The sequence below is a fragment of the Pempheris klunzingeri genome, chromosome 1 (genome assembly GCF_042242105.1).
Source record: "Pempheris klunzingeri isolate RE-2024b chromosome 1, fPemKlu1.hap1, whole genome shotgun sequence".
NCBI lineage: Eukaryota > Metazoa > Chordata > Actinopteri > Acropomatiformes > Pempheridae > Pempheris > Pempheris klunzingeri.
In genome coordinates, this window is record NC_092012.1 from 2,887,712 (window position 1) to 2,943,555 (window position 55,844).

The 55,844-nt window shown below is 42.8% G+C and overlaps 2 protein-coding genes across 2 annotated transcripts; both read right to left on the reverse strand.

Moving 5' to 3' along the window:
• Positions 1-3,481: 3,481 nt before the first annotated feature.
• On the reverse strand, positions 3,482-24,463 carry znf408 (zinc finger protein 408). Its single transcript, XM_070831539.1, has 9 exons — positions 24,362-24,463; positions 22,755-23,040; positions 19,979-20,040; positions 18,084-18,295; positions 14,600-15,327; positions 13,167-13,376; positions 11,625-11,748; positions 8,807-9,040; positions 3,482-4,197 (listed from the first exon to the last, which is right to left on the reverse strand). Exons 2-9 carry the CDS (start codon positions 23,034-23,036, stop codon positions 3,488-3,490), a joined length of 2,562 nt encoding a protein of 853 aa, XP_070687640.1. The 5' UTR covers positions 23,037-23,040; positions 24,362-24,463; the 3' UTR covers positions 3,482-3,487.
• A 6,059-nt stretch (positions 24,464-30,522) lies between these two features.
• Positions 30,523-44,463, reverse strand: LOC139202090 (aggrecan core protein-like). The gene is made up of 18 exons (XM_070831544.1): positions 44,397-44,463; positions 44,201-44,298; positions 43,112-43,403; positions 42,325-42,499; positions 41,622-41,749; positions 41,224-41,517; positions 40,808-41,035; positions 40,547-40,721; positions 40,337-40,464; positions 39,517-39,810; positions 39,320-39,418; positions 37,452-39,221; positions 35,471-35,584; positions 33,223-33,381; positions 33,054-33,136; positions 31,775-31,919; positions 30,773-30,955; positions 30,523-30,674 (listed from the first exon to the last, which is right to left on the reverse strand). Exons 1-18 carry the CDS (start codon positions 44,461-44,463, stop codon positions 30,604-30,606), a joined length of 4,503 nt encoding a protein of 1,500 aa, XP_070687645.1. The 3' UTR covers positions 30,523-30,603.
• Positions 44,464-55,844: the final 11,381 nt, after the last annotated feature.

Sequence of the window (55,844 nt, forward strand, 5' to 3'; positions counted from 1 at the left end):
TCCAGCAGCTCCAATGGAGTCCGACAGCAGGAGTGCATTTTCCAGTGATTTTCCGCCATCGTTGAACAAATTACATGTCAAAATAAAATTGGTGAAGAGGCCCAGAAACCATATTCCACCCTGACAGACTGACAAAAGCCTAAAAGACACGTTCACAGTTAATTTGTGGGGGTGAAACCTCAGAAATCTTAAATCTTAAAGCTGCTTTCACACGAGCCAACTTCTAAATAATCTGCTGGAACACGACGCGCCACTTTGACAGACCATTAAACAGACCGGGTGACACTCTTGATATTCTATCTATAGGTGGATTTTCTTCTTCATTGAGCAAAGCAATGTGAGTTTTCTTTTTCCCCGTCTACACGTTACTTCTTTGTATGCAGCAGCAGGCGTCTAGCAGCAGCTTTTGCAATCAGGCCGTACGGAGGCGCCTTTGTTCAGCTGCTGACTTCCATTATCCCGTGGCTCTCCAGCGGACGTCGTTTTCCCCATTTTCAACAACACGACTAAGCTTTTGCATTATCTCCTTCTAAATAACACAATCAGAGAAACACAGCGGAGAAACAGTCGGATGTTTAACTTTTCTGCCTCCACAATCCCGCTCCTTCAGTAATTTTGCATCATTTCATCTCCATGTGGTGATGTTAGAGGCAGAATAAATAACAGGGTTGTGAAAGAAAATCTACCCTGTTCTTTTGCTACTTAGGGAGGTATTTTATGTTTTTATTAAATGACAGAGAGACAGGAAATAAAGGGAGGGGGATGGATGGATGGATGACATGCAACAAAGGTCTCCTGGTGGGACTCGAACAGAGACAATTGCATTGTCAGTGCCCCCTAAAATCTGCCTAACCTTTCAATAAGCCAATTTTGCAGAACAGAAATTGAATGAGGCACGTTGGAACGGATCATTTGGATTTTATCAATACAGCGCTTCAATCAGTACTGCACAAACAGCCTGGATGGCTGATAAGGATTTAGGATGTTGAGGCATTGTTTGAGCTTCAGATTGTGTGTAAAGATAACTTTAAAAAGTGTACGCAATGTTTAGAATATTTTCACCACTCCAGTCTTTCAAAGCCACCAGACTCCATTGACAAAAACGGTAATTTTACCTACAATAACATGGAAGTAGCTGGTCTGGCACTGCCTGGATCAACAAACTAACCTGTTAGTTCAGATCCAGACTAAACCTGTAAAATACTAAAGCCACACAACCGATTGAGGCAGTGGAAGGCCAGCAACTGCTGTCCTTAAATGACCTTTTTTGTCAATGGAGTCTGGTGGCTGTGAAGGGCGATAAAACAGCATTGTTTATCTCCAAGAAAAGTAAAACTTCAAACACAATCTGCATGAATGTGGACTCCTGGTAAGGATTTCGAAGTGCTGGTTTACCCAGTTTTACGATGTGTGTGTCAAACTGCTTCGACTAATTTAACCAGTTAGTTTTTCTTCTTTTCAGCTTATTCATATAAATAAATATATATAAAATAAAAAATGTCAGCCGTGGACAAAGATCGGACCGAGAGTGTCTGTCAGAAATATAAATTGTGTTGTTGTCTTCTCCTTATCTCACTCCCTGGTGTTCATCACTACCAAAGACTGAATAAAAAGAAGTGAACGTACTTTCTGGGTCTGAAAAGGGAAGTCGCTGCTGGTTGCAAACATAGACTGAATATAATGAGCGCATGTGTTCGCCGTGACGTAACCTACTGGTTTGTGGACCGCCGCTTTGAAGCTCTGAATTTTGCTTTATGGGCGTCGCCATCTTGGCTTTTTGGAGCCAGAGGTGACGCTCGTTCCACCAAATCCTCCTCTGATTGGTTAGCCAGAAAGTAGCCTGGTTTATTTTCCTCTAAATGGGACCATAATTTACTAAATGAACATCCTGCTGTGCTGAAGAAGACTGTAATCTAGCGACTGAGACCATAAACTCATCAGGAAAATGTTTACTGAGCTGATGACCTCCATTCATTTGGAGTTCTTTTTGCAACCAGCAGAGTTGCCCCCCCTGTTGGCCATTGGGAAGAACGCAGGTTTAAGGCATTGGCTTCACTTTTCAGGCCCAGAATCGATATCCACTTCTTTTATATACAGTCTATGATTGCAAAAAGAAGTCATATTGCATGGAAGTTGGGTCACGATGGGTCAGCACCACTATTTGATACCCAGCCCAGCACAGGAGTGATCAGATTAAAGGAAGGAAGTCCACCCTGAAACACATGGAAACATGGATGATGACACATTGCATTTCTTTGTATTGTTCAACTCTGGGGAATAACTGGCTAAATGCAGAAGACATCACGTCATGAGATATTTCCAGTACATCTTCAATGGTGTCTGGCAGCTGAAGTGTGTGTATTATCTTAAACATCAAAAGTAAATGTCAGCTTTGGGTGTCAGCCGCTCAGAATCAAACTGCGTGCCGATGTTCAACAACGCCAACAACAGAGATTTTTCTCTGAAGAGGCTCAAGGACCACTTCCTACAAGCACACAGACAGCAAACACACTTGAAAGCATGTTGGGCAAGAGGCAGGACTTTTACTTCTAAAGTTGTCAAGTGGGAAACATCACAGTTGCTATGGGTTTTCGCTCTCCCATGTATAATCAGCTGCTAATTTTTTTCTAATGAGTTCACATCTGTTCTGTGCAGGTCGTTCAAAGGCAATTTGGGTTATGCAAATAACAAAAACTGAAGAAAATGTAGATGCTGTAGGTTGAGGGATGCGATCTTTACATAATTCTGGGTTCATCCTCTGACTGGTGAATTAAAAAAAGATTTGGAATTGGTCCAGTAGCTTCAGCTGGCAGTGGAGAACAGGCTACAACATAATCCTTTGGGACAACGGCACCTGATCACAGCAGGTCCACTAAAAGTGCTTGTTTGATCCACTGACAGGCTCAGATTGTTATTCTGAGTGTGTGACAGCATCATGGAAAGGATCCCTACAGAGAGAGACCTGGAAGATCCTTTTGTTATATCGTTCTATCGCTCTCTGCACACACACACCAGACTCCATTGACAAAAACTGTCATTTTACCTCACAGAACACAGCAGTTGCTGGTTTACTGCTGCCTTAATCAATTAGCTTTTTTGTGTTATTGTGTGTTACACAAATGTTGCATTGGATCTGAACTAACCCTTTAATACACCAAAGTCACACAATAACACAAACTAACCCATTAAGACCGCAGTAAACCACCAACTCCTGTGTGACACAGAATTTCTGTTTTTGTCAATGGAGTCTGGTGGCTTTGAAGAGAGCGATACAATGGCTGATTCTGGTTAAACCAAAAGTGATCTACTGGACCAAATCTAAAACATTTTGTACCTTCCAGTCATTTTGAACCCAGCATATGTGAAACTAGGAGTAACAGAGTATGTCCTTTAAGCAACACAGCGAATTAATTGATGACCTCTGTACCTCTGGACTCGCTGATACATCTGTGCTGTAGAAAAACGTTTGAAGATGCAGGTTTGTAGGCTACACAGTGTTTATCTCAACCGTCTGGGCCACAGAGCAGAGTCCGTTCCCCTCCTCCTGTAAGATCAGCAGCTCACCTACTGTCTGCTGCCCGTGGACCACAATGCACTGCTCTGCGCCCTCTGATATCACCACCTCCACCAGCTCCTGCCCCGTCCCTGCAGGGAGCGAGCTCTCCGAGGCGAGGAGCAGGGGGGCGGAGCTCGGCGTGGGCAGATCGTTAGTGTGGACATAGACGACGGCGTGTTGGATGTCGCCTGCAGCCTCCCCGTCTCCTCCTCCTCCTCCTCCTCCTCCTCTCGAGGCGTCACTCTCTTCGACTTTCCTCCCGACATGCCTCGCCTCCTTTTCCTCCCCTTTACCTCGACCCCTTTTCCGCTTCGACTGATGCGCCTCCTTCTCCCTGTCCTCTTGCGGGGGCGAGGTCTTCTTGGGTCTGCCTCTGATCGGCTTTGGGTGGCTACAGCCAAGAGTCGCCATCATTTGCACATCCTCCTTCTGGCTGCTGCTCCTCTCATCTCCTCGTCCTCCCTCCGACTCCTCCGCCGCCGCCTCCTCCTCCTCAGTTCCTCCCTCCGTCCTGTGCTGAGCTTGGTGCCTCAGCAGACTTTGTCTCACGGTGTAGGAAGCGCCGCAGTGGCAGCTGTAGGGTTTCTCCATCAGGTGGGATGACTTAATGTGTCTCCTCAGCTTGGTGGCCAAAGTGTAGCCTGAAGAGAAAAAATAAAATAAACCATTCATAAAATATATTCTGTATCTTCTGCCGTCAATTAGGAGTTAAAGAAATATTATAGAACATAAACAACTCAAAAGCTAAAATTACAAACTAGTAAAAGCCATTTATGAACCAAACAATTGAAACAATTAGTTATCGTGTCAAGAAAAGACTAAAACCAACTTCCTTCATGTTTTTGGATGCTGTACGCCGTGTGTTGCTCCACTGGTTTCAACTGAATATTGAAACCAGTGTATTTATATAAATCTTAAAAACTGGGTCACAAAGTTTTCTCTTTTAAAAGGCTCAGTAATTTCCCTTGGAAAGCTGCTCAATGTAGATTTTAGCAAAAGTTAAAGCCAGGAGAAAAACGGTGCTTCTTCTTGGGGACTATTTTCAGCGGCGGATTAATTGGTTGTGCGGGATTGAGGCAGATAAAACCACAGTGTGTGTGTTCAGTGTAATGAAGAAATGTCCCCCAGTGTAACAGTGAGGCTTCACTCATGTGTTCTCAGTACTTCTTGGAAAACAACAGAGCTCTGTGGCAAAGAGGAAGAAGGTACATTGGGCTGATACACACAGAGTATTTGTTACTAGATGCATTTATGGCATTTGTCAATAATAATAAAATATGGAACATCGCCCCAGTTTATCCTCTAAGTTAAATTGTATGAGCAGCACCTTGAAACTGCCTCCGTGTATGAATTGTACTGTATAAATAAACTTCACTTGTCAATATTTGTGAATGATTTAAAGGGATAGTTTGGACTTTTTGATTGTGTCGTCACAATCCCAGTTTGGAGAAGCATCCAGGAGTCGATCAGCAACGTACTGCTCCAGAAAAACAGATTTCATCCCCATAAACAAAAGGCCTACCAAGAAAAATCAAGATCAATTCAAGTGCACGCTATATTTAGAATATTTTCACTGCTTCATATTGCTGTCAGACTCTTCCTCTTTTGTCGGGGAACTGAAGCTGCTGTATTAGAAAAATGCTCTTTTCAAAGCCACCAGACTCCATTGATCAAAACAGCAATTTAACCTCACAGAACACGGGACTCCCTGGCCTCCTGGAGACTCGATTGGCTTGCTTTATTTGTGTTATATGTGTGACTTTGATGTTTTAAATAGTTAGTTCACACCCTGACTAACATATTAGTTTGTTGACCGAAGCAGGAGTAGTCCAGCAACTCCCTTGTTCTGCGAGGTAAAATTGCTATTTTTGTCAATAGAGTCTGGTAGTTTTCAAGAAAGTGACACAACAGCTTCTGTTCCCCAACGGAAAGAAATGTCTGACATGAATATATGAATATATAGCGTACACTTACTGCTAAAATACCTGCTGTTTCTCCACTGCAGTGCATTGCTTGGGGGCTGGGGACATACCAATTGCAATCTACTTCAGGTATAATACACTGACTATGGATAAGTGCCTCAAACAACCTCACTTCAAAAGAACCAAACTATCCCTTTAAGTAAAAAAACTAAATCACTATTCAGTCCTGTAATCATATTTCTCACACATGATTAAATAAAATGTAAGAAAAACATGACATCTGCGCTCTTTTGCCAGTCCTGAAGGAGAAAATTCCACTTTTAAGTGTTCAAAAGTTTGAGTTCATCAATAATACAACCTCTTATCTCAGCACAGGTTTTCTGGAGCTTCATAAAAAGTATATGCTGACAACCTCTTAATCAGCACTCAGCGCTCCCCAGTCATGTGTGCAGGGCAGAACATCTGCAGCCCACTGAGTGAGACAAACAAGGTTGTTTGGAGGGGAATTAGCCAGCGTGTGCTTCGTGCCACTGGTCGGCTTTTCCATCGACTCGTCTTCATCACCGTTTTGTTTCAGCTGCAGTGTGTGTGTGTGTGTGTGTGTGTGTGTGTCTCCTCCAACAGTTTTCAGCCTAACACCACTTCATTAAATAGCTACATGATGCCGATTTCCCTCACTTTTAAAAGGCAAATAAGGAGATAAAAGATGAAACTACATCACTATCGTTAATCTACAAGGTGCTACAGGTATTACTGATGTGTGATATTAAAGGTTAACTCCACTAATTTTACACATCTAAGCCTGCGGGGGACGTTGTGTGAAGCCTTAGTGGCTGCAGAGGGAGTGTGTGAAGTCCAAAGGACAATCCTCATAGGAAGCGTCTTTGCCGTCCGTCATTCTCACGTCTCACAGAACAAATACGCTTCCATTTTATCAAATGAGTCAGTACACATCCCCAATGATTTTTACGCTTTCAGTCTATTTTTACAGCTGGTAAAATCACAAATATCCTGCTGTACATGTTTCTTCAACTTCAGACTCAGGTCGGGGTGCCGGGTGGGTGGGTACATAAAGTCAGTGAATCTATAAGATACACACAGAAACTTTATTTATTATCATGGAACTGACATGAAATCAGTTTTGCTTGAGTAATTTCCTCCTGTCAGTCGGCCTGGTGAACGCCGGTGAGGAGCTGCTGCTGACAAACGCTGTTTAAGGAAGATGGAGTCAGTGTGGACTCGTCTCCTTTGTGGATCCCAAATAATAAATAAGTATCAAAATATCTGGTTGTTAGAAAGAGGTGAGCTTGCCAGACTTGTGTAGCCTGGTCGTCAGGCAACATTAGCCGCTGCTAGCATGACACACATCCAAACCTCTGACCAAACTGTTGCATTGTGGGTGATGTAGGAGGCAGGTTTTTGATGAGGAAGATGAATGAATGAATGAATCTCTGGTTCTGATGCGTCACTTTTGACTGATGTTTCTTACTATTACAGGAATGTAATGCTAATGTGTAAAGTCGTGGTGTGAGACTGGACTTGATGACTTTACACTACTGAGACGAACTCTATCCTCAAATGTTAAAATGTTAGAATAAAAAACACAAACAATCATGAAGAGTATGTTGGTGATTTATGTACCTGTGATATAGAATGAGTGGCATTTATTATGGTGTTTTATCGTATTACAGCTTTCTTTAATGCAGGCCATGTATTTATTGTTTATTTGTTGTTGAGTTAGCTCACTACAGGTTTATGCTACATACTTGTCCCTATAGACATTAACATTAAATAAAATAAATCAATAGATAGCGCTGAAGTAAGTGTTTCAGTTGTTACGGTCAACAACTTAACTGTTTTCCTTCTTTGCTCTCTGTTCTTATAAGTGTCATTTTCGGCCACGGCAGACGGATGTATTCGCCAAAAAGCAGCTAAAAACCCCGACATATATTAAACCTAAACGTACTTGCCATGTAACCTGGAACACCAGATGGTTTGTTACACAGAACCATCTGGAAAGTCGTCCTTAGAAGCTGTTTGGAAAAGGGCAGGCGCGTTCAAAAAAAAATACTTGGCAAGTGATTGGGCGAACCATCTGTCTGTCGCCACCTATCAAAGGCTAATGTCAACCAATCGGATCAATGAACCATATGCTATAATCATAACAAGAGGCCTGGATACAGCGGGCGGGGAACATTCTCATCTATGAAAGCTGCTCAGCGGCGCGTGAAGCCAAAAAAAGGTCGACTTCCTGGGTATGAAATTACCAGAATCTTCCACAGATGGACGTCCGTGGTTCTGCATTACTGCTGAATGAGGGGGCAGTTTTTAGAGATCATTTAATTGATCATTTAAAAGTGATGGTAGCACTTCCACAGCAACGGCCTGCTATACAGAAATAACAGATTACTGTGAATCTCCAGCTCCTCTGGACTTTACAAATATCATTGAACTGAATGGATCTGATGTATCTGATGAACGAATCATTTTGGGGGGTTGTGACCAAACCCTGAGGAAGAACACCAGGCTTTGAAGCTGATTGAAGCTGATGATTTGACATAGTGGCCAAAACTGTGTAATTACAAGAACGGCGTCTGTCACGTGATGCTATTTTTTTCCCTCCATAGACTTGCATTGGAAAAGAGACGTCTGTCCTATAACATTTGAAATGTATCAACTTATTTACAGACATTTCTTTCACAATGAAAGTCTATGGGAAAAAAAGTCTTTGGTGCCGAACTTTGCTCTTATATATTTGCACAAAACCCATTTAGGAGCCACCATGGTTGTTTTAAAACACCAAACCCACGCCCGAACCTGCCGGTAGCTCCTTGTAGGACGCTGATTGGTCCAAACCACCGTGGTTCGGCCACAAACACACAACTTGAAGCCTGGCTGGATGGATTCTCGCATGATCTTGCAAACCCAGCTGCCTCACAAGTTGAAAAAACACGACTCTAAATGAACGCTAATGCTATTCTGCTGTTTTCTGGACGTGTTAAAAAGCCGATGTTTGCTAATACGATCATCGTAACAACTTCATAATGTGGTAATGTGTCATTGTTGTGCTTGCAGCTTGTTGTGTTGCCCTCAAGCTACTAAGTGTAATATTCTGAAACCGTCTGACCTTGTTGTACTATAATGAATGGCGCTGTGGTACGATGCTGTAATCCCAGAGATTAGGACTGTAGTGCAGAGGGTGCTGGACTAATGGGGAGGAAATGGGGGCAAAATTCCTCCTAGAATTAGCTAAGAGAAGATTAGAGGACTTTGATTTTTTTCCCACAATCACATTTGCCTTTTAAATGTACGATGAGCACCATCTAACCTTTTCCACAGACGGGGCAGCGATGGGGCCGCTCTCCAGTGTGCAGTCTCTCGTGAGACCTCAGGCTGTGGGGGTCCCTCAGAGATTTTCCGCAGTAGCTACAGAGGAATCCTCCCCCGGTGTGGGAGAACATGTGCCGACGCAGCTCTGGTTTCTGGGAGAAGCTCTGGTCACACTCGGTGCAGGGATACGGCTTCTCTCCGTTGTGAATTCTCAGATGAGACTCGAGGTTCCCTGAGAGAGAAACAGCCAGAGATCAGACTTGTGGTCGGGGCACAGTGAATATGCATATTTGTCCAATAATGTGTGACCGGACTAAGTGCTGCTGTCACTTCGACAAATTAAAAGATAAACTGATCACAGCTGGAGACGTCATTTGGGGAAATATGTTAACTTTGTGACTGAAGGTCAGATGAGAGGATCAATACCAATTTAATGTGTGTGTGTTTGGTAAAGACGCAGCTCTGAGACATAACTATTTTAGGTAGCAAGAGGAAACAGCTAGCCTAGCTCTGCCAAAGGAGGCCTCCTGCATTTTAACTACGTCAGGGCTAATTATCCTTTTTAGTTGTCGCTTCTGTGTCCTCATTAAGCAGTTAGCTTGTGCACTGGAGCTATTAATGACCATTATTTGTGCTGAGCAGTGTTGCAAACTACTTTCAGTGGGAAATAGATAAAGTTTGTTAAATGACAACAAGTACTGAGAGAGAGAGAGAGAGAGAGAGAGAGATTATTAGTTATTACTCAAACTGTGTTTTAGGAAAAGGAATAAATCTGATCGGTGTTAGCGAGCAAATAAGCATGCAGCATGCTTTTACCAAGATCTAATGCTGCTGGTGACCCGGCTGGACGTTACACACATGCAGAAAAAACACTGTAACACTGGAGGCTCCAGGCCTGCTAGCTCTGTTAGCTCTGTTAGCTCTGCTAGCACGGCTGTGTTATTGATGGGGCTGCAGAGCAGAGCAGTGGCTCTGGCTCAGGAGGCAGAGCAGCCATCTGCTTCTCTGGAGATACCCAGTTCAATTCTGCCTTTTATGCATTTAAATTTTTTGATATTATGTTAACAGGGCAGCATGGTGGTGCTGTGGTTAGCACTGTTGCCTCACAGCAAGAAGGTCCCGGGTTCGAATCCCGGTTTGAGCCCGGGGTCTTTCTGTGTGGAGTTTGCATGTTCTCCGGGTAGTCCGGCTTCCTCCCACAATCCAAAAACATGCACATTAGGTTAATTGGTAAGTCTGAATTGCCCGAAGTCAGCTGGCATAGCTCCCCGCGACCCTGACAGATAAGCGGAATAGATAATGGATGGATATTATGTTATGTTATTATGTAGTTAACAGGTGATTTTACACAGTAAAACTGCTCTAAGTGGAAATTTATCAAGAGTTGAAACAGACAACATTATAAAGTTTGAGGTGTAAAAATGCCACAGAGCTGAAAAATAAAACTGATTTTATAAACTTGGCATTAGATTAAAGTGTTGTTGAGGAACTGGTATCAAAGCCAAGGTATCTGTGCCGTCATTGAACACCACCCAGCCCCTAATCGACGTGCATCAAGATATCATCTGAGACCCTGGGTGGAGAAGAGCACTTAAATAAACTACATTCACGATACTTAAGATTTCAAACATTTCTCCTCCAGGTCTTTGAGACTTCAGTTGTATCCCCAAGGAGAAATGATTATACAATAAGAAATAATCTTACACCCACGGGAAAACAAGCATAGACGCTAATTCACACAGCTAAGACAACATATCAAAAGGAGAGAGGCAGCTGTTCAGACCAGCATCTAATAACTCAACTGATCATCAGACGATTCAGCTCAGCGGGACACTGATTGGCTCATCACATCAAACGTTCAGTGTGTAGCACATGATAAGAGCAGCACTTCATATCAAACTATGTCAGGAAAAGGAGAAACCTCTGAGTCTCAACATGTTGGCAAGAGTGGAGACAAGCAGCTCAGTGAGTCACAGTCAGCGGTGATTTAAGAGGAAGACACCAGAGCAAAAGTTAGCCTGTTAATCACCAGCTGTTCGATCTCTGACATTTAACAAACCCAAACTTGATGCAGCATCTGTGTCATTAGATGTTTTTTGCTCATCTGCTCCGTAAACATCTATATTTAGCATGTTTAACATGGGGCTGTTACTGCGGCTCAATAACTTACTTCACTTATACTGATTCTAGCGCTCTCTCTCTCTCTCTCTATATATATATATATACATATATAAATAATAAGCTTTCATTGTTAGCTGTTATTAGGTGTTGCCAAAAATGATGACTCTCATCAAGAGAATAAAATGGAGGCTGATTAGAGAGCAGGTGGATTCAGGGAGTCACTGAAATAAGGAGCAGGTGAACATGGCTGCAGAAACAAATACAATCAAAAGGCAAAAAAGGAATAAAATCAGATATATTGTTACTTATTAAATGACAAAACATGACGATGTTACCGTTACTGGTCCCTCTGTGCCGGCCATAACTGCCAGAGCACATCAGTATCACAGTATTTGGAAAAAACTTGAATATTGTGGTTGTAGCGGCTGCTTGACATCCTCCATCCTATTGGTGGGCTCGTCAATAGCGCAGTATTGCAATATGACGGTTATCATGACAGAACTAGTTTAGCATCGTAGCGGTGTGGTTTCTGGAGCAGGTACGTTCAAAATCTAACAACACAGTGAGGAAGTCTGGGCGACCTGCTGATCTGCTGGCAGAAAAACATGTGGCCACAGCAGCATTTTTAAAGTGAGCACACTTGGGTTAAACAGCCGGCTGCAGCTCCAGGCTCAGACTGGAGCCTCTGACGTTACCTTTCTGAGTGAAGCACTTGCCACAGTGCTGACAGATGTGAGGTTTCTCCCCCGTGTGGAGCTTCATGTGGTTCCTCAGAGAGCCGGAGTTGGCCAGCAGCTTGGGGCAGACTGTACACTGCACCTGAGAGACGAAAGCAAAATCAAATGCAGCATGTCCTTCCCCCCCCACCCCCCCTCTTTTTAAAAGACTGTAAGTTCAAACTGCTGTTTGGGGAGACGAGACAAGACTCTGCATGCAAAATTAAAACTGTTACGTGAAAGATTTTAAAATTGGGCTGAGCAGTGCGGAGGCAGAAACCCGACTTTTTCTTTTAGAAACCATCTTTAAAAGTCTGAAATAGCCGAGGGGAAGGTGAAGAAGCAGCAGCGAGAGCAGCATTTTATAAATATTCCTCCTTGGTGATTCTACATTTCTGGAGAAACTCTGCAAACTAGTGAAAAATGAAGCAATTAAACTGTCCACTGTTCTTATTAAAACAGCTATAGCTTGAAAATGTCACCACAGACGAGTGAACAAGCTCTCAGAGGGGCTCTGCGGAGATAAGTTAGATTTACATTCAGTGTCACTCACCAAAGTGCATTCTGGGAATCCTTGAGCTCTGATAAATGTGTTGAAAAAGTGATTCCTTTCTCATGAAATATTTGCAAAGCAGACTTATAAATTATCACTGTTTACATCTATGTGTGCCAGCATGCACTCTTCTTCTTCTTCTTCTTCTTCTTCTCTGCTTCGCTAGCATATCTCTGTGTGTCACCATCCACCAAAGATGGAAAAGAAGTTTTATATTCTTCATTCTTCAGGCTCAAGTATAGGTTGTAGTTAGCTCACGTGCTAACTGATCTGGTGCAGCAGGTGTAAAGTGACAATTTTCTCTTAGAAACAGCTTTTAAGTATACGGAGGACATTTTTTTCATCTTTGGTTAATGTTAATACACACAATGGTTCTATTTAGTGTAAGTTACTGTTGCTGCCCTTAAACAGCCAGAGACGGTTCAGACACCATGTGGGGCGGCTGTGGCTCAGAGGTAGAGCGGGTCGGGTCGAAGTGTCCTTTGGCAAGACACAAAGAATAGTCTCCTCCAGCTTAGATTCCTCCTGAATCAATGCCGTGTGGATGAGGATGTAAAAGTGCTTTGAGTGGTGGGAAGGACTAGAAAGGTGCTGCACAAACACATCTGTGTTACTGAGAGTGAAGCAGGCACAAAGTTAATTTGTTTGTCTGAAAAAATCTTTTTTTTGGGGGGTCAGAATATTCAGAAGATATGTGGCTTGTGAAAATGAGTATATTTTATATAATATACTCATTTTAATCTCAACAATATTTACTTTGGGGTGAAAGAATCTGTCATAATCTAAGAGGCAGGACAGTGGCAGAACCCACAGATGCAGGAGAAGATATATTGTCTCTGCCTCTACCTGTAGATCAGTGGAAGAGTGTAAAAGCTTTAGTTGGACTGTGTGCAGCACGTCTGTCAGCTGCCACGAGCCTAAAACTCCACAGGGAACTGTCACCAGTGCAGAGTAAAACAGCTCCCTACCTTCGGAGGCTGTGTGTAAATCATTCTGCTGCAGTGAAGGAGGCGGTGGATGCGCAGGGAGGGGCGGCGTGCGAACGCCTTGCCACAGTGCTCGCACATGTAAGGTTTTTCCCCGGTGTGCAGCACCATGTGCTCCTTCAGGTCCCGCTTCAGGCCGTAGGTCTTCTCGCAGTGCGGACAGGAGAACGGCCGCTCCCCGCGGTGACTCATCTGCAAATGAAACCACTGTTACTTGAGATAAAATGTATGATTACAACTGCTATTGTTTCTATTCATTGGGATGAGTAAATTGCTACTCTGCATGGTGACTAAGCTCCTGGCCATCAAGGGAGCAGTCAGCAAAAGAAAAACTCCCCGTGCCCACTCAGTTTAAAATAGCCTCCTGTGACGTGGTTGTTTCTTCTTTATATTTCTGCAGAGCTAAGAAGATAAACGTCTCCGATACATCAACGGTAAAGATCAGCTTTTGGTGTCAGTAATGAGAATCAAAGAGGAAAAGCTTCTTTGTGGAGTTGCTATTTCGAAAAATCACTAAAAAAGAAATCATACAAGGAGGCGAAAAAAAAGGTAGAGAGCAGCAGAAAAGGAAGAAAGAGACGAGGAAAGAAAAGGATCCCTACAGAGACTGACCTGGAAGATCCTTTTGGTTTAACCACAAACAGACTTTATATGACTCTCCTCCAAGTCTCCACTGACAAAAATAAGAATTTTACCTCTTCCTCTTACTGTATGATTTTGGTGTAAGTGAGCTTGACACAATATCTGTGTTGGATACTTGTGTTGAAACACACAACAACACAAACAAACTAACCAATCGAGGCTAAAACTAAACTAGCTATTCCCATGTTCTGTGAGGTAAAATCCCTGTTTTAGTGAATGGAGTCTGGTGTGTGTGCAGAGAGTGATATAACGACTGTTTGTGGTTAAACCAAAAGGATCTTCCAGGTCTCTCTCTGTAGGGATCCTTTCCATGATGCTGTCACACACTTGGTGGACGTACTTTGCTTATTTGAGTCGTCCTGAAGGATCACGATGCAGCTATAGCAGCCTGTTCAGGGCTAATTCCCATAACTTTTTGTACCAATGAGTCATTTCAAACCCAAAATGTGTAAAAAATAGGGTCAAGGTTTAAAAAAAAAAGTAAAGTAATAAAGGATACTTTAATAACTTAAAACTTTTCTATATTTATTTACTTTTTACAGATTTTTTCTGTTAGTTTTGTGTTTTTCAAGTTTATCTTTTTTAACTGGAGAGGTCGTGATCACAGCTCATAAAGACCTAAAGTTAAGGAAATTTGAACACATAATGTTGTGTATTTATATTATAATCTGTATATCCGGTGTTATATCAGATGTTTGAACTTTGTAAATATCAATAGAATAAAGAAAAAAGACAGGAAACAAAGAGTCTATCCATCCCATCACTCGCCCTACTTGATGGGCTCTGAAGCTCTCTGCAGAGGTGTAGCTTTTCCCACACTCTTGGCAGCTGAAGGGTTTCTCCTCTGTGTGACTGAACTGGTGCTTCTTTAAGTGACCGATCTGGTAGAACTTTTTGCCACAGCTGGAACACCTGTATCGCCTCTCTCGGACCTCTGGATGCCACGAAAGAGCCGCATGCGCCGCTGCGACAGCCTCGGCGTCCGGGTTCAACGTCTTTGCGGAAACGGCCTTTTCTGAGGCAGACTCTGAGCCCTCTGTCTGTTTGGGTGGGTCGGGGCAGGCAGGGGCAGGGGCAGGGGCAGGGGCAGGGGCAGGGGCAGGGGGCGGCTTCACCCGGCTGGTCAGGCAGTGAATGCGTCGTGGTTTAGCGGCCAGGCGGGAGCTGCAGCGGACAGGAGGGGGTGCCGAGAGGCCATCTGTGTGTCCATCTGTAGATTTACAGCACGACTGTCCGTCCACAGCAGCTGGAGCAGCACCTGAACTGTCCGGGTCTCCACCTGCTGCTGTTATCTTCTCACTGTCCAGGATCTTCACCCTCGCTCTCCTCTTCCTCACGTGTGCGCTTGGGTGTCTCCTGTTGATGCACCTGCGTGGTTTTCTGTACCGCTCCTCCTCCTGTGGTCTCCCCTGTCTGTCCTCCGTCTCCTCCTCCGTCTCCTGAGTGATCGACATGTTGGTAGATAACGTCTCTGGGCCTTTGCTGACATCCACCTTATCATCTGTCCAACAAAAAAACCATTTGAGTGTGAAATGGTTAGCTGACTGACAGAAAATGTACCTGCAGCAGTTCTGACAACTGAATAATGAATAAAGAAGTAATTAATCATGCAGAAACATTCAATATTTTCTGGTTACAGCCTCTGACAAGTCAGGGTTTGTTACTTTTCTCTGTTTTATATCTTTGTGAACTGAATATTTTAAGGTTTTGGACTCGACATCACCTTGGGCTCTGGGAATTTGTGATAGGCATCTTTCATATTTTTTCCCCATTTTTCTAAGTTACAGGCAGACTTTCTGTTGGAGAGACTAGAGCAAAAGTAGCTTGATTTTCAAAGCATCCGACCCAAAATGGCTGTTTGGTCCACAGCTGTAATTCTGGCTGTGAGGTCCGAATGTGTCGACCAAGCGAGGAGAAGCAGGAGAAGTCCTGCATTTAAAAGTTTACTTAAAGGAATAGTTTGACATTTTGGGAAAGACACTTCTTTGCTTCCTTTGCGTGAGTGTTGGATGAGAGGAAACCATTTTGGCGTCTGTATGTTAAATATGAAAGCATTAGCTTAGCTTAGCATAAAGACAGGAAACGAATACATTAAAAAGTGCTACGCTGATAATATTTCCCTCTGCCTTCTAGTAAAGTATAAAGTACTCATATTGTCCTTGTTCACACTTGATTGCTGCATTCACTTCTATTTAAATGGCTTGTTTTTGTTTTATTCTTTCATTATTTCTTCCTTCCTCTTTCATCTACTTGTTATTGTACTGTGTTCCAGCTTTCTTTTCTCCACGTGAATCTAATGGATATTTGCTACCACAACAATGTAATCTCCCTGCAGGGATCAGCTGCCTCTTATCTTATTATCTTTCATTTAGTATTCATAATTGTTTTGGAGATGCGTTGGTGATTCATAGGCTCAATCGGCACTGTAAAAGAGCAAGGCTTTAATAAGATATCTAGCGTATAGCCACAGTCTGTTGCTGCGGGGTATTTTCCACATGAAGGACCTTCTTAATGTCCCATCAATCAAAGCAGATAAATGGTCCACATCCCAGAATAATAAAGGATTAGTGGAGCTGCAAATCATTTTATTCCTATATAACAAAGGGACTTTAATGAATTTGGTTCTTTTTTTGGTCTTTTCATTTGACTGATGTCTTTTGCCTTGACCAGAAATGATTCATCCTCACTTTCAAATTCTGCTTGTATCATTTAACGGATCAGTGAAGTCAGACCTCGTTCATCTGCCAAGAACCCAACTTAGTGGTTTTTGAGGTCAGTGTTGTTGTTGTTGTTGTTGTTGTCGTTGGTGGTGGTGGTGCGTTCGCTGAACTCCACTGGAGTTAAAATGTCCCTCTAGCTCCTCCAGGTGGAGAGCACGAATGAATATGATGAGAAGTGAAGCAGCATCAAGCGTGACCGATGACATTGATCAGGACCATAAAACCCTGTTTGATACAACTTACACACTGGAATCACAAACGTAGGTTCCTATTACTGTGAGAAGGGTTGAACAGTCATGGATTAAATTAATATTGATTCAATTACTACAACTTGCTTTGTAGCAATAACACGTATTATTATTATTATTAAGGTCTAGAAACTAAAGGATAACTCTGGTATTTTTTAACCAGTGCCCTGTTTTAACATATCCTGGTGTCTAAATGACTGGTAGGTACAAAACTTTTTGGAATTGGTCCAGTAGATCACCTCAGTCAGCAGCCACGAAATGGGCTACAGTGGCTGTAATGTTAATCCTTTGGTGCATATGTGCTCGTCAAAGTAGGTCCAGTAAAAGTGCTTCTTTTAGCCACTGACTCTCAGATTGTTATTCTCTGTGTGTGACAGCATTATGGAAAGGATCCCTACAGAGGGAGACCTGGAAGATCCTTTTGGTTTAACCACAAACAGCCGTTATATCATTCCCTTCAAAACAACCAGACTCCATTGAAAAAAACAGCAATTTTACCTCGCAGAACATGGGGAAAAGCTGGTCTAGTTGTAGCCTCGATTGTTTAGTTTGCTTGTGTTACTGTTTGTCCCAACACAAGTATCCAACACAAATTCAGATCCGACACAGATACTGTGTCAAGCTAACCCTTTAAAACACCAAAGTCACACAATAAGACGCGAGGTAAAATGATTAATTTTGTCAATGGAGTCTGGTGACTTTGAAGAGAGCTCAAGAGATTTTAACAATATCTAACTTTAAACAAGTCATCGTGACATGAGAAAGCATTACTACCTGAGATGAGAATATTATCATGTAATCATCACAGACAAAGTAGTTAAATGAGATAAATGATGTTACTGAATCATTAGCCAGCCGTAGTTGTGGACGCACGTTAAATTTATGGAGCCTGATGATCAGAGAGTAGATGCAACCAACAAAGAGCCTTCAGAGTAAGTTTTATTAAGGATATACTAACATTCACAGCTGCAGCCTGAAAGCAAAGTGTTTCCCATCAATTCCCATTTTGCAATAAACCTTCAAACCTGCAGCTACGAGCTGAATACCAAGCGAGCTGCTCTGGTAGACGATACACAGCTAATGAAAACTGTGGACTCTCATTTACTTGTCAACTTGGTAAAAAGTTTGTGTTTTTCAAGTGCAGCGTCTAGAGTTGCATGACAGGTTTAGATACCCAAAACTGGCTAAATTAAATTGTCAATGAATGAATGAATTGTTGGCCTTTAATGTGACGACAAACCTGATGACTTGATCTTTTTGGCTCATCTCTCTACAACCACCTGTCTCACCTGTGCGTTCGGTGCAGCGGTCCTGTGTGGCGGGTTCGTCTGCCGTCCGACTGTTTCCCACAGTGTCCCCGTACAGCAGCAGCTCCGTTCCCGGCCGGATGTCCCGGCACACGCGCAGGCACACGTCCACACACTCCCCCGCACACAGCTCTCCGCAGGCACACTGCACGGCCACATTCTGCTGGGCGCTGCTTCGCGCCTGGCAGGCAAACCTGAGGGGCACAAACACACACAAACCAAATCAGACCAACTGCGGCCCGTGGTCCAACTTTCATTGGCCCGCAGAAAATTCTAAAAATGTATTGGAATGCGGCCCACACATGGAAGTTGCGCTGGACTGTGTTGTACTTCTTAGTCTCACCACTAGGTGGAGTAACTGTCTTGAACGAGGCAGCTTCTCTATAAAATGAGTAATAGAAGAAGAAATGTGCTACAGGTGACCCAAAATGGCAGAATTAAGGAAACGTAAGAGAGCAGGTGAGTGTAGAAAGTTTCAGACGTGGTGTGCGATGAGAGCACAGCTAATAACTAATGAAGATCACTTCTGCATTACGGAGGAGCTGCTTGATGTTAGCAGTCTAAAGAGCACCACGACGGGTGAGGATGTTTCTGAAGCTGTGCCAGGTGCAGTTGGCATGATGGGACTTAAATGGGACGAGCTGTGTGGAGGTACGATGGATGGAGCTCCAGCTGGGACAGGTGAGTGCAGAGGAATCTACGGTGTCCGCCGAGGGGCAAGAAAGTGGAGGTAAGGCTGTTGATTCGAGCACCAGGGCTCTAGCACAGACTATTTCAAGCTTCCCTCTCTGATGCTGATGCTGATGCTGATGTTGGGGGGGGGTGGGGGGCTGCTCTACCATTCTCATGTGCGCTGGCTAAGTCGTGGCTCTGTGCTGCAGTGGTTTTATTCCCTGAGATCAGAAATGAACCAGTTTTGAAGAGAGAAGGAGCTCTTCATGAGCTTAACAAGCAGAATTTACCTACATTTGATTGATTCACCTCTAGTGGATCAAAGGTAGCAGTATAGCTCACTTCTAGTGAGCGGCCCAGCCCTGTGTATGTTTTTCTGTATGTGGCCCTCAGTGAAAAAAGTTTGGACACCCCTGGTTTAGAGTGTTTGAAAATAGCTTTCCTCCCTGTGGCTGTTTACAGCAACTGTACGTACGAGCCACAGCAGGATTTCTAAAAAGATCCTCAGAGTTCATGTGTGAGGTCACGTCAGATGCAGAAGTAGCGGCTGTATGATAATAAGGACAAATAACAGTTTGCTTGGGGAATAGCAGGTCAGTTCTGTGTAACTCATCACAGGAGACTTGGCAGCAAAGGACTCTGGGAGAGAAAAATAGGCCAGTTATTAATGAGGACACAACAGAGTACACAGCCTGGAGCGGGAGAAAGAGTTTGCAGCCAGCAGTAGAAGAAAGTGCAGACGACACACACACACACACACACACACACACACACACACACACACACACACAGCAGTGTTGATAAAACATGACCTGCTCAATATGGCAAAAACCTCAAGCGTGGAGGGAGAGGAGGAGGAGGAGGGAGAGGAGGAGGAGGAGGAGGAGGAGGTGGAGGAGGAGGAGGAAGAGGAACTGTTTGTTCATCAGTAAGGTAGGAAGTCAGAGTCAAATAGTGAGGCGAGTCTTTCTAATATTAGAATTTTACACTTAATTTAAAGGTCCCATATTCTGCTGACGTTTAAACTACCATGTGGACTAGAATATCTTTGGTTAGATAGAAAAAGGCCTGAAAAGACTCTGAAAGCAAAATCAAACAATCCAATATCTGCATGTGAAAAGGTCCAAAATCTAAATCTTTCTCTATAAGAGGAAGAGGACAAAAGGGCCCCTGTTACTTTTGTGTGAAGCAGAGCGTCAACTTACTTGATCCAGACGATGGTGCTTTGTAGTAAAGCCTCTTTATTTGCTGTTATCTCCTTCAGCGCCTACAAAACACAACACGGAGGTTTAAAACATCTAAATGCTGCCGTCAGATCCTCACGCTTCGACCGTGATAATGAGACATCATTTTAGAATGAAAACAGGATTCTAAAACTACATTATCTGTTCAGTCAGGGGCTCAAATCAGATTTTCTTTTGCTGATATGTGATTTGGATGATTTGCTCAGCACAAATCTCTTCAGTTCTGACTTCTACGTCTGCTGCACATCAGCTCACGAGTTAAACCCTAAACGCAGACTTACGTGTTTACTTCAGTACGACGACGTGCTGCGTCTCTCTAATTGTTCACACTGGATTCTTACATTGGCCACGTTTCAAAAACAACATCAACAGCCGAACGAAATAATCGGATCAGAGCAGCTAAGCTGAAATGAGCACTGAGGCTCTCAGTGTGAACGCCTGGAGCCTTACGCCAGAAGGTTAGGACACTGCCTAATGTCTCGCTATGGGTTAAATAGTTAATAATAATAAACCCTATAATGTTTCTGTGTCCTGTTATCATCACACAACCTTTTTATGTTGCTGCTGATGGAAAAACAATAAAATCCAAATGGTTCACAGAATGTTTTTCACTTTTCAGGCGAGTGTGTCAGAAATCTACTTGTTCACAGTCAGGATTTAATTGCTTCCACATAAACTGTTTCATCTATTAGCGGTTATCAGAGAACAACAAAGACTGAAGTTAATTGTCATTTTTGATGGTTTTTTTCCAGGCACAAGAAAACAAAACCAAAAAATAAACCAAAAAATTTAACAGAAAAATAATATTTCTTGTAGAGCTGAGCGGTGAATTGATTTATCAGCCCCAAAATAAAAGTGGATTTTCGCTTTTTTTTTAGCGTTACGCCTGGAAAATATAACTTCTTTGGTGGCTGAATTGCCAGATTTACTTGCATTTTACTTCCCACAAGTCTTATCGTGGCACTTAGGAGCTGCGTTTAGCCTCAGGACAGTTTGTGAATGTGGCCTGAAATGTTCAGTGTCTAACTGGTAGCTCTAAGTGGCTCAGTACTATCTGAGACCATTAATGTTCATAGTAGTGCTGATTACTGTCCATGTGTGTCTCGCCCCAACTGACAGTGAGGTTGTGCTTTTACTGTGTACTGGTTGCAGCGGCCTTGTCAGTCATCATTAACGCATCGTTTTATCTGACAGGCTGCTGCGACTCTTTCCCCTCGTGTTTTCCTCTGCAGAGAGCTCGGTGGGAACGATAAGGACGGATTCATTATCTCCTCACGGGGTCTGCACTTAATTAAGCAGAGAAGATCGCATTTACTCTACGCAAAACGGTTTCAAAAGAACAGAAGTGGCTCGTGGTGAATGTGAAATCCTAATGAAGAATCTCGGGGCTGAACAATGACGAGTCTTTGCATCAGTCGAGCCTGACGATGAACTCCGGTGGACTGAAACATGACTGCTGCCTTCTGAATAGAAAGCTGAATCCTTCTTGCAAGGCTTCTTTCCCTTCAAGGCCTCTGTTGAGACATTTTGAATCTAAATGGGGGAACTAACCGCATGAAAATAGATAAACATTAATAATTTGCATTTCTCTTTGGTATAAGGACAGCGTCTGTGTTACTGGGTGTTTTTATGCTGCAGTAGTGATTTTGGATAACTTGATGTTTGTTCAGGTGCAGCCATGATGATTCAGGCCCAAACATCTGATAATTGCAGGTTGCTCTATGACTAAATTTGACTACCGCTGCATCATTCCTGTGCACAATTACTGGTGCTTGTACAGAAGAAGATCTGCGGTTACGTTAAGCACTCAGAGAAAGACTCCGTTCTCGCCTGCAATCATGACAACAGCACATAAGATGGCACTAAAGCAAAATTAGATTTCTAAGTATGTGCACTTAATGGGCCTCGGGGTGGCAGCTGCATGGTGGAGAAGCAAAGCTGGGTTTGCTAAATGGGTTTAGAGGCAGAAACATAAATGCTCAGACTGAAAGAACAAACACAGACACGAACATGTGAATAATTGAAATGTAGTTTGGAAGCCAAAACTGTGGTAATGTATGCAAGAGAGGCTTTATTTTCTGGGGAGGTTAACGGTGCCCTGTGTAGGATTTAGGGGGATCTGTTGGAAGTCTTCAGTAGCTTATAATCCCCTTAAAGCAAGAGTCGTTGTGTTTTTATTAGCTTAGAATGGGCCCTTTATATCTGCACACGGAGTAGGTCCTCCTCCAGAGAGTCTGCCATGTTGCATCAATGTGTTTCTACAGTAGCCCAGAGCGGACAAACAGGGGGGGGGGCTTTTGTGTTTGTCCACTGAAGAAGCAGCTTGAATGCATCATTTGGGAGACGAAGAGGAAGAAGAAGAGGATTTTGTGTTGCTCATCTACGTCTTCCACTTAAAACAATAACATCTGGCAATAAACCGGATTCTGATTCTGACTGTGGAATAGTCTTGTTTACAGATCCATCTCAGATTAAATCCTGTCTTCAATCATTGTTGTCTGTATGTGTTTATGTTTTATATTCTTATGTGTGCAAAAAGAATTTCTTCTTGCGGGAGAATAAAGATTAAAACTGAAGTAAATAAACTTTTCATGCAAACCTTTTTGAGTAGTTTAATATTTCATGTAAAGTAGAAACAAATGTTCAAAATTACAATTAAAATGAACAAAAAATGTGATTCAAACTGTGATTTACCTGCATTACGGTTCGTTACCTTAAAAATATGCATGCAGTTTACCTGTGCCGCCCCCGTGCTGCTGCTGCAGCCTGTTTTGGGCTCAGAGTTCACCGTGAGTCCACCATCTCTGCTGAGCGTCATCGGGTCAGCGCGATACTTCGAGGCCCACTCTGTGTCCCCCTCCCTCCCCAGCAGAGATCCAGCCTCCAGGGAGCGGCCGACCCACCACAGCCCCAGCCTGCCCTCGCAGAGCTGCGAAGGCCCCACGGCGAGGCCGCGGGGAAGCAACGTGGAGAGAAAGGAGGTGAGAGCAGACGGGACGGCTGGAGCAAGACTGTCCATCAACCTGTAGAGAAACACAATAAGACGAAGACTGATTCACCACAAACTACCAAATGGTCTGACACTCTCTTTTTATTTTGCATCATATCATTGCTTTCAAATAAACTTTAACGTGTTTTAGTATCTGCAAGGTGAAATTCATGCTTTATTTCATTCAACTAGCTGGACTTTTTCTTTTTCTTTTTTTAATCTGTCATGTTATTCTGTCGTTATAGTACACATGGCTGATGTAGAGCCACTCAAAAGTTTACAAAAGGTGCATTTCTTATCAGAATTACTTTAATAATCCCCAGGGGGAAGTTGCTTTTTTATAAATAAAAAATTTAATTTATAAAGTTCTGGCCTCAAGTGCAGTTAATGTACTAAATGTTAGAGAAAAAACAGTGTAAAAAACTAGTAGTTCGCCATTTTCTTCGACACTAATGCCTCTGAAACTTTTTTTTAAAAATAAAGACAGGTAATGTGAAAGGTATACGGTTAAATAAATAGCAAGAATATACTTTTTCCCAGCAGACAACAGGAAAAGCACAGGTATAATCAATAACGTGAACTTCTTTATTCCATCCAGGTGTATATGACCTGCTCCAGGTGCTCTGCTGTAGCCAATGGTGGCTGATAAAGGTTTGTAAACTCCAGGTTATGATACTTCTATTGTTCTTTAATGGGTCAGTGACAGTGGAGCTACAGTCATAGTGAATTAACTCAATAAACACATGAACACACACCTGAAATATCACGTGCATTTACACACTCAAATCTGACTTTCCTTCACTCTAAAAATGTAAAAATCTGACATCAAAAACGTGTAAAATCACACTGAATATATTAAAAACAACATCAGGATGCACACTGCTCATCCTCTCAACTCAAAGGGTTGATATTGTTCATTTAATTGTACTTTTTAAACCCATTTTAAGCTAGATCACATTAAGCAGAGTGTCTTCATGTGGTTTAAACTGCACAGCAGCCTGAACTACATTAACATTTGACCTCACAGAGGCTCTGGGCTGCAGCTAACGCAGGGAAAACACATTTCTGGCCAACAACTATCAACACAGCCGCGCTAGCATGTTAGCCGAAAAGAGTTTGGGTGGATTTAAACTAAAGGACAGTCCCGTTAAATGAACCCAGCATTGTGTGGCTCTTATTTAACAATCATAAAAAAATCACAGCATCATATTAATAACATAAAATGACGCTGGTGTTAGCTAAACGCTCCGTACTTTATAGGATTTATCAAAGCTAACAGTATGTTAGCTTGTTAGCTAACGCCTCGCAGATTCTTTTATCAAATATCTTTATCATCATAGCAGCTGTGTACATACTTGGGACGCGCTCGGTGTTTCGTGCTGATTATTTATCGCCACACCAGTTTAATTATTCCGATGTAAACTCTGGGAAAGCCATCGTTATCCAGCGAGTAAAAGCATCAACGGAAGTCCCCGCGGTCAATGGTCCGACCGGAAACAGAGCGGCGGTGTATTTGGTTCCGCCTAAAGGTAACAGGTAGGGATTCTACAGGGGCCCGTTTCTAATAATATGATGGGAAAATGATCCTGTTAGTCTTTACAATGAGAAACTTTATCGAAATAATGAGGAAATATGCCAAAATAATGAGAATTCCTCTCATAATAATGGCTTTGTATCTTCAATTAACACCTTAGTATATATAACATATCAGTTACCACAGTATCTCAAAATAATATGAAACCATCTCAAAATAGTGACTTTGTGAATGAAAATAACAAGTTAATATCTCAAAATAATGTGTAACCTTTTCAAAATAATGACTGTGTGTCACAAAATGACTGTGAAAAATGACTGTGTGTCTGAGAATTTCCCCCTATGGGGGATCAAATAAAGAAAAGTCAAAGTCTAAAAAAATAGAAATAATAAAAAAAAAATAACACTAAGTTTTCAAAAATAATAATTTCGTATCTTAAAATAACAAGTTAGTATCTCAAAATAATGTGTAACCTTTTCAAAATAATCACTTTGTGTCTGAAAATAAAGTGAAACCTTCTCAGAATAATGAGAATTTCTCAGAATAATAACTTTGTATCTTCAATTAACAACTTAGTACCTCGAAATAATGACTTTGTATCTGACTTGAGATCGACTAAGTCACTTCCTATAGACAGTCTATGGTTTTAGTTCAACGAGTGGGACTATGCAGTCAGAGTCTCGGTCGAGCACAGAACAATTTGATGAATAAACCTTATTGATAAATTGATTCCAGTGATTTTGGACACTGAAAGGAAACTGCTTTACACATCACTAGTAGGAGTCACTGTTGAGCTAGCTATAAAGTAGGAAAATAATGATTCCCTGTGATGCTCAGAGGCGACCACCAGCTTTTACGGTGGAAATGTTTCCTTGTGTGTCACTTAGTGCATGAGCTGACATCCTGACATCAATCAGCACACCTTAAATGTAATTGGAATTGTTTTTATGGGCTCTCTTGCATCACTGGCACTTAAGACATTTTTACGTGTAGCTTTGTTTTAATGTCAAAAGGGATGTTTGGATTTTTCATTCAGGAAACACCGCTGACATTTTGACACTTATTTGCTCAGAGTTTGATGAGAAGAATTAGACACTAACAGTGAAACAGCTGCTAGTTTTAGTTTTAAGTTCTGGCAAAACATGTCCGACAGTAAAGTTATTGTTTCTAACTCGATGTGATCTGAAATGGTCTCACTTACTCACAACCAGAACTTTTTTTGGTTACAAACATTTTGTGTTTTCTACTAATTAACAAGTGCAAATGATGCAGAGAGCAAACAGAGACGATTCATTCAGAGGCCCAGGGCGGAGAGGTGAACTGATGTGTGTGTGTGTGTGTGTGTGTGTGTGTGTGTGTGTGTGTGTGTGTGTGTGGAGGGTGGGGTGCAGAGGCTCCTTAAAAGGACCTTATTCAGTCACAAGGGAATGCTGACGCCGTGTGCAACACACCCTGTTGGACAAATACAAATTTGCCGTAATTTTATTATTCCTGTGACTCAGGGCCGAATCCTATTTACCTCAGCAGCTGCCACAGAAACACTGAGCTCACTGAGAGGCGGACGGACGGTGAAAGACATGTTTGTTGTCTGTACCTGGAATGTCTGGGCGGTGACCCTCCAGGATCGACTGATCTCTGCAGTTTCTGGCTTGTAAACTTAAAGGGTAATACCGGTATTTTTAAACCTCTATCTTTTTACATAGTTTGGTGTCTAAATGACCTCTGTGTTTGAGTTGGTGCAGTAGATCACCTCAGCTGGCTTGAGACTTGGCATCACTTTGGTGTTTTAAAGGGTTACAATGGCACAAACAAACAAACAAACTGATCAAAGCAGCAGCAGCAGACAAGCAACTCCTGTGTTGTAAAAGGTAAAATGACTGTTTTTGTGATTGGAGTCTGGTGGCAACTGCACCTGATCAAAGTCGGTCCACTAAACATGTTTGTTTTTGCCACCAACAGGCTCAGAGTGTCTGACAGCATTATGGAAAGGATCCCTACAGAGAGAGACCTGGAAGATCCTGTTATGGCGTTCTCTTCAAAGCCACCAGACTCCATTCACAAAAACAGTAATTCTACCTGGTAGAACGCAGTAGCTGCTGGTCAACCACTGTCTCGATCAGTTAGTTTGTCTTATTGTGTGACTTAAAGAGTTAGTTTGAATCCAACACAATATTTGTGTAACACAAAAATAACACTAACTAACTAACTGATCAGCATCTAGCAACTCCTGTGTTCTGTGAGGTAAAATAGTTGTTTTTGTGAATGGAGTCTGGTGTGTGTGTGCAGAGAGCGATATAACGGCTGTTTGTGGTTAAACCAAAAGGATCTTCCAGGTCTCTCTCTGTAGGGATCCTTTCCATAATGCTGTCACACACTTAGAATAACAATCTGAGCCTGTCAGTGGATCAAACAAGCACTTTTAATCGATGTTCTGTGATCAGGTGTGGTTGCCACAAAGGATCACACTACAGCCTGTTTTGCGGCTGGTGGCTGAGCTGATCTACTGGTCAGGTAGACACCAAATTATGTAAAAAGCCCAGGTTTTACAATACCAGAATGACCTGTTAACATCTTTATATAATTGTGCTGTATGAACAGATAAGAGAAACCGGAGGCCATGACAGATGTAACAACCAAACTGTTTTTATTCGGCAGTGATTGATGTGAGTACAAATATTCAGACATGGGACACATGTGAGTTCACTGTGCACCACGTTGGTTTGCTAAAACAAGACAAAGTCACAAGACGTCATTCTGTGAGGAGGATGAGGCAAATATACTGTATGTTTACTCTTAAATCCTATTTTATTGATCTATTATCGATCAGTTCCTTGTATTTATCTGCCCCATGCAAAGAACCAGTGTTTCATAGCTGAATTTAAACTGTTTGTCCTCATGTTGACATGATGGTTGAATTTGCATTTGAACTAAAAAAAAATTAAAAAATCAAATATCCTGGTCTTGTGTTTCTTATCGTCAACAACCAATCCATCAAAAAGACCAAAACCGCCAATGTGTCCGTCCGTCCGTACCTAAATGCTGTCTGACTGCCCCACTCAGTGTGTGACACGTAAGATGTACACCTCGACAGGACAGTGACTCACAATATAGTACTATAATAATAGTACAAGGTTGTAATTGTTAAAAACAAACTAACAAAATAATAAAGTAAAAATGACGGAAACTAAATGTGAAAAAAAAATCATTTTTGGATAAAGTCAAAATAAAAGTTAAAAATAAGTTTTACAATTAAATGAGTGAAACCGTATTGTGTGTTTAAAAAAAAATCCTCCACACAAGCGAGCAGCTTCTCACGGTCCACATGATGCCAGTCCATCCAAGACAAGAGCAAGTCAGGAGAAACCACTGCAGTCCCATAAAACTTAAACTAATGAAAGTGAAAATAAAACCTAAACTGGCAAACACACTTTAAAAAAAAACAAACAAAAACAAGCTGAAATTGAAAACAAAAAATGAAACAAAAACTAATGAGAAACTGAAACTGCGGACATGGTCAGTTATTACTATTTGTCCTGTAACACAAGTCACCCAGTGAGGCTCACTGATGTGTTTTTAATAGACTTTGAACAACAATGTGACTCAGAGGAATAAGACACATCAGGCTTTGGACTCACACAGAAAACTTAAGATCAATCTGTTGCTGGTTTTGGTCTCTCAGTGCTTTTTGTTGACATAAACGAGCATGTAGCAGGTTTACAGCATGCATGAAGGAGGCACAGCCCCCCAAATATAGTAACAACGACACAAAACAAGTGCATAAATGAAAGCAGTCAAAGCTGGAAAGAGAGAAATAAAAACAACAACAGGTATTTTGACACTGCAGCGTTTTCCAGGGAGGATATTTCCTCTGAGGTCACAACAGATAACAGGTTCATTAGACTGACCACAGAAAGGCCGTGCGCTGCACAGCCTCGTGGAAGGAGACGATAACTAACACACACAGAAAACAAGGGAGCAGCCTGTTTGGCTTCATCCTCTAAAAATGGAGCGAGCAGACGTCTGTGCACCTTGAATCTCTCATGTACAACAACAGCTGGCTCGGTCCAGCAGAGACTCTGCCACTGTGTGAAAGCTACAAATGCAACGCTGTGTAATCACATCTTTTATTTTTAAACCTTTGGACAGAGTTGGGTCATTCCAGTCTTTATGCTAAGATAAGTGAATAAGAGTATTCCCCAAAATATTTATGCCCATTTCACCTCGTCTTAAGTTTCCAATGAGCCTAGCAGGGCTGTTTGATTCCAGTCCTGGAGTCTGTGTTCCTACCTGGTGGCTACTGAGCCACACCTGTCCAGTGTCTACCTGAGACCAGGTGGAGCTTGTTACTGTGCAGGAGAAACAAGAGCCTGCAGGGCTCCGGCTCTCCAGGACCGGGGCTGAACAGCCCTTCCTTAAAGGGTAGCTTTGGTATTTTTAAACCAGAGCCCTCTTTTTCTATATTGTTAGTTCAAAATAACAGGTGGGAGCAAAAGGTTAGGTTAGGTTTCCTCAGCTGGCAGCCAGGAACAGGCTAAAGTAGGTCCACTAAAAGTGTTTGTTTGATCCACTGACAGGCTCAGAGTGTTATTCTCAGTGTGTGACAGCATCATGGAAAGGATCCCTACAGAGAGAGACCTGGAAGATCCTTTAGGTTTAACCACAAACAGCCGTTATATCGCTCTCTGCACACACACCAGACTCCATTCAGAAAAACAGCAATTTTACCTCGCAGGACACCAGAGTTGCTAGATGCTGATCAGTCAGTTAGTTAGTGTTATTTTTGTTTCACACAAATATTGTGTTGGATTCAAACTAACTCTTTAAGTCACACAATAAGACAAACTAACTGATTGAGACAATGGTCGACCAGCAGCTGCTGTATTCTACCAGGTAGAATTACTGTTTTTGTGAATGGAGTCTGGTGGCTTTGAAGAGAACGCTATAACAGGATCTTCCAGGTCTCTCTCTGTAGGGATCCTTTCCATAATGCTGTCACACACTTAGAATAACAATCTGAGCCTGTCAGTGGATCAAACAAACATGTTTAGTGGACCTACTTTGATCCGGTGCAGTTACCACAAAGGATTAACATTACAGCCATTAAAGCCGATCGAATGTATCTACTGGATCAATTCTAAAAAATAATAAATAATGTAAAAACAGGGCCCAGTTTAAAAATGACCCTGGTATCAAACATTGAAATGGAAAAAATCAGCTATTAAACATGTCCTAAATAAATAAGGTTTGACTGTACGGTTCGTGAGCTGGATGATTCACGCCTGCATACACAGATCAAATGTAAGAGTTTAAACAGTGCAGTCGTGCTCGGTGGCTCTCAGGTGCTTTTTCACATCTGCCTTTGCAGGTAGATAACTTCTATCCAGGTACTGTCTAGATGCCCTAATGCCTCAGTGTAAATACAGCCTTCGTATTCACATGTACTCTTGCATAGAGTGCTTGTTATGTGAATGTGCTTGAATCCTAAACTAAAAATATCTCTAATGTGATTAAACCTCTTCACATTCACCTCTAAGCAATTTTAAAAAATATCATGCGTTTTTCATGCTGTATTAAAGGAGCAAACCGTGACAATCAGCCTCTTCTAACGGAGGAAAAATGTATATCTTCTACTGTACTGATGGACATTATTTATCTTTATTTAACTGATCTACCCCCTGCTGTGACAGATGCTACATTAGCTCTGCCACAAACATTACTTTTTTGGTACCTTATGGTGCCCATAAACCAGTTAACAACAAAAGTTAACAGTAAAACGTAACATGCCAACATCCACCGGCGTGTAAAACTCATGTGGAATGATTTTCCCCAAACAAAATCATAGTACAACACACTCAAAATAAACTCAGAACAATAAAATTATTAGATATAATCCAAATATATTATGAGGGGAGGGGGATAGAGCAGACAAAAATCACATTACCATGATGTTCGTGTGCGCCTTGCAACTATTTAACCCTTCAGATCATCTTCACTAAAATGGAAAATGGATTTTTGTGTGCTGCAAATGTTCTTTTAGAATAATTAGTTCCTCTTTTTCCTCTTTTAGTGAGGCTTCCTGTGGGCTGCAGGACTCCTGCGGCTCCTCCTCCGCTGTATTCTCTGTCTGGCTTTCACTGCAGCGAGAGACAAACACAACGGGGGGTGAGTTACAGTTAATAAAACAAGTCAGTCCCGGGGTGAGTGATGGCGTATTGCTGAGGGGTGCTCTCACCGTCGGTACACTCCACTTGGGGTTTCTCCCACTGTCCATCGGCTCTGCAGCGAACCGTGGGAGGGTGGCGCTGTGTGAACCCGGGGTTGCACTGATACCGGATGATGGCGTTGACGGGGTACTCCTCCCTCCTGTTACCAAACATGTGGGCATTCGCCACCTCTGGCGGGACGCCACAGGACACTGGGGGCACAACCAGAGGCCACAGGGCGTCATATCAGACCTGGTCTCCACTCACATGTGTCTCTTCTCTTCTCTGAGTGTTTTCAGTAAATAGCTATAGCCATTACTGAACTATAGACCTATCCACACGGAGGAGCTGTGTGTTCACCCTGTCAGCTGGTGACATTTCTAAAGTGACTGATGTGAAACTGGAAGAATACAAACATCTTTACTCTTTTCTCCACTCATTTATCCTAACCTTATTTATAGAGCACTATTAAAAAAAATAATGTTTACACATAAAGAACAACAAAACAGCAATGAAAAAATGAAATAACAGGTTTAAAAAACAGAAATAATGTCAAAATAACATCAAACAGCAACAACAAAATAGCAGTAAAAGGAAATAAATGAGGTAAAACAGGTTTTACATAAAAGATAAAGGGGCTAAATTCACTTATAAGCCTGTTTGTAAAAGGATGAAAGTGATTTTGATAGAGAAAGCATCTTCAGCGAGCTGTAAAACCAAACTTCACAGTTCTTTAATGTACTTTTTGAGTCGTGTCCTGCATCCTGCCTGCTCCACCAGGCACCTAAACCCAACCCAACCGCAGGCGAGAGCACGTCTGACACGGACGACCTCCTGTAAATAAAACTAACGTTTTCTTTCTACATGTGTGAGAGGGACCTGATTCTCTGGACAAGCTCACATGAGAAAGGCTTGTAAAACGTTAAGGTGTAAAAGTGCACTGAAAATACAGCAGGAAGCAAAGCAGTGACCAAACAGACAGACAGACAGACAGACAGACAGACAGACAGACAGACAGACAGACAGCATACCTGGGCCTTTCTTGCAGGTGAACGGCAGGTGGTAGTTGCAGGGCACGTCGTTCCACTGGCCGTTTTCGTGCCAGATCATCACCACACAGTCCTCTCCAGAGCTGAAGTAATTATCTGGCTGGTTCGGCCTCCAGTTCTCGTATTGCTGAAGACGAAGAGGAGGAGGAGGAGGAGGAGGAGGAGGAGGAGGAAGAGAAGGAGGCAGTAGGGACAGACTTTACCACAAAGTAAACCCATACACGGAGAACAAGTCACTTTTCTTTTGAATCTCTTTAAGAATTGAACTTTTCCATCTTGTTTTTCATTCCTCATGTCAGTTTACATGTTTACGAACTACTGCAACTCTTTTAATGGCTCCAAGGAGAAACTGTCTAAGAATCCATCACCATCATATCCCAGTTTGACCGTCTACAGTCCCAATACAGAGGACCCAAAGAAAGTTAAAGCTTACAGCAACTTTCCAGAGTTGAAAAGTCCTTCTCATGGCCTCATAACTGTCTGTGCAGCATTGTGGCCTTCGCTAAGACTCGAAGGATCCTTTGTAAACACGGTGCTGTTTTGCGAACCGAACGCCGGGTAATGAAGTAGTTTGCTTTGTGCTCGCACCTGTTGGGTAATTCTACGCCTTTAATTGAGCCCACTTGCGTTGACGTGGGCGGAGTGGAGCGGCTGAGGTGGTGTTGATGCAGATCAGATGGTGCGGAGCTATTTTTGGTGCTTGTTGTGTTTCACCTGCTCAGACAGCCTCTCATCACAAGAGCAAACAGCACTTTTCACTGCTTTAGACGGCAGAGACTGTTGTACAGAGTCAAAGATAAACCAGTGTGCACCTTTAAATGCTGTTAAAGAACACGGAACGCTTGTTTTACCTGTTTTACCTGTTTTTACATCTTGCTGGGGTTGTTTTGCATCCGTTTCTGGTTGTTTTGTGCATCTTTGCGGTTGTTGTGCATCTCTTTGTAGTTAATTTACATCCCGTTGTGTCTTTTTGTGTTTGTTTTCTGGTTGCTTTGCTTCACTTTCTGGATGTTTTGGGTCTTTTTTGGTTGTTTTATTTGTCATTATTGTTGTTTTGCATCTCTGTGAGTGTTCTGTGTCTCTTTCTGGCTGTTTTTCTTCTCCTTGTGGATGTTTGTGTCTGTGGTTATAGTTGTTTGATTGACCTTCTAAGATACATTGCCACTTCTTACAGAGGCTCTGGCCTGTGCCTGAGAAGAATATCCAAATAAAACCCTCTGGAGCTGCAGGAGCTACACACCAACGTATCGTCCTCACTCACCAGTGGAGTGCCATCTGTCCAGCGGAAGTCGTTCTCCACTGTCTTGTCGTTCAGCCCGATCCACTGGTAGTCCTGTGCGTTTGCTGCGGGACAGAAAAGTGTTGACACCATGTTTTTCCCGTCTGCATCTGTACATTTCAACAACACACCCGCCACATTATTCACTCACAGTTGACAAAGTCTTGCTCCTCTGGCGTGATGATGCTGACCAGATGGGCGCTCAGGTCCCGGCAGCGCTGCTCGGCGTCCAGCCACATCTCTCTGTCAGAGAAGTGCAGGTAGCAGTTCCCCTGAAACTTAGTCCAACCGTCCTCACACTGCTGCTCATCTGCAGCCACAACACCAGAGAGTCAATGCTCATTCAACGCACACCACTCTGAATGCCCTAAATATTCAGCTTTAACATCAGGCTCTCAAGTAAGACTCATTTATTAAATATCTACAGATGGCGGTTTGTCTTCTCATCATCATCAGTGCTTGATATTGTGCACAACCCATGTAGTGTTTCAGTCTGACATGTTCACCACTTGTCTTGTGAGTCACTTAGGAGCATATTTACCTGACGATGGACAAACGTCCCAGTACAGAACGGAAAATCAGACATAATGCTTCACTTCAGCTGGGACAGCCCTGGCAGACAGCAGTGTCATTGTGAATTTCCACTGTTTTCCTTTTACTGTAACATTCAAAGGCCTCATTCATTCTCCTACTCCACCTTAACGACTTTCTAAAAGGGTCGGTACACCCAAATTACATGAAAACACATTTTCAGATTTTTCCACTTACCCTTAGCAGTATTTAGCCGCGCAGGTAGTTTTGACTTTGTTTGATTTGTCCATCCCACCCACCAGTTTTCCATCACAGCTACAGCAGATACAACATGCCTTTCCCAACATGTCCGTCCACAAACAGTGCCCCTGTTACTCAGGATAATCCACTGACATACAAATGGAAGTTCATACTTCAACTTATGGTCCACTAACTAGTATTTAACTGCATCTCATGGGCTTCGTCAGAAAAATGGATTTGACTCAGGTGTCAATAAACGTGACATAAATGTGGGCACAGAGAAAGGATGTTGATTCTCTTGCCCTCACTCAAAGGGAAACATTGCTATCTTTAAACCTGGACTCTATTATTTTTCAACTTGGACCCTATTTTATCCAGTAAATCACTTCTTCAGTTGCTCAAATGTAGTCCTTCAGAGAAACTGCACCTGATCACAGTTTGTCCACTAAAAGAGCTTGTTTGATCCACTGACAGGCTCAGATTGTTATTCTAAGTGTGTGACAGCATTATGGAAAGGATCCCTACAGAGAGAGACCTGGAAGATCCTTTTGGTTTAACCACAAACAGCCGTTACATCGCTCTCTGCACACACACCAGACTCCATTCACAAAAACAGTAATTTTAAGTTACAGAACAGAAAACGGAAAGAACACAAATATTGTGTTGGATCCGAACCAACCCTTTAAGTTAATCAAACAATTTGTGTTTATTCTGGGGCTTGGTGAACCTGGTGAGTCAGACTCGGAGCCGAGCACAGACACACACAGAGACGAGGCTAAAGTGCAGCTTCTTCTCAGAGACTGTGAGACTTATGAACTCTCTGACTTAAACTGTGTCCTCTGCACTTTGCACTATTGTACTTGTACTATTTTTTTAACATATTGCCTGGACTTTAAATATGTATTATCGGCTCAGGATATTTGTTATATGCATTATAGGGTCTATTTTAGCTTTTACTGCAAAATGTAATTTATTCTGTACACTAACTAAACAACTAAACTCAACAGTCAAACTCCCACAGACACTCTTTTTTCCACTCGTAATCAGAAGTTATGTTTTAGAATAATGGGATTCCTCTCTGTTATAGTAAAATCCAGGACTAATTCACATGTATGGGACATGTTGAATTACTGGTACACAAGGCCAGACCTGCTGTCACATTACGGTTGCATGGCTATGACTTATGGACGCCCATTTCCTCCACTGTGATGAAAAAAAATCATACTAACAAGATGCTTTCTCATAATAATGACTTGAGAAAGTTTCTCATCATTTTGAGATACTAAGTCATTATTTTTAATAAAGTTTCTCGTTATTTTGAGATACTGAGTCATTATAATGACTTACTGTATCTTTTTGTCATTAAAGTGTTAGAAATTGGCTTCCATAATGTCTGGACGATCACTGTTCAAGAGAGGGGCTTGACAGAGGGTTGGTTGTTCAGTGTTCTGAGCAGTGAAACAGAGAACAATCACTGCATTACTAGATGCTACTCCCGGTAAGTGAAATATGTTTTTGTAATTGTGGTGAGCTGACCCTTTAGTCACTTTCATGGCCACCAGGACTCCACATGAGCCATAGCATGTGAGGCTGTTGTTAGTATTTATTAGCTGAAGCGGATCTCATACCGATCTCACAGTGCTCCCCTCCGTAGCTGGGCAGGCATAAGCATTTGTAAGAGTCTGCGCTCTCCACACAGGTGGCTCCATTGGCACAAGGGTTGGAATGGCACACATCTACCTCTGCAAAAAAGGGTGCGAGTGACACTACTGTTTCAGCGTGGGGTGGGGATGGGAGGTTGGCCAGCGAGGTAGGGAGATGAAGCTGTGATAGAAGGACTATCACACCTCAAAACTGAGACGTTAGTGAACAATACTGTAGTTGCTGCAACTTCTGATCCAGATTAGACTTACTGCACACTGAGCCGTCATTAATATCCCTTTGTTTTTGATATTTGAGGTCTTTATGGTTACCAAATGATGGTATATGTTGAAATATATACCACATCTGTGTTTATTGCTGCAAAAAGAACAACTAATACTTGAAGTATCTGCAGTAAGTTTATGTTTGAATCTGTGTTTAGTTGCAGCAGAAGATACAGTATTCAAATCCCAGCAGGATAAGAGCACCCATATGACGCCAAAAAGCGCATATGTTGCCCGGGTTTAGCATGCAGACAGCAGAGCGGAGGTGGCGCATTGGCAGAGCAAACCAAAAACAACAATAGGTTGAAGACAGTGGCGATAACACATGTGACACAGAGGCTGTACAGCCTCAGAGCAGAGCTTATACAGACTCGACAAGCACCCTGACATTCAAGCTGCCACAAAAAACACAGAGACCCATAGCCAGACACAGACACAATGGACACAAAGAAATCAAAGGAACACAAAACATAGCAAAAATATAATGCAAAACACATCAGGACAGAGCAGGGAGAGAAAAAAGATTCGGTAAGTGTGGAAATACTGATTCACAAACAGTAAAAACAATCACAATCAGTTAAATATTTATCTGGAAACACAATTATCAAGCTGATTAATAAACAGAATGCAGACCAACAATAAAAAACATGCAAACTGCTCATAAACAAAGACATACAGAAACTCTACAGGCAAAAACATCATCACACAATATTGAATTCAATGGTTTTCAGAGGAAGGAAGGAGTAGAAAAGAGTTTTTAAAAAAGGGGCTTTCTGCTGTTTTGGGACTTACCGTGGCAGAGAGCAACACCATCCTCTACCGTGCATGAAGCAGCACCACATGGGTTGGGTTCACATGGGTTAAAACCGCCTAGAGAAGCAGGATTAAAAGATTCAAACACAATTACAACTGCTTTTAAAAGAGACACGTATAAATCCTCCAAGTTTCATCTGTAGATTGTGTATCAGGAGTTGACGTAACCCCCTGTTGCTTTGAAGCCTCGAGTTTCGTTTTATGGTCGTCGCCATCTTGGCTTTTTGCAGCCAGGAGTTTGCAGTTCAAAGGCCACCTCTGATTGGTTAGTTACAACGCAGACCTGCCTTGAAGCCTCCCCTGTTTTATCGTCTATCTTCCTCTAAATGGAACCATAATTGACTAAATGAACATCCTGCTGTGCTGAAGAAGACAGTAAACTAGCAACGGAGACCATAAATTCATCAGGCTCATTCCAGACTTGTGTTTGGAGCCAGTGGACTCACCCCCTGCTGGACATTACAAAGTGTATTGCGTCACATTGTGAGGATGCATCATCTATCTAAAGCCTCATTCACACATGCACTACAAACCTGGACTCATCACCCAGAGGAGCTGCATGTGGGAACACAAATGACTGCCTGTACATTGTTTTTCACTCTTATGTCAATACTGTGGACACTTCCAAATATATGTATGTATTGATATCAATCATTATTATGTCTAAACCAAATATTTCCAGGAGGTGAGAATGCATCTGACGTGGATGATCTCCTGTTGTGTGCTACATGTGTGCAAGGGCAACTCCAGGCAATGTTCTACCTGATTCTCTGGGCGGTATCCAGAGTTCATATCTGAAAACAGCTTTAGTTTGAATATATTTCTCTCCACACACCCTAAAACTGTCACGTGAAAGAAAAGGTTGACCTACCATCCACAGAACGAGCTTCTTCCATGACGCCTGGTGTTTGCACAGAGGCCAGTGTGGGAGGAGCAGCCAGTCCAGCAGGGGCAAACAAAGGACTGGGAGTTCCATAGACGTCACCAGGGGTCTGGGACAGCTCAGCCTCACCAAGGGCCTCCTCTGGTCCTGTGGTTGTGGTGCTCTCCGTCACAAAGGATGGAGAGAGCAGCACCACCTGATCTCCTGAAGAAGCTCCGGAAGAAAAGCCACTGGCTGCGGACAAGGAGGTGTCTCCGCTGCCAGAGTAGAAGCCACTGCTGCTGCTACTTCCTTCTCCACTGTACTCCACTGACCCCTGCCCAAGAGCCATAGACAGCGTGCTGTCTCCAGAAACTTCTGTCAAAAAATCCCCACTCAAGAACGTAACACCGCTTTCCTCTCCACTTGCTGACGACGTTCCTGATCCAGACATTCCCGATCCAGAGAGGAAACCTGAGCTTTCAAACCCAGACAGATGCCCATCACTTCCCCGTCCAGAGCTGTAGAGTAAAAACCCAGAGGCCTCCTGCTCTCCAGAAGATGACACCATTAGGTCAGTGAACCTTGACCTCACGAAGGTCACGCCTGAGAAGAACCCAGACCCACTTCCAGATGCAGAGCCACTGAGATCGCCACTGAGAATCCCAGATCCTGAGACGTCTCCAGATCCGCTGAACGCCAGTAGGCCTCCGCTGAGTTCATATTCTTTCTGGGTGATTGGGGTGGATGCATCGATCAGTTCACCATCTATCAGTAAGATCCGAGCGTCTCCACTTCCCGAGAACTCTCCTGACTGTCCACTAGCACTTCCACTGGAGAATCCTGATGGGAAACCACTGGAACCAGAAAAGTCCTGGCTGGTGATGAAACCGGACGAGATGCCAGAGAACTGTCCACTTTCCCCAGAGCTCCCTATGCCCTCCGCAGAGCTGAAACCAGACCCAGTGCCAGATCCGGACAGGTCCCCGCTACCAAAGAGCTCTCCAGAGCCTGCTTCAGATGAAGGGAAGATAAAGATCCCTGTGCTTCCCTCTCCGGCTTCTTGGAGTCCTCCGGAAAATGACCCCTCTCCAGAGACAAGACTGTCGGTGCCGGAAAAAGCAACAGTAATGCCAGATCCTGATCCAGAAGCATCTGTACAGCTGAAACCTGATGCTCCACTGGGTAGATCAGCACTTGCACTGCAGCCCGGATCTCCAGAACCAGACAGGTCTCCAGAGCCAGGGACTTCTCCAGAACCGGACAGGTCTCCAGATATCACCCCTTCTCCAGAACCAGACAGGTCTCCAGAGCCAGGGACTTCTCCAGAGCCAGACAGATCTCCAGATATCACCCTTTCTCCAGAACCAGACAGGTCTCCAGAGCCAGGGACTTCTCCAGAACCAGACAGATCTCCAGACATCACCTGGTCCCCAGAACCAGACAGGTTTCCAGAACCAGACAGATCTCCAGATATCACTCCGTCTCCAGAACCAGACAGGTCTCCAGATATCACCCCTTCTCCAGAACCAGACAGGTCTCCAGAGCCAGGGACTTCTCCAGAACCAGACAGATCTCCAGATATCACCCCGTCTCCAGAAGCAGACAGATCTCCAGATATCACCCCGTCTCCAGAAGCAGACAGATCTCCAGAGCCAGATGAGTCTCCTGACTGACCCCCAACGGCACTACCAACCCCAGACCCTGAGAAGAAGTCTGCTGATCCTGAGCCAGACTCTGAAGTGTCCACATGAATGGGAGGAACGATGGGGCGAACAGCTGAAGGGGCATAGAGGAAAAAAGTGAAGGACATGTGAAATAAAAGGACGTCTGCACAAGTAAGACAGTAAGTTGTTCACCATTAAAGTACAGCTTACCAGGCCTCAACAAGTCAGTGACTGATGTTAGGTTAATAAGGGCCTCTTGGATATCTGTGATGTTCAGTCCTGTTTCATTTGCAATAAGTAGAGCTTCTGCTGTATAATTAGAGACAGAGAGAGGAAATGACTAATGAATCATAATGAATAATAAAAAAAAAAAGATTGAGCCCGTTGGATAACAGTCAGGCGTTTACCTCTGAAACAGTATGCATCAAATCTGGAGTCGGGCTGAGGATAGCTTGTCTGGTTGTGCTGAACGTACACAGTGTGAACTCCTGATTTTCCAGCTCCACACTCAGCGCGGGGGTTGTTGATGGGATAACGGACGCTGCGATCAAACAGCCAACCAGCGCGGCACTTGTCGAAACCCATTTTCCAGGCTGCGTAGAGCTCTCCAGTGGAGGCCAGCACGGCATTCTGCTCTCGACAGCTGGAAGCAGCCTCGTCAAAGGTGAAACCCTCAGCGGAGCCCACGTGGAAAACCTCACCTGGGGAGTGGATGAGGAGGAGATAAAAAATAAAGGAAATGATTGAAGGACAAGCTTATTTAAGTTCCAGTGGTCTGAGAGAAAATTAGATTGCACCATCTTTTGGGCCTGTTTTCAGGCTTTTGTAAATCTAGCCGTTGACGGGAGACTTTGGCCAATCACAGGTGAGAGAGAGAGCGTTCCTATTGGCTGGCAAAGGGCTTTACAGGTCCACACATTGAGAAAACAGGACCAGCTTAGCTGTAGCTAAGTCATAGAATACCATTATACAGTATAACAGCACTGGGTTCACAAACATGGTTGACTGAAGCTGCTAACTTGCAGGTTCTTGCACGTATGATGGGCGTGCACCAGGCTTTGATGCCAATTTGACACTTGGTTGTTTGTCTTTATGGAGTAAAGTTGGATAACGTTGTTCAGCCTGTTTATGTTGATTCACTCTGTCATCTTGTGCATGATAAATTCAAGTTGCTTTTATGTTAGAAAAATGGGTAATTTTACAAGCTAACCAGTTTTTTTATCTTACCTTTGAGCCCATCAGTGTAGCAGTACACATCATATCTCTCATCTCCTGGCCTCAAACCATAGGACCGAACTCCAGCTCGATCCCCCAGATCTCCAGCACATTTGTCTCGAGGGAAAACAATGGGATACCTAGAAAAGCGTAAACGTGAGGACGAATTGTTTTGGGACAGTTAATCTCTCTACCTGCTCTGGAGATACATTTCAGATTTACCTCACAGTCTGGTCCAGTAACCATCCAGCATCACACTGATGATATCCGGCCTCATACGCTGCTTGCAGCTGCTGTGACGTGGCGATGGAGGCCCCAACGCTCTGGCAGGCCAGCTGGGCCTCGACAAACGTGAAGGCGTAGCGGCTGGAGACTGAGCGATAGTGGAAGACGACGGCTGCACAGAGAAACAAGGGGGATTCTCACTGGACTGGACTCCCAATGTGACGTTAAATTTATCAGAACATGCAGTTCATCACTGACCGGTTGGAGGCATCACAAAGCCGCCGCTTGGCTCCCTGCCCAGCTCAGTCGTTTTCTCTGTGTAGGCGAAGTCCACAACAGTCGGCTGCTGAGTCACCACCTCTCCGACTGCCTCGCTCTCTGTGGTCGTGCTCCTGAAGAACACCTCGGGGCTCTGTGTCACCGCGGTAACACTCAGCACGCCACTTTGCTCCTCTATGATGCCCGAACCCTCCTCTTCAGAGGACTCTGGGGATGGTTGAGAAAATGCAAAAGCTGTGTTGTATCTGTGTCTGTGTTGGTTCATAAGATGGGGTTTCTTCTCTTGTTATATAATTCTCTGGTTAAATAGTTAAACTAAGAACATCAGCTCCATCCGCTATCCAAAACTTTTGATACTTTCAGTATCTCCACTCTTAGTCTAACTCATGACCCACCTGTGTAGCAGAAGGCGTCGTAGCGGGACTCTGGAAGTGGGTACCCCGTCTGGTTTGTGTGGAGGTAAACAGTTCGCACCCCCAGCAGACCCCCTCCACACTGTGGCCGGCGAACGTTGATGGGGTAGCGGACGCTCCTGTCTCCCAGCCAGCCGGCGTTGCACACATCCATCCCAGCCTGCCAGGCCAGGTAGAGCTGACCAGTGGTGGCCAGCTGAGCGCACTGGTTAGAGCACGCTATCACGGCCTCTGAGAAGGTGAACTTTGCTGCAGAAGCGGTGTAGAAAACTCTGCCTGCATCAGATAAGAGAGGTTTAATCAGGTTAAATAGTAAAACAACCAAAGAATGAGATTAAAATATCGAAATCGAAAACATTAAAGTGTTCATTGCAGTGTACCTGTGATCTTCTCGGAGAAGCAGTACACATCATAAGTCTCGTTGAGGTCTCTCACTCCATATGTCCGGACCCCAGGCAGGTTCTCTTTGTCTCCATAGCAGTTCATACGAGGATTAGAGATCGGGTACCTTTGGTTGAATGAAAATAAGCTTCAATATGAAATACTGCATGTCTTCAATATCAAATTTAGAATGCTGCTGTGTGATAACTTTAAAGTGGGAATCTCAAAGGTCTCAACATTTCAGTAGTCAACGATGCTATTTATTATTACTGCATGTTGGAAAGAAGATATTCTTTGATACATGTTCACAGCCTTTTTTATTTGCATTTGACTTATTATTTTAACCCAAACCACGATAGTCTCCTAAACTTAACCAAACTGCAACTGAAAACTGATAATAATAACACTCTGTTGTTCATTTGTCTGTTGTTTAAGCTTGAACAAAAAGGCTTCCTTCTAATAACCATGCAAATATTCAACACAGCCTTAACAATAAATAATAATAATCTAAAAAAGTGACAGATTTCTACACATTTATGGGCATTTTGAGGCTTTGAATTTCAGAAATGTACTTTAAAGAAAGCAGGAGTTTCTTGGAAGAAGATCATTGCTATGCTTTGGGAAGTGGGAATAATATGATGCTACATGATCATCTTCATGTCCTGTTCATCTACCCACTGTGCCATCATATGACAAACCCACCTGACTGTGTGGTCAGAGAGCCAGCCAGCGTCGCACTGGTGGAATCCATCATCGTAGGACGCTTGAAGCTGTTCGGGTGAAGCCATGACCGCACTGTTCTGGCTGCAAGCCGCCTTCGCCTTTTCAAAAGTCAAACTGTAGCGGCCCATGATAGCCCGGTAGTGGAAGACGATACCTAGAGAGATAAACAAGAACTTTACTTTAAATGTACAAGTGATCAATTATTCAGATAATAAATGAAATAATAGCAACTATTTTGAACAATTGTTTACTTTTCTAGCTACAGCTCCTTTCTCTAAACACTCACATTAACTAACAGGAACATTAACAAGATAACAAACTCATCCCTGCATGTGACATCACAAGGCTGAACAGAGCATTTTTACACATATTCACTGAAAGATGGAGCAAGAGAGAAAGACAGAGGATGGTATTTTCTCATGGGACACATATTTACGTTAAAAAAGACATTGTTTGTGAAATATTTCTCTTTTAAATGTGTGGATTTGTTGCTTTTCTCTGTTTTACATCATTGTAAATTGAATGTCTTTGGGTTTTGGGCTGTTGATGCAGCATAATAAGAGATATGGGGATGTCGCATTGAGCGCTGGGAAACTCAGTTGGACATTTTATAGAACAAATGAACAACTGGTCGCTTGTCTTCTAAATTTAGTTGGATTTGCACGGTGAGTTCAATAGTCATGGCAGTTTATGTCAAATAAACCACACCTACAGGACTTTGGCAGCCAATTAAAGGAGAAACATAATGAACTAAGTGTTTTCGTACCCTGAACCTGCACGTGGACGATGTCGTGGCTGTCCTCGATGCCGTGCTGGACCTCACAGCGGTACACTCCTGTGTCGCTGGACCGCAGCTCAGATATCTTGATGCTGGCGTCTGTAGGCGTCGCGGGGTAGCCCACCAGGTGAACTCTGTCCACGTAGTTCTCCGTGACACGCACCTGTCCCTCCAAGGCCACGAGGACAGTCGTGGCCTTTTCTTTGGTGACGTGGCTCCATTTGATGCGGTGAGAGAAGGGAGCGATGGTGGGAGCTCCTGGGTCTGGGACAGTGTGGTCCTACATCGGAAACAATAACACCATTTACCTCCACTTTTGTTCCTCGGTAAAGATGAACAATCTGAAGCACTCAGTACACAATTAAAACCTCTGTAACTTTAATATGTAGCACGCAAACTGTTGGCAACATTAGCATTTATGTTGCATGCACTCGATGAATTTAAGCCCAATATTGACTCTCCTTTTAGCTCTGTTTTGGTCTGTTTGATGTTTGACCTCCTTCACCAGCTACTCAAGTCTGTCTCCCTTGTGGTGGTGGGCAGGAAGTGTACAGTGAGTTTATCAGAGCTTCTTTGCACCGCCTGCTGCAGGAATCGAAGTTAAAGGCAGGGTCTGCGACTTATCTTAGAGACACTTTTTGTTATATTGGCTAAAGTTCTCGTAAGAGCCAGACAGGAATCAATAAATCAAATAGCTTGACCAAATAGTCTGGTGTCTAGCTATGACCAACTAGCTGCTGTGGACGTCGATGTTGTCTGTTCTCCTCGTGCCAAACTATTTTAGCTCTTGTTAGGATAGTGTGGTGGCCTTTGTTGCTCAGACATCAACAGCATCTAATGCATCCTGTAGTTACCATGGCAGCAGAGGATGCTGTCGCTGTTGCTGCTGCTCATCAGATGTCACATAGTCTTGCTTTATATTTTAAACTAAATAAAGAATGTTTAAATTAAGCAGACGGTGGGCTTGACCACAATCTGAGCATGTGACAAATACAAATCCTTTCTGGATATGAAAGTATTCTCTTCAAAAATTAATCAAAGCAAAGTGACATTCGGTAAAAACTCTTGATTACACACCTCGAAGTAGCACGGTAGTACCAGCGTTCCTCCCAGTAGAGGGCGCTGCGGCTCCTCCAGAGGGATGCTCACACTCAGCACATCCTCCGGGTCTGTCGGAGAGATCAGATCAGTTATCTCATCGCTAATAGATTCATGAAATTACCAGCGGCGTCTCATGAATCTGCTGTCTTACCCATGAAGGAGTGCTGTTCGTAAATGTGATCAAACGCCGCCGAGATGACACGGAGACACGCTGACAGCAGCACAAACCACCTTATCATGTTTAACCTGAAATTTAAAAAGTGGAAAATTACCAGAAATACCAGTGAAATTATGTGTAACAGCATCACACACGACATTAAGGTTTCAATTTAACTTTAGATTTAAAAGCGAGATAAATCCTCTGGCCTCTGGGGGGCAGTACAGAGTCCTTCATCCCCAGCGCGATCAATATCCTCAGTTCAGACGGCGACTGATGAGATTTAAGCCACAGATCTAATTAATAATTGCTTCTTTGCTGTTGCTGCTTGTGTCTGCCGAAGACAGATTTCCACCCTTATGGACAATAAAGATCTATTATTCTATTATCTATTAAACTATTATTATTTAATTCTTGATATCTTGATTTTATCATCAACAATTTGAGTTGACATTCGGCCTTATTCTGTCCACTAGTTTATTATTTTTGTTACCCACTGCTGCTGTAACGTTATAAATAATAATTAATTATCTTATTTTATCTTATTTGCAGGACACCATTACTCAGTAAGAAGCTGACAGAGGATGGAGCACTTCTTCCACCACTGCACGTAAGATAACAACATTACCACTGGCAAGTCTCTGATAGCTTTGGAGCTTTGGAGCTTTAGGCAGCTGCAGCACACAAACTCTTGGACAAAGTGCCTCTGGCCATGTGGTCAGGAGGGGATGCACCTCCAGCTCTCACCACAGCTTCGACAAGCTCCTGCAAACTTTTCAGAGCTGCAGAAGTCCAACGAGCTCTCTACAACCTGAGCAGATTGTTCTCCTCACATTCACCTGAGTTCAGGGTTTTAACCTCTGGGGGAGGAGGAGGAGGCGCAGTGCATTGTGGTAGTTGTAGGTTTTCTACCTTCTATCTTTTTCATCTGTTTTCTGTTTTATGGAAACATTTTTCAGAGGTGAAATACTTCTTTAAAGTCAGTATTATCAGCAAAATGTAGCTAAAGTATAAAAGTAAACACACTCATTGCATACTACTGTGTCAGTGTTTTTATATGTTGTAGTATTCATGTGTTTTATTATTATTATTCGTGCATTAAAATATAAGCAGCATTTAAATATTGAGGCTGGCTGCAGTAGAGCTAATTTTGGCTTAATTTACTGTATGACTGTATTTTATTAAAGGTTTCTAAAAAGTAACTAACAACTGCAGCTGTCAGATAAATTAAAGTATTTACCTTTGAAATATAGTGGAGTCGAAGTATAAAGTAGTAAATTTACAGGATGCAGATTTTATTTAAAGGGCTTGTTTTTTTCACCGCTGATCTTCTTCTTCTTCTTCTTCTTCTTCTTTCTCTTCTTCCTCTTCTTCTCCTTCTTCTTCTTCTTCTACTTCACACAATTTCAACACACAGTTTTGTAAAATCTGTCAGAAGGAGTTAACTTCCTTCAAGCACTTTGTAGAGTGGGAGTGTCTCTTCAGCACTGAGATGTGGTGTTTGGACTAAGTGACAGTTCATTAGCTGCTGAGCTGTGTGTGTGTGTGTGTGTGTGTGTGTGTGTGTGTGTGAGCGGTGCTGGTGGCCGGCTCCACACTGAGCTCATTCAGGTCCACTCCCAGAGAGCCGGGGGCCCATAACACCAGATCTGTTCCCCCTGAAGCCCACACCACGGCGGCTCTGACGACACCGGGGCCTGTGTAAACAGCCCGGTGTGTATTCCAGAGCCGAGCCTTTCCATCACGTCTCAACACTGCCAACATTCAGGCTGGACGCTCGGGAAGGAGTGAGACGTGTTGGGGGGAGTGGAAGGCCAAAGGTGTGGCCGTTACAGGGCTTTGATCCCCACCTGTCCGCCTCTTTTTTAGGATTTGTTCTGGGGCATTTCTCATGTGACTAATCAGGTTTAAACACTGCAAACAAAGCAGAAATACTGTCCAGTGCTTCACACTCAGCCCTCTAATGGAAAGAAGTCACCGTATTATTGCTGTAAGAGTCTTACGGGGATGTTGAATATGTTAAATATGTTGGTGACCTGCTGTCTTCTGATTGTTTGTCATCATCAGCTTTGAGTTTTTAGTCCTCAGCAGTGAGTTATACTGACGCTCTGATACTTTTAGGCACAAAAACTGTACTACACCATGTTTATGTTGTTATTTTTGCAGGTTCTTTGCAAGATTCAAGTGAAATTAATGAAAGATCTGATTTTAATTTGCTTCATTCAAGTTTTTTGGGCTGTTGTCATTTTATTATTGTATATTATTTCATGTTTTGGAGTGTCAGAGTGTCTTTTCTCCAGTTTGGCAGTATAAAGATGGCTTCCTATTCGGATCGATGTGGGCGTGGTGGTGAAATGGTTTACTTACAGGGCTTCAAACCAAGTGAGACCAACAGCAAATCTTATTGATTTATCTGTAAACTATTACTATTATATACTTATATACATATTATACTTATATACTATTTCAGTTTTCAGTTGCAGTTTGGTTAGGTTTAGGCACCACAACTACTTTGTTAGGAAAAGATGATGGTTTGGGTTAAAATAATAAGTCAAATACAAATTTAAAAGGCAGGATACATTAAACACAACATGTCTTTCTGCCTTTGTTTTATCGTCAGAGCTGCTCAGAAATAATACGGATGTGATGCAGAGATCGTTTTTGTGTGCGGTTTCAAATGAAAAAATACATAAACAGTCCTTTAATTTATTTATAGGATGTAGTTTGTCTTTCAGAAAACTAAATTCCTAATGAACACAAAGAGAGAGAGGATGGAATATAAATCCTCCGGTCGACTCATTGGAGTTTAAACTCATCTTTAAGGCAAAGTAGGATGTGAATAAAGATATATTAAGTTAAAAAAGTAGCCTAGTCTACTTCACAACTTCCACATTTCTTTATAAACTTTGCCAAAACAGAACCAAGCAGTAAATAAATAACCCACCTGTTGTAGAGACCTTCACTCCTGTGGCAGTCAGACTCGTCCTCTCTGAGGTAGTTTGGGGTCAGCTGGGCTCCACGTTGTGAGAGTAAAAGTCCCAGTGAGCAGCAGAGAGCTCAGGATGCTCGGCCGTGTGCAGAGGAGAGAGACTGGGATGGGGTCTGGTGGTCAAACCTCAGAGGGAAACACCGGCGTCAAGCAGCTCACACTGAAGCTCTGGCTGCTGCTTTCAAAATAAAAGCGTAGCTGCGAACAGATGCTGAGGTTTTTTCTTTTTTCCAGTTAAAGTAAGATGTGGGAAGAAGTTAGAATAACTTTTGTAAGAAGTCATCCAAATTTAGTGTTGTTTACCGTAAAACCATCACAATAAGAGAGAATATCCAGTGATTTGTTGTGTCATGGACAAACTGACACACTGTTCAGGACATTAGATTGTAATATTTGTGGGAAATCCATCTGTCAAACCTTAAAAACGCACGGTTTTGCTTCTGTAATTAGCATAAACCTTTCAAAAAAAACTTCTGTTGGAGCTTATCCTTCTTTTTTTTTACTTGTTTGTACATGAATTTTACTTGTGTTATTCTGAGCCAGATAATGTCTCTTTTTTGCCTTTGCTCTATAAATGAAGTTATTATCATTGATAGTAGTGGTGTTTGTATAAATACTACTTGTATTAGTAGTCAAAGAATATTTTTACTCTCACCTGTTTGTATTATCTAATTATTTTGTACATATTTTCATAATGTTTGCCACATTATGCTTTTATTTTGAAGGAAACATAACTGGGGCTCTCTGGTATGCTTGACTCATCTGATGGGGGCCGAGGGAGGAAAGAGGGATGGAGGTAGATAGGAGGGTGTGTGCCACTCCACCTACTTGGTAGAAATGAGGTAATCTTCCTCCTATTGGATGAAGATCAGCTGACGTCTTCTAGATAATCAGACTTCAGACTAAACTACTTTAAATCCTTTATTATATTTACTATATATATATATTTAGATCTGTTTTTACAAGAAAATGACACAAGACAGGATAAAAACGTCTCCTAATGTCTCCCGTGATGATGATGATGATGATGTGGGACAAAGCTGCCACAGACTTCACATGATCCTCTGCTCTGTTGTCCTGCTGTCACCTTTGGGCTCCTTAAAGGGCTATCACGCCTCACCCATTTAACTTCTCCCCACCCAACTTGCTTCCACTCTGCTTTCAAGAAGAGGAAGAAGAAGAAAAAAAAAAAAAACCCAGAGGAGACAAAGCTGCTCTTTCAGTCAGGTACGAGTGAGCAGGAAACAGCAACATGTGCAATTATTCACACGCCTAAAAAAGCTGTTGCTACAGACTGAAGTGAGCCCCACTTAACGTGTGATGGCAGTTTAGTTTGAGTTTAAGTGGACCGTGAAGACAGAACGCCTGTATTTCCAGCAGCAGCTTATATGCTGTGATGCTGCACCTTTTCTGTCCTCCTCAAACTTTTGTACACTTACTTTTTTAGTCAAATATAAATCCCTGGGGTGGTTTCAGCCGGATTACGTTAATGATTCCTCTCCTCTCGCTGTGAACTTTGAAAGAGGTGGAAATGGTAGTTAGACAAGCGAAGTCAGAACCATCCCCCTGGGGGCTAAAAGGCCCCAAAGCACGGAAAGCATCCGATGTGCGAGTTTTGAAGTACATCTAAAAGCATTAACAGCACCGTGTGGCGTGTAAAACTGCCTCGACGCCTCTACTCCGACCTTATTTTGATTTTAGAGCATCACATCAGACCACAGCTGCTTTTACTGGTTTTTACTTCTGGAAAAAGCCAAAAGGAATAAGAAGACATGTTGTGTTTAATGTATCCTGCCTTTTAAATTTGTGTTTGACTTATTATTTTAACCCAAACCATCATCTTTTCCTAACAAAGTAGTTTTGGTGCCTAAACCTAACCAAACTGCAACTGAAAACTGAAATAGTATATAAGTATAAAATAGTAATAGTTTACAATGATTTGCTGTTGGTCTCACTTGGTTTGACTCTGACACTCCAAAACATGAAATAAAATACAATAATAAAATGACAACAGCCCAAAAAACTTGAATGAAGCAAATTAAAATCAGATCTTTCATTAATTTCACTTGAATCTTGCAAAGAATAAGAAGGTAAAAAGCACAGTGTTTTCCTCCAGAGAGCAATAGTCTATTAATCATCCCCTATTTATACAATAGGAGTTTCCCCCTAGCTTTGGTCCTAAAGTTGAATTTTGCAGGCCAGGCCAAACACATTCTTGACAGGAACTATAATTCTCATTGCAGCTAACATCATTTCTTTCCCCCAGCTGACCTGAATAAAAGACCTTTTCTTCAAATACTGCTGGTTCTGTGGAGTTGGCTGATGCCTACAGTGCACGATAGGATCACCAACAGAGACACGTCAGTTATCACTTTGGAGGAAGCAGCTCATCCCTCTGCCTTTATTAATAGTACCCCTACTAAAGAGAAAGGAGAAATGTCTGTGTGCAGACAGCAAGGTTTTCCTCAGAGGTTGTCTGGAATAAGAAGTGAGAAAAACGAAGGTTATCTGGATGCTTGGAACTTAAAATGATGGTCTGACATCAAATTCAGTCAGAAAAGAGTAGATCTGCACTTCAAAGTACCACAGGAGCATCATTAGTTGTTACCAGGGCAGTGAAGGATATTATTAGTGTATTTAAGTGGGTCAGAAAGAGGCATCAGGAGGGGCAACACTCACGTACACGGATGACATGACAACCATCACTACCGCTGAGCCTGAAGTGGGCTGAGATGGAGGTGATTCCTTATCACATGCATGTACGAGGCTTCATTTGACCCCGGCCGCTGGATTCTTAAGAGATTTTGTACAGATGAAGAGTCGGTTCCGGCAATGTAAAGCCCCTTTCTCACATATGCAGTCCATCCCTAAAATGTTCCTGAACATGTCCTGTGAATGGGAGCAGGGATCGATATTCTGAGGAAATCTGTGCCTCTAATTTCCCACCTCAAGACCTGGTAACTCTTGTAACGAGTTTCACATGGAGTCCTATAATGACGTAGTTGAATCTGCAACACAAACCTATTTTAGTTTAGGGGCCCAATTTGATCTCCAGTGGGTCAAACCTGTAAAATCACAGCGTAATAACCTTTAAATAATGACAACTCCAAACTTTTCCTTTTGTTTTAGTACATTCTGAAAATGCAAAGTCATCCCGTAGGCCGGATTGCACCCTCTGGCGGGCCGGTTTTGGCCCGCGGACCGTATGTTTGACACCCCTGTACAGCACCATGACATGTAGTTACATTCAACGCAGATTCAACGCAGACAATTGAATCCAGCTTTACACCTTAGTCTAGTCTGGACCTCTGACGTTTGAGAGGAACAATGAGGAACATGTTTCAAATGGACTTTATTCATGAGCATGTAAACTCTCTGGAGGAAAAAGGAAACAAGATGTGATTTTATTTGCTGGTGAGAGCCGGTTAGGCCTATATACTGATGGCAAGCATCGTGGACACCGGGCCTCCATAGGCTGCCCGACTGTTGGCACATTTTACCGTGCATTGTTAACCGTCGCTCCATCTCCATATGAAGGCGGTGATAAGAGGCTGCAGGGATGCGTGAATGGGGAGAATGCTAAATCTGAGAGGTGTAGGGTTGGTGCTGTTCTCTGTGGGTCGGCCCCACTGGAATTAAATCTGAATAGTGTACAGTAACTGACCCACCTGGACCAGGCTTCAAAGTGGAGGGGAGAGAATGCTAAACTGCTCCTGTATGGTGACATTGTGTCAGCAGTTGTCCCATACGTTTAGATTTCTCCACATTTGGGGTATCTGTGGGGTCAAACCGGGCTCTTTACGCTGGACGGGCGAAATGACCGAGATTGTCAAACTAACTGAGCAAATTTTCCCTCAAGCTGCACGTCAGCGAGCTGCAGCGACATAAGAATAACAGTGAACTGCTCCTTGTTCGTGTATCTGGGGCTGCTTGATTATGTTTCTAGTTGTCTGTCTTCATCAGTAACTCAGGTGGAGCTGGAGTGGCCCACAGTGATGGATCAATGACAGAGTTTCAGTTAAATCCACAGGGATCAGCAGACATTTAACTTTATTTATAAGCTCCTTTCACAGCGCTCGAGTCCACTTTCTGAACAGGACTGCTGTCTGAGAGCTGCAAGACGAGGAGTACAGTAACGAACACTGAAGTCTTTGTTGCTGCATTTTGTTTTTACCAAACCAGCTGCTGATTTGGTCGATTAAATGAAGCGTTTTCAGAGCACAACATCGTCCGAAGCATGAGCAGCTTCAGTGCTTCAGTGTCACCTGATCTAGGGTGGAATAGCAGAAACACTCAGATTACACTTAAAATACAGAACACAATATTGTGAGTAGTTACCAAGCAATGGGTGGAACCTGATCATTACTGAAACTTTAATGAGAGCTCAGAATCGACAGGTAGTCTAGTCTAAATATGCACTCTGAATATGATGATGTAAAGAAACTTCTTTGCATCCTGCTGTGAAGGAACCGATTGTGAATTCCTCACTACAAATGTGTTCTTTTTGTTCGATTATACTTAATTTTTCGGGGGAATTAATGCTCTGGGAATCATAAAGTAACGAGGAACTTAAGTTACTGATAAGTTGTGAACATTAGCTGCTGAACCACTGTGCTAAAAAAGTTCTTTGTTTGTATTTTGGACCCGAGGAGAAGCTCACCACTGTTCTCGTGGTGCTCTTTGGTTTGTATGGACAAGGTGGGTGGACTTCCACTAACTCCCATTGAAAGCTGTCGGGCCTGAGCAGCCTCCCTGCAGCGGGGATGTCTGCTCTCCACCGCTGGAAGGATTTTGTCAGAAACCTCTCAGGGAGAACGTTTGTTGAAAGCGCGGTGTGTTTGTTTTTTCTTGCCTCGTGCACGTGAATGGCTGCTGTGTGCAGGAGATCCTGATTCCTGCTGCACTTTTACAGCATCTACCAAAATGAAACGGGTTGAATAAAACAGCACAGCGTACTGCAGGGTGCTCGTTATTATGGGACACAGACGTTGTAGGTGTGGAAGAGGAAGAGGAAAAACAAACAGATTTACTTTGACCAGTTTGATTTTAGCCTGCAGGAACGCAAACAAGAGCTGTAACCAAGAAATGTTCGGTTAATGCTCATCAGTTTAGGGAAGGTAGCTGAGCTGATATATATACAGGCCCGTGCATGAAAGGAAAAACCAGAGTATAAAGTATTCTCTCTACAATTTCCACCTCTGGCAGCGTAGCTCAAGAGACAGTAATGTTGGGCAGTCCATCGATGCACAACTTTGGTCCAGTGTGAAACTTCCTGACAAATATTGGAGGGAAATTTGGTTGACACATTTATATTAAGAGGCTTCCTGAGTACTTTTTGAGGGAAACTTAACTGCTGCCTGGATTGTGCTCTCAGGTCATGTTCTTTCCAGGGAAGGAAAACCTCCATATTTGCACCGCATGTAATTTGGCACCTGGCTTTGCACCTGGGAGAGCAGGGGTCACATCCTGAGGTTAGCTGTAGGCAGCAAAACAAATCAATATGTGCAATATGTTTCTTAGAAATAACTTTAAACTGATGAGATACTGCCACATACATCTCCTCTCGTGGCCACCACATTAGAAAACCCTAACTCAGGTATTATAATAATTCAAATTTCAGGCTCAGATTGTTATTCTAAGTGTGCTCATTGCAAAGTCACCAGACTCCATTGACAAAAACAGTAATTTTACCTTGCATGGCAAACGTGCAAACATGGGAGCTGCTGGTCTTCTGCTGCCTCAGTTGGTTTGCTTGTTTGTGTTACTGTGTGACTTTGGTGTTTGTTCGGATCCAAACTAACGTGTAAATACACCAAAGTCACAGCAACCAGACTAGAAACTGAAGTGTTCTGAGAGGTAAAATTACTGTTTTTGTCAATGGAGGATGGCTGAGGCAATCTACTGGACCAAAATCAAAACCTTTCAGACCTAAAATACCCTAAAACCCTAAAATCTAAGTTTAAAATAGTATCAAAATGTATTTTTCGTGTATTTTTCTGAATATATTTCTTATAAATTATAAGTGTATTAACAATTATCCGAAAACCTGTATTAAAATATACTTCAACTATTAAAAACGTGTATATTTTAAAAGTGTAAGTATCTTATTAGAATAGTACAGACAAGAAAATTTATACTGAAGTATGTTTAGTAGAACTACTGACATGTAATTAGCATAATGACACACTCTTTATCATAGTTTTTTCACACCTATACTTATATATACTCACATATTTACACCATGAATGTTGCTTAAGTTAAATGTGTGTTTACTTTGTTCAGCTTCGTTGCTCTTCTGATTAAGGACTACTGAGAAAGCTGTTTCTGACTCTGGTTCTGATACGTGCATTGATAATCCATTGAAAGTGGCACCCTTTTCATCTTAAAAATCTTAAACTAAGTGCACGTGTGTGACTTCCCTCTGTCTTACTGACAGTGAACACTTAATCTGAGCTGTGTTTCTAACAGGACGGCGTCTAACAGAACACGCTGTCTTCTCACTGAGCCGAGGTGGGAAACACAGCTGATGAAAGCCGACTGCCACACACCCAGAGTCATTAACCGCTGCGTTACTCACATGAGTGCATGGCTGGTGTGACACGTGCCTTCAGCCTCTGAAAGAAGTCTTGTGCATGTTTTATACGGCGCTCTGACACCAAACACACCGCGCCGGGTCAAACAGAACATGTTCACATGTAGTGTTAAAACAACTTTCAGCCTCTGAAGCTCCTTGATGAATGGAGTTTGTTGAGCAGCTGCAATAGTTTACACTTTCTCTGTTTGGAGAGGCAAAGATTAACCCCGAAGAAGCACCTTACACGTGACTCGTCTAGCTGGCAGTAGAACTGAACACCTGTGAGGCAGAAAAGTCGTTGAAACTTCAGGCAACTTTATATGAGGAATATTTTGTGGTAAAGATAAAAGCAAAGATCTAAGTCTAATTCTTAACGTGTGCTCACATCGAAACAACAGAAAAGGTTGATTTCCGTGACTTCTACCAACAAGTGAATAACTTAAGCTGCGTTTTGTGAAAGGGTTGCAGTTTGGTTAGGTTTAGGCAACAAAACTACTCGTTTTGTCTCAGGTAAAGATCAGGGTTTGGCTTGATGAGAAGGCCTGTGTTAGTCACCGAGGTTAAAGCAACGCTATGTAACTTAGAATGCGAACACTTGGCGAACGACACTCGGCAAGTGTGGAGTCGATTGAATGAACGGTTCTCGAGATCTGTTAAGGAAACTACGGTTAGATGAGCCGGAGGCCACCAAATCTGTCATGTGCTCATATGTACACATGCGGTTGTGATAACTCAAAGCGTTCAGGAGCTGTGACAGTGTTTAATATGATCCCTGTCCACAGCATTTCAGCAAACCTTGAGGGCCAGCTGTACTTTTTCCAGCTTAGTCCAGATTTGGTCTTTACCAAATTTGTTGAAAAGTGAATTTAACAGATTTGGTTCAAATTCAAGATGGCGGAAAATCTCTCAAAATGCAAATAGGTGCCTTATAATTTGTTTGCAAGTTTGTTATCTGAGACTTATGCTCCACAAGCTACATGCCATTATAGCGCCACCATCAGGCCAAATTTCACCTCAGCTATACACTCGTTAAGTATGGAGTCAATCGGATGAACAGATCTTGAGAAAATCAACGCCAAGACAGACGTCCACACAGAAATTCCTTCTTTTCCAGTTCGATAGTTAGAGTAGATGTCTAAGGTGTGTCTCATTAATATTTGACCAGTTTTAACACAGAGGAATCATATTTATCAGGCTTTGGATTCACACAAAATACTTCTTCTTTGTTGTTAGTTCTGGTCTTTTCATGGGAATCTTACCACCAGATTTATCCTTTAGTATCAAAAACGCCCTTGGACTGGCAAACAGCAGCACGGTGAAGCTACATTTGTTGGGGAATTCAATTTATGACAACACATCATATTATTACAGGGAATTAAACTTAAGTTTCCTTCTAAAATGTAGTCGAGGACTGTGTTAACCACAATAAAAACATTCAATTGAATTGGAATGATATTGTGTACTTGCTAAACGAGCTAAAATAAAAAGAACTGACAGGAATATGGACTGTGAACATGCCAAAGCTCCTTCACGCACATGGCTGCCGTCCACATTATCAGCCCGGCGTTAGCAGCCGGCCAAAGGTGGGGTAAGTCTCTGATTTAGGCTCCTGCAGGGGCCCAGAGCCCGGAGCTGCATCCATAATGAGCCCCGTTGTCCCAGAGTGACCTGCTGCTGTAAGTCACTGAGAGGGAAACACCCCTGACTTTGGCAAATGGAAGCCATATGAGGGCGGAGGGCAGCGGGGAGCCTCCTCACAGAGGGCCTTTGTGACGGGAGCCGAGGTGTAGCTGGTAGTGAAGGAGAGGACGGGGATAGTTTAGGTACAGCTGACAATCCAAACTCTGTCTCACGAGCGTGTACAAGCTGAAGAGATGCAACACAAACACCATGTTGGAGT

What these genes read in the sequence shown, in the direction of transcription:
- LOC139202090 (XM_070831544.1), bottom strand. Translation starts at nt 44,463, where the DNA reads ATGATAAGGTGGTTTGTGCTGCTGTCAGCGTGTCTCCGTGTCATCTCG. An exon ending in TACTACCGTGCTACTTCGAG is followed by an intron (nt 43,404 to 44,200) that starts GTGTGTAATCAA and finishes TTTCCGATGTAG; the next exon opens with GACCACACTGTCCCAGACCC. An exon ending in CTACACTGATGGGCTCAAAG is followed by an intron (nt 39,811 to 40,336) that starts GTAAGATAAAAA and finishes TCCACTCCCCAG; the next exon opens with GTGAGGTTTTCCACGTGGGC.
- znf408 (XM_070831539.1), bottom strand. Translation starts at nt 23,036, where the DNA reads ATGGACAGTCTTGCTCCAGCCGTCCCGTCTGCTCTCACCTCCTTTCTC. An exon ending in CCGCTGCACCGAACGCACAG is followed by an intron (nt 15,328 to 18,083) that starts GTGAGACAGGTG and finishes TTTGTTGGACAG; the next exon opens with ATGATAAGGTGGATGTCAGC. An exon ending in TTTACACACAGCCTCCGAAG is followed by an intron (nt 11,749 to 13,166) that starts GTAGGGAGCTGT and finishes TTCGTCTCTCAG; the next exon opens with GTGCAGTGTACAGTCTGCCC.